Source organism: Physella acuta, unplaced genomic scaffold, assembly GCF_028476545.2.
Source record: "Physella acuta isolate Inbredline_101_S28 unplaced genomic scaffold, ASM2847654v3 ptg002156l, whole genome shotgun sequence".
Taxonomy (NCBI): domain Eukaryota; kingdom Metazoa; phylum Mollusca; class Gastropoda; family Physidae; genus Physella; species Physella acuta.
The window spans coordinates 1-72,089 of NW_026733657.1; the positions used below are offsets into that span (position 1 = coordinate 1).

A 72,089-nucleotide genomic window follows, 5' to 3' on the forward strand; every position below is an offset into this window, starting at 1 on the left:
TTGAATAGTTAGGCTAAATAGTTAAGGTTAAATTTTCATGTATCTCTTTGTTCTTAAAATCATCATCTTTTCCCGTTTGTGCCTAAGACACATTGAGCAAATGAAATAGAGTTTATCTGTAACAATGACCTTCGGCATACAAGGTGGTTATAACTATGTCCAGCTACTTTAGTTTCCTCAACATGAGCAAGGTACCCTTTAGAGCTGGGTGGACTAAGGGATATTCTGTAGACTTGAGCCATGCTGTCACTCTTAGTTAATGTAACAAAAATGTTGAAAAATAAATTTCATCAACAAGGCCTACTTATTCGAAGATTAATAATATATGCTAATTATGCTCTAGGAGGCCTACTACTAGAGTATAAAATTAATTAGGCCTAACAACAAATGCAAATGATTAGCATATATGCTTGGGAAAAAATGCATTCTATAAATAAGCTATGCTACTATAATTATTATTATTGTAGGCCTATAGAATATAGAATAGTTGAAGTTCAAATATTGAGAATTAAGTGCTAACAGGTGCTAAAATATAAGTTATGGGGTAGAATAATTTTACTTTAAAAAGGTTTTAGACAAAGTAAGAATATTACCATCAAGATTTTAAAATGTATTTTTTTTCTTAAGGTAATACTATATACATTTATCAGAATTATAATTTTGAATATTTTTCTCCCATTCATTGACAGGTATCCACTAATTGGCCTGTTCAGCACAAAGAGAGAGAAAAAAATGTTTACCTATATCTGATGCACTACTGCAGTATCAATCCTTGTCGGCCTACATGAATCAGTAAAGAAATTAAGCCTAAATTATGAATGAATAAAGAAATGGTAAGTTAAATTTCTTGACCATAGTGTAATAATTATTTTCATATATTAACTATTTTCACATTGTTTTTGTTAAGTGGATTTATCATTATTTTGATTTTACACCAAAAGATAAATGCTGTACTATTTAGATAGCTTTAATTAACCTAGCAATAGGTATAAGTGTTGACTAATGATAATTATGGTTTCAATGTTTTGTTTTAGGAAGATGAATGAGATACTTTCTACAATAATGGTCTCAGGCAGGCCTGAATAAAATGGAGCTGTATATAGAAACATTGACAGGAACTGCTTTTGAGCTTCATGTTTCTCCTTTTGAGACTGTCATGTCAGTAAAATCAAAAATACAAAGGCTTGAAGGTATATAACAAGTGATTACTTAATACATAATTGTTTTTAACACCTTTTTTAAAAACAAATTTTGTTTGTGATAAATAAACATAGTTTAATGTAATTTTAGCCATGGTAATTGAAATATTTATTGCAGTCTTAAATTTAAAAAATTACTATTTTTTATAAATAAAGTATTTTTGCTTTAAAAATTGTCCATGCTAAAATTATTAATTACTGACCAGAAGATTGATAAATTTAAAAAAAAATTTCATAAAACTGTTGGGGAAAAATGTTGTCATTATTTGATCTTACCTAACTAAAAAAATATTCAACTGCACAATTTGATGCACTAAACTTGTTGAGAGCTATTGTATACTAGAATTAAAAACATTTGTTGTTTTTTAAATAAATATAAGCTAGGCCTAGACAAAAAAGGGAAATTGGAATTGAGAAACAATGATTGTTTTTTAAAAGTAAATAATATACGTACTAAAACCACTGATTTCTCATATGTTAGCTGTAATTTTTTTCAACTGCATGCATTCTTGGTTCTAGACTACTTATTTATTCAAAGGCATTCCTATCTCCCATCAACATTTGATTTGGCAGTCTATAGAGCTTGAGGATGATTTCTGTCTTCAAGACTATAATATACAAAGTGGGGCAACATTGAAACTTGTTTTAGCAATGAGAGGTGGACCTATAAATACACGTCGAAGTAAGTTTTTAAGAAGATAATTTTCTGTGTAAATTTATCTTGTGACTGCTACATTTTTAAAGAACTGTTTGTCTCAATTAGTTCCTGTAGAGGACACAGCACTGAGAGAAATGGCTGAGTACATGGAAGCTAACAGAGAAGAAATTTTGGATAAACTTCCTGGAAATAGCAATGTAACTTTGTTGGTGTTTAGGGAAGGTGATAAGTTGAACTTCTTTCGTGTTGTTGACACAAGACCTGATGGTAGCCTTACTCCTCTTTCTGAAGCAATATAGTAAGTATTTTAGTAGTTGACTTGACCTACATCCCATGTTGGTATGACAGTTGTGTGATCCTAACATTGTTTGCTGCCTTACCTGAAATACGATTAAAATATAAGATACATTTTGTTTTCTGCAATATTTTTAACCCATCATTCTTGTATTGTGATGTAGTGATTTCTATAGTTTAAAATAAAACAAAACATTTTTATTAAGTCTTGTGATTAATAATAGTCAAATTACAACTCATTTGGGAGAAGTGACATTCATAAACTTAGACATAAGGAATCAATAGTTTTTTCAAGTTGTTGAGGTTATAGCTGATGCAAATGGGAATAATATGTTACATTTTTCTTTTTCAGCAGTCCGGTGTATAATGTTCATGGTGATGATGATGATGACGATGATGATGATGATGAAGAAGAAGAGGCAGAAGAATCATTAAACCTTGAAAAGACAGAAGAGAACAGTAAAATGAAAGAAAAAATGGATCAGTTGAGAGTTAACATGGAAAAGATTAGTCTCAATAAAAAGGTGAGTTGTTTTATTTAACAAACAAATAATTTGTAAAGAGTATTTTTAAATGGGTGTCTTTTTAGTTGAAGCAGTAAGAATAGGCTGAATAGTCTCCCCTTGCTTAGGGTCAAAGTAGGTGGTACATTGGCAAAGTTAACAGTAATTTTTTTTAAAGTTAGTAAAGACATTACCAGGTATGATCTTGGTTACCTGTTTTTCTTTCATATATATATATATATATATATATATATATATATATATATATATATATATATATATATATATATATATATATATATATATATATAAGTATATATAGATATGAAACATTTACTAATTTTAAAAATTGTAAAACAGAAATCTTAAATCTATCTTGTTCTGCTGTTTGACTTTATGAAATTTTGTGTTTTCAAAGAAAAAGCATGAAAAGTCATCCATTAAAGGAAGAAATGTTGCTGGTACACGTTTACCTGGTATAGCGAGGACCCATTCAGCTTGTATGAGCAAGCCATTAAATAAAAAGGTGTGTCTTCCCCCTGTTGGATACCCTCAGCTAACAGAAATGGGTGCTGCCTGCTCAGTCCTTGAGATGGGTGCTGCTGCTGAATCTTTACTTGCCGTCACATCCAAGAACCTTCCGTCAGTCATCACCCAGGATATGAAAGAATCAGCAGCCTCTCAGGTGGAAACAAAAAGACCCAAATCTGTGAGAAGTGATGACTTTTCTGGGGCTTCCCCAAACACTGATATTCCCGCAGTCCTGTCTTACCCGTCTAGTGCTAGCACTACCAGCCTCAGACGGACACTGCTGCGCTTGAACAATTTGCCTGACAGCTCTTCCCAGTTGACTTCAGCAAGAAGGCGTGACAACATATCCTTGCTAGAGACTCTACAAGAAAGTCCATCCACTACTGGGGAAGAGAGTAATAAAATGCCAGGCAAAAGAAAAGTGAGTGACTCAAATGGTGGATTTATTTCAGAGGGAGATTCTTTAAAAAGATCACCTATCTCTTCACGTAAAGATACACTCCTTGATTCCTTTTTGAGACCAAACACCACAACAAGACGAAAAGAGTTTTCTCTTGAAGGTTTTAGTAGCCGTGAAGCACGGACTATGTCTGGAATTTTACGTCAGGCATCTATTGAAAAGATTGGTTCTTCCCACATTGGAAGCATTGTAACCAGTGCCAGTAAATCTCGTCTTAACAATTATTCCATACCTGAAATTGGAAGAATTTCCACACCTGAAAGTAGACTAATGGTGAGTCTGCTTAATTTTTGTGTGAATTAAATAGTATTTGTATTTTAGTTATTATCCCAATTGTTTATTTTCTAATTTTGAATATTGTAATGTGCAACTTAATTGTCCCTGGCAATGCTTTTTTCACTAATAATTAACAGAATACTGGAGTGCTGTCATTAAATAGTTAAAATTTCATGTTATTTCATAAACTATTCAAACCAGGTATCTGGTTTAAAAATTCCTCTTCTTTTACAAAAGTTGTGTTGGCTCTGAGCACCAGAGCTGTGACTTCTCCATTTTGTTTATTCTTCTCCAAAGTCATATTTTATACTTTCAAAAGATGTGCTGTTAGGTACTGCACATTAGGGTGGAACCTGCATGACAGTGTATCTATTGCCACCAAGTAATGGCTGACCTGTTCTTTTTCTTCTCATGTTTTGGTTGTTAAAATAGGCTTATTTCAAGTACTCTTTCTGAATGGTCTTAAATATCTTTGCAGTCAATTTTTTTCTCCCTAGTTTGTTTTTACTAAGCTAATGAATTAATGTTTCTTCTGAAGTCTGCAAGAATGACATCATCTGTAGGTGATAGACTCAAGACCTCACCTACACACCGGTTACCTCCTGTGAAAACCAAAAAGAAACAAAAAAGATGTTGTTCTTGTGGGAAGAAAACTGGGTTAGCTACTAGTTATCAGTGCAGGTAATTATGTTGTTCAACAAATCTTGGACTAAAAATCTAAATGTTTTATTGTTGAAATATTATATTTCTTTTTATTTAAGTTCTTGTTTATTTATGAAGCTAATTTTCTATTTCAAATCTGAGTGATTTATTTGTCCCATACTCTCAATAACACCTAAAATATATGAGGATTTCTCTCCCTCTGGCTAATTAAAATATAACAAAATAAAATTTTATCAATCTGCCTTTAGTACTATCAGTTAGTATTTAAATTTCTTTTATCTATGTCCCATATTAATCTTTTTAAAAAGTAGCTATTAATAACCTAAAAGTGCTTTCCCATTTTTAGACTAGTAATTGGTCTCAATTCTGTCCACTTGTTCACCTTGGCGTAGTAGGGCGTAGTTCACCGTTATCAGACCAGTTCATTTTGATGTTATGTCATCTGCTCATAGCATTATAGTGCTGGTGCATCAAGGCAACTTTTTGTTGACAGTAGAGTCCATTAGCATTATGCAACAAGCAGTTTCTATTGGATAACTAGGATAGGGAAAATTAAGCCAGAATATCCATTTTATTCAAGTGTTATCCTTGCCATTAAAAACATGAATATAATATAATTTATTTATCAACAACTCATGTATTGAATTATGTAACCAGGTTCACTGTAAAACTTTTTTCTTAAATTTTATATTGAAGGTGTGGTAAGAACTTTTGTGCCAGTCATCGTTATGCTGAATCACATGACTGCACCTTTGACTACAAGACAGAGGGACGTAAACTTTTAGAACAGAGCAATCCATTGGTCAGTGCTCCCAAGCTTCCAAAAATTTAAGGTATATACCAACCTTTTCTGTTTTTGGCTAGACCACTGTTGAAGATTCAATACATTATAATACATACCTTATCAGTAGAATTAAATAATGTCATCAGAAATTCTCATGATTTTCTTATCACTAGTTAGGTTTGCATAGCTTGTTTATATTTAATATGTTAAACTTAAATGTTGACAGACAATTGTAAATCATTTTATTTTCAGACTGTGATCACTCAAGGCATTAACACTTGTGATTTTAACATTTTATATTACCCTAAATGAGGTTTGAAACTTGTTCTCTACCACAAAGCTGGCTCATTTTATAAAGAAAATAAATATTAAAAGATAAAATAAAAAATCAAGCCTATAATTTGTAAATACCCTACAAAAAAAATAAAATATTTAGTGAAGGCTTCATCGTAAAGTTTTATGAAAGCCAAATTTCCTTTAGGCCAAAAAAATATTTTATTCAAAGTCAGTGTTTTACTATTTAAATATTTTTTTTTAAAGTTGAGCTAAACAAGTAATTCAATGTTCAATACAATGTTATTAGTGAGTTAGTATTGGGTTGTAGACTCCACATATCTACAAGGTTTACATGTCATGTAAACAGTTGGTAAAGTGTGATAGTCCGAACTTTTATAGAACCCCATCTAATTTCAGATGCTGCCATACCTTGGTTAAATCATCTCTTATGCCAGTATATTTTTATATTTTCAAAGCAAAAAGCTGAGTGAAATTTTTGCAATGAATCTCATATTTTGTGATACTATTGTGTCAATAAAATGCCTGCACTATTCCTACACATACTGTATAGTGTTATCAGCTGATTAAAAAAAAGAAGTGAATGCAGTATTGTGATAGAGTTGTTTATGCTATATCTGTGTGCACAGTATTCATATTATACTTTTTGTGTTTTGTATATTTTTTTATGCATTTTAGATGTTGCAAATAATTAAAAGCACATGCTATATTTAGTCTTACATTTACAAAAAAAAAAAAAATTAAACCCATTTGACATGATCAAAATATAAGTTTTGTCATTTTCTATCCGATCTAAAATGCTTGTCACTTCATGGAATAATAGCAAGGTATGGCCAAGATAACTTTCTGGTAACATGAGTTGACTAGGTCATCCTTTAGTAGAGCTTTGACAACTTGTCTTTGATACTCTCATGGAAAGTCATTTTTTTTTATTCAGGTGCTTTTCAGGTGTTTATTAAAAACATTCATTGTACATTGTAATAGATAGATTTGAAATATTATTTTAGTAATTATATTATTACAAACACCAATTTATCTAAAAAGTATATAATCATCCATACATAAATATGTATATAAAATCTTGTATACATATTTATGTGTGGATGTGTGTATTTGTATGTATGTATATAAGTGTATACACATACAGAGATTTTTCTGTTATTTAATTTTTAAGTGTGGTAAATTAACTATCCATATAATGCTGTAAATAAAGATTGTTGATGAAAAATAAAGTAGTTATTGAATGAAATGCTTCCACTTGCCCCAACTAATATCAGATGGTTTCTTGACACCATGAGTTACTGCTGCTCTAGTTAACTAAATATACTGGTAAATCATGTTAGCATCAACTGCTAGTTCAGTCTCAATAAAAATGGCATTAATTTCTTATTAATGGTTTGGTTTGGTTTCTGTCTGGGACTTGTTAGTCCCATTTATGCTGGGACCTGTGGCTGATCTTCCATCACAAAACATCTCAGTGGTAGAGGAATGGTCAGTCTCCAAGTGCCCAGCCAGTCTAATGGCAGTAACTAAATGGACAATAGGGTCTCTGCCTATTTAATAAATGTCTATGTTGATGACATCTACAAATAAGTTAGGTCTATGTTTATGACATCTACAACTACAGTACAAATCAATAAAGTTAGGTCTGTGTTGATGACATCTACAAATCAATAAAGTTAGGTCTGTGTTGATGACATCTACAAATAAGTTAGGTCTATGTTTATGACATCTACAACTACAGTACAAATCAATAAAGTTAGGTCTGTGTTGATGACATCTACAAATAAGTTAGGTCTATGTTTATGACATCTACAACTACAGTACAAATCAATAAAGTTAGGTCTATGTTAATGACATCTACAAATAAGTTAGGTCTATGTTGATGACATCTACAAATCAATAAAGTTAGGTCTGTTTTGATGACATCTGCAAATCAATAAAATTAGGTCTATGTTGATGACATCTTCAATTAAGTTAGGTCTAAGTTGATGACATCAATCATCAAATAAAATTAGGTCTATGTTGATGACATCTACAAATCAATAAAGTTAGGTCTATGTTGATGACATCAAATACGTTAGGTCTGTGTTGGTGATATTGTCGACATCATGATTCGCTACTATCTAAAGGGCTGCCTCATTCAATGTTGGCTTCATTCTAGCCTAGCGCCGTGTCTTGCGATTAGCTGTAGATGCTGAACAGCAAAGAATGAATTATGTCAAACGTTACTAACAACACAGATGTTTCATGCCGCAGCCTGGCGCGTCTCCTAAGTTTTAGTATTGGAATGTTTCAATTCTTGTTACAACCTGTCACAGACTGTATTATTATGTATCTTTATTATATTGTGTTTTGCATGAATGAAGAGTACCTGGCTAGCGGAAGGACTGTCTGAGCGATCGTCATGTGTTTTTCCGTGTTTTGGGTGAGATCGCTCATTGACGTAAGGGGAGAGAAAGTTGTGAATAAAAGAGAGAGCAAAAGGTGAACGGGTGTTGTGTGCTAGGACTTGGGACTGGAACGATGGCAGTGAATGTAAGATGTCTCCATGACTTGGAGTCGTGATTATTATTTGTACCTATATCAGTTGATCTTCAAATATGGATGTACCACGGATTTATCTGTACATAGTGTAAATAAAGTTGTCATTTCAAGTTGCCACTGTTGCTCGTGTTCCGGTATGAAAGCTAACCCACAACAACAAAGAATTCATGTTGTTACACAACCACATACCCGTACTGCGTACACCAGTCTCTTTGTTTACAATCCTATATTTGATGATAAACTAAAGGATATGGTTGTTGACCCATACTAAAACACCTGTCTACCTTTCTCAGAGGCGTAGCGAGGGGGTACATATGTCCCCTGGCGCCGACCTTAAGGGGCGCCAAAATGGGTTGTAAAAACAAATTAAAATATCTTTTTAGCTGAGGGGGGATGCGAATTGAAAGTTTGAATGGGGGGGGGGGATGCAAATTGAAAGTTTGGCGCCGGGAAGGGTCGCTACCCCTCTGGCCTTTCTAAAACCATAAATACGATGCTAAAGTATATGTATAGTTGTAAGCGATGAGTCCCCATTCTATAGTTATAAATACGTTGATAACTTGGAGCAAATGGTTATTGACCCACATTGAATACACCAGCTGTTTTGCACCTTATCCTGAGTTGTAAGTTGTATGCTTGTATACTTAGCTGTTTTCCAGTGTGTAGTTTTTGCTTTCTAACAGTATGTAAAATCATACGTAAGGCTAGACCGTCCTTGGAAAGATCTACTACAGACGGCATCAACGCTATTAAAAAGAGTGACTGAGATAGCGCATCTTAAATAACGCTTTTTTCATGAATATATTATACCCAGTAGGCCTACAGAAGCCTAAGATAGAATGCTTAATGAGGACAGGGAAAAAAATCGTTAAATGAGAGGTGAATATTATCTTAAATATAGCCGAAAGCAACTTTTCATAATCTTACAAGAGCTCGTTTAGGCGGTTGTTAATAAAGTTTTTCTTATTAAGTCTTGTATGACATCCGCACTTATCCTTATGTAAATGTCGGGAGTTTACTGAAAATGTTTTTATTTCTACTCCAGTGTTTACCAACGTTTAATTCTGAAAATTAGAAATGATCGTTAGAAAATGCAATCCTAACATACATTAGTTATGTAACATTTAGTAAAAAGGGGTTGTCTATCATTTTGTTTTTTAGTGATATGTGAGGTCAGGTAGAGGTATAGACACACAGTGGCGTAGCCAGGATCGTCTCAAGGGGGGGGGGGGTTCCAATTTTTACCCGGGGACAAACTTTCTCTTTGCACCCCCCCTCAAACTTTCGATTTGCACCCCCCCCCCCCTCTCAAACTTTCTATTTGCACCCCCCCCCGCTCAAACTTTCTATTTGCACCCCCCCCCCCCCTTAAACTTTCGATTTGCACCCCCCTCAAACTTTTTGAATTGGGGGGGGGGGTTATAACCCCCCAACCTCCCCTGCCTACGCCACTGTAGACACATTTGACATATTTAGAAACTGATTTTGGTTTTCTTTGTTTTTATTTTTTCGCCATGGACTGCTGTATTTGGATGAATCGGGGACACAACTAGCCAACATATTTGCTCTTCGGTTTTACTTTTACACAGTTTTAATATGAATGATGATGTAACGAGTGGATATCTCTCAAATGAACAGATTGACATAATTTATTCTTGGTTGAACCAGATGGTATCGTGGTTTGAATGTGTGTGTGTGTGTGTGTGTGTGGTGGAGGGGGGGGGGGATAATATATGCCCAAATTCGAATAAAGTTGCAAGCATACGGAAATGTTCATCTTTCCGGGTAGAGATGCGCTACAATGCTGGATTTATGTGTTTATAACAAGTGAACGATTTAGTGGGGAGAAAGGGGGTTGATTGTCTAATGGCCTCTGAATTCTAGAAAAAAGGTCTGTCAAAACATTGGGTTCGGGTCAAATCAAACACAATTATATTGTGAACGAGTAAAGTCCTACAATCCTGCTAACCTAATGACACTATTTCAGCAACCTTACAGGAGTTTCATTATATGCGATTTAAAAAATATATATATACCAAAATACCACTTATTTAATCAGGGATTCGTGTTTTCGTATCCAAAGTATTTGTTGTACAACTGGTTAATCCGTTCGGCTTCCCGCAAGCCGCTCCGTCGTGCGGCGTCCAGCAGGTTTGAATAGTTGTCGTACGTGTAGTCTCCAGCAAACAGGACTGCAGGGAGGTTACGATGCGTAACCAAGGGCTTGGCTAGCAGTTGAAAATCTGCCAGCGTGCAGCTGGTGGTCAAGTAGGGGTGGGTGCCGTAGAAGAGAGAGTCACGGTGCCAGTTGGAGCGGATGAAACGTTCTGGATAGGGCAGGGGTTTTTGTAGAAAAACAGACAAAACTTGGACCAACTCTTCAACTATTTCCGTTTCGCTGACGTCCTCTAAATAACTCCCGAGAGAGGAGACTTCCACGATGCATCTTTTTAGAGTTCTTATATTGAGGGTCACGCTTCCCTCCGGGCTGGTGGGTGCGGCTTTTCGCCATAGGAGACTGAAGGGAGAAAAGACGTTCGATTTGTGGAAGAAGACAAAAAGTTTCGAGACTGAACCAAAGCCGACATTTTCTATAACCTTGACCTTTTCTTTCGGCAGTTCGGGGCTGAAAATAGACGCGTGGTGCTTTTTTAAGACACCGAGCGGCACCGCAACAATGACATGATTGGCTGTAAATGTTTGACCGTGTGCGCACTCCACCTGAACGGTGGATTCTTTCATTTTCATCGACCAATCCACGCGGACGACTTTTGCCTTGAAACAAACGGCGTCGGGTTTGAATTGCTTGGTCAGGCAGTGGACGAGACTCGACATACTGTCGGGGATCTTCACCCTGTTGGCCCCTCTAGGCAGCCTGCTGTTGTTGTGACTGAACCACTGGACGGCGCTGTTCCCGGCACTGTCCCCCAGCGCGCGCCTACTCTCGTCATACAAGCACGTGAAGGCGTCTCTAACGGCGATGGCCTGTTTGTGATTCCCACCATGGAGTCGCCTCAGCTTCTCCCGGAAGAAGTTGGCGTAGGACAAGTTCACCGTGTCGCTCGAGTCGGCTATGTGAGTGTAGATCAGCTCTCCTTGCGTCTCCATTTGGTTGAAGATGCGCATCCCGCGGTGAATGGAGCGTGTGCTGATCTCGTCGCCTTTGGAGTTCAGGATTGAGACTATTCTGTGTTGAAATTAAAACTGAATTTGCACACCAGTAGCTAAAACACTGAAATTGTTTGTTACATTTTTTATTGACGTTTGTCACCATCCAACTGTCATCTATTTATGTCACCAAAATGAGCTGTCATTATCTACTTCTGGTGCTATAACTTCTGTCCATCATCTAATATTATCCAAATGTCCAGCCATTATCTAATTTATTCATCCAAATGTCAAACCATTATCTACATCGTCACTCAATAGCCCAATATTATCGATGCTTATCACCCAAGAGTCCAGCCTTCAACTACTTGTTTTGTCAACCCAATACCCAGCAGCCGTCTATACAACAATTCTTGGTCTAACCTTGCCTCGTCCACAGGCTTCAGTACAACATTATTTTGTAAAGCCAGACTGTCAATGGAACTGCTGGAGGAACCGGCAAGGAACGTCTCAACCCCTAATTCTACAAAATCATGCGAGTTTTTGCCAAAATCAAATCTTTTGATGCGGCCTCCAAGTCTGAAATTTACATTGAAATAAAGCGAAATTATACAAAAAAAAAATTGAACATGCTGTTTACTTTATGCAACCAGTATTAAAAACAAGTACTTTTCGAGGCATATCGGTGTATTACATACAAATTACACATACGGTTTATATGTTTGCTGAAAAATATATATCACATTTTTAAATGTACATTTTAACACGTTTTTATTAACTCAGCTTCGCGTGTGTTTGTTGTTAAAATTGACATCGAAAATTAGCCCACTTCTGATTGCTCTATAGACCTGAAATTTGGCATGCATGCTACTTTCGCCTAACAATTTCAGATGCAATCATAAAAACTAGCAATTAGAGACCGTAATTAGCTTAATTTAATTACGCCCCAAGGACCATAAAATTGAGGACATGATTTCTAAAGATACCGACAAGACTGGAGGCTTATCGACACAGTTACTTCGGCCCCAATCGATGTGAGCGCGCTGGCCGTGATCGTATAGTGGTTAGTACTTCTCGTTGTGGCCGCGACAACCCAGGTTCGAATCCTGGTCGCTCAAGATTTTTTTAGTCCGTGTATTTATAAACACTTAGTCAATTCATACTTAATCAAGTCATTAGATAAAGTAGAAAATAAACTATATAAAAAACTTTTTTAAAAACCACGTTTTTCATGTGTAGCAACGGACTAAAAAGGAGAAAATAAAATACTTAAAAAAAACTTTTTAAAAAACCACGTTTTTCTTGTGGACTAAAAAGTAGAAAATAAAATACTTAAAAAAAACTTTTTAAAAAACCACGTTTTTCTTGTGGACTAAAAAGTAGAAAATAACTATTTACATACATTTGATGACAAAAAACGTGGGTACGTTCACCATCAAATTTCCCGACCCATCTGCCCGACCCACGTTTTTTGTCATCAAATGTATGTAAATAGTTATTTTCTACTTTTTAGTCCACAAGAAAAACGTGGTTTTTTAAAAAGTTTTTTTTAAGTATTTTATTTATGTAGCTGTCTATGCCGCAAAAAAATAACGTAGCTGTTACGCTACAGCAACAAGTCCACTTTAAGGGGGTAGGCTCCAGAAAAAACCAACTTCTTAAGTAAAACCTTTTATTGATTCATTTGTGTATATCCAACTTAGGGTACTTGAAGGAAAATATTTCCATGCATCAGGGACTTTTTTGAAAATATGGTTGCCATGGCAACGGCGGCCATCTTGAAAAAAACATCATTTTCTGGAGTTCTAAAATTTCATAAACTAACATAAATATCGGCTATATAACCATTGATCCTTCTTGTACTAACGCTAATAGAGTCAGCTGGCTAGCTTTTGTAACAGAAATCACTCTAGAAATATTTTTTTTTAATTTTCAAAGTTTGGTGTGACGAAATTCCAATAAAAATAATGCTAAATTCAATGGAATTTCACCACAAATTTTTTTTGAAAATTTGAAAAAATTATTTCTAGCTGTTTTTTGGTTACAGAAATTAGCCAGCTGACTCTATTGGTGTTAGTACAATAAGGATCAATGATTATATGGGTGGTTTATATGTTACTTTAGGAAATTTTAGAACTCCACAAAAGGTAGTTTTTTCCAAGATGGCCGCCGTTTCCATGGCAACCATATTTTCAGAAGAGTCCCCGGTACATCCAAATATTTTTCCTTAAGTACCCTAACTTATACATACACAAATAAATGAAAAAGGCGTATTACTTAAAAAGTTTTTTTCTCCGTTTTTTTCGGGAGCCTATCCCCTTAAGTTGGCCTAGTATAGATGGACTTTGAATGTTGTTGTCCCCCGCTAGGTTTTTCCGATACACATGCGTGTACAACGTGATTCACACACACGTCACTATTGTTTTTATTTTATGAGGACACAAAATCCAAATACAACCGATCTCGTTTGTTGTGTGGTGTATGACTCGGTTGAACAGAACTAGGCTGGTGGTAAAAAAAAAGTTAACGAAAGTACAGTTGACCCCTGATCTTGTTTGGCGTCGTTGTTTGTCGTCGTTGTTTCTTTGTCATCATTATTGTTGTCGTATTTGTAGGTCATTGTTGTTTTTTTTTTGGTCATCGTTGTTTGTCATCGTTGTTTTGTTTGTCATCGTTGTTTGTCAGCGTCATTTTTCATCACTGTTGGTCGTTTTTTTTAAAAGTCGTTGTTTGTCATCGTTTAAACGACTCTTATATGGTGATGAACTAAGTTGAATATATATATTTGCTGCTGTTGTCAACCTATTGTATGGTGATGAACTAAGCTGAATGTATATATATATATATTTGCTGCTGTTGTCAACCTATTGTATGGTGATGGACTAAGCTGAATGTATATATTAGCTGCTGTTGTCAACCTATTGTATGGTGATGGACTAAGCTGAATGTATATATTAGCTGCTGTTGTCAACCTATTGTATGGTGATGGACTAAGCTGAATGTATATATTAGCTGCTGTTGTCAACCTATTGTATGGTGATGAACTAAGCTGAATGTATATATTTGCTGCTGTTGTCAACCTATTGTATGGTGATGGACTAAGCTGAATATATATATTTGCTGCTGCTGTCCCCCTCTTGGATCAAGACACCCGGTGCGACCTACCCGCATGTGCTGCTACTGTTCTAATTAATTTTACATTTTACAACGTTTGTCTCCGCCTTTTATTCTAGGCATATTTCACCTGCCTTGTGATAATCAATTTTCAGTTGACTTCAACTGACTGTTATCGTTCTATGTCAAGTGTTGGCCCACTTTTAATTTGAGAGCAATCCTCTATCTGGGCTGGTTACTGTTGGATATTTAGGCCTATGGTGTCGTCCATAAATGACGTCACATCCATGGGGTGGGGGAAAGGGGCCAGAAAACCTGGCTTCACGTTTTGCATTTTAAAGAGCAACAATTTACTAAACTGAATTTTTGCAAATGTTTTTTTTAATAGCTGAAGACTTGTAAATTGTAAAAAGAAAATTTATCAATGTAAACAAATTTTGATTCCAATGTTATTTAAGAAATAAAACGCGGTGTTAAACAAAAAAAAACAAATGAACAAAAACAAATTGTAATTAGGTGAATTGGTAGGGGGGGGGGGGGGGGGAGATTGTGATGAGCGGTTTTACTGTAATGAGCTATAAATAACCCACCAACGGGGCTGTCAACACTTGAAATGAATAAATAGTAAGATCACGTGTTAAATTCGATAGGTCAGCGTTAGGCCTAGTAAGCCAGACGGAATCTGTGTCATCGCGTGTGGTTAGTTTAATTGACAAAAACTTGGCAATGAAACAATTCAATGCATAATTAGATATTTCTTTAAATAGACAGACGTTAATAAAGTGGGAGCGGGGATCGAGGTCAGTTAGTTTTTTAACTATTACTTGTGTGTCTGCTATTATCAAGAGCAACCATAGGTTTGTTTTTATTACGGGAGGTGGGTGGGAGGATGATACAATTTTTATTTATTAACGCGTTTTTTTTTTTAGATTTATTACCCACGCCCCGACCCACGTCATAAGTTTAACACCGCATTTAGCATGACGTTCTACGTTCTACGTTAAGAGTTTCTTCCAGGCATCTCTTTTTTTTGGGGGGGAGGGCGAAGAAAGTCTACCCCCCCCCCCCCGAACGAAATGCAATTTATATAGAAAATATATACTTTTAATAGTGTCCACCCCTCCCCCCCGGAAAATTTTTAGTCCGACCCCGAAAATTTCAAGTGCCCCCCCCCCCCCCCCCCCCCCACAGAGAAAAAGGTCTGGAAGAAACACTGTACGTTCTTTTTCATTTCTCTGCTTGCTGCCCAGATTATGTACACGGATTTTCCAGGCACAACCAAAGTTTCAATCATCCATTAGTCTTTCGAGATTAAGGGGTCAATGATAAAAATATGACGTTACAGATTTCTTTATTACAACACCTCAGCTAAAAGTTATTTAACAACATAACTACTTGATATCAAGAAACTCTTTCTAAGTATTACTCGTACGTATTCTTATTCTAACCCCTAACTACATAAACATCACGCCTATATTTAATCGGCTTACAAGTTTACAAAACAATCACACCAGAAGATTTGACTCATGAATGTGTAGTAGTAGAGTAGCAGGCATATTTAAACGAATTGAACTTTGACCCTATAGCGCTAAGTACACACAGAGAAAAATAATTGAAAAACTAAACTAGACGCAGCCTACATGAGGCTTGTGAACGATAGCAACACAAAATAAATAACAATACTAATAGCAACTATACAAAGGTGCAGGACTATACCACAAGCATATCACTACAGTTTTAGAGACCCATTTCGGCACCCGGGGCGAACTATCAATTCTCCGTCTTCCGCTCCCGCTCATTAAATATATATATATATATATATATATATATATATATATATATATATATATATATATATATATATATATATATATATATATATATATATATATATACATACATACATATATATATACGAGAAAAATGGCCCGTTGAGGAAGGATACACCGGGCGCTAGGTTGATAGTGCTGTCTCTTTTCTCTAAACTAAAACCAACCCACCCCCCCCACACCACCTCCACCCCCCCACCCCCCAAAACACACCACCCCCCCCACCCCCACCCCCCACCCCCACCCCCACCCCCCAAAAAACATGTCTACCGTCCCATTCAACGAAATATAATTATATACTTTTTCCAGTGTCCGCCCCCTCCCAGAAAATTCTACACCCGCCCCCGAAAATTTCAAGTACCCCCACCCCTCTCCGGGGAGGAAAAAGTCTAAATTAAACCCCCCCACTCACCCCACCCCCCCACACACACCACCCCCCCCCCCCCCCCCACCCCTAAAAAAACATGTCTACCGTCCCATTCAACGAAATATAATTATATACTTTTTCCAGTGTCCGCCCCCTCCCCGAAAATTCTACACCCGCCCCCCGAAAATTTCAAGTACCCCCACCCCTCTCCGGGGAGGAAAAAGTCTAAATTAAACCCCCCCACTCACCCCACCCCCCCCCCCACACACACCACCCCCCCCCCCCCACCCCTAAAAAAACATGTCTACCGTCCCATTCAACGAAATATAATTATATACTTTTTCCAGTGTCCGCCCCCTCCCCGAAAATTCTACACCCGCCCCCGAAAATTTCAAGTACCCCCACCCCTCTCCGGGGAGGAAAAAGTCTAAATTAAAACCGCCCCCCACTCACCCCCCCCCCCCCCCACACACACACCACCCCCTCCACCCCCACCCACCCCCTCTAAAAAAAACATGTCTACCGTCCCATTCAACGAAATATAATTATATACTTTTTCCAGTGTCCGCCCCTCCCCAAAAATTCTACACCCGCCCCCGAAAATTCCAAGTACCCCCACCCCTCTCCGGGGAGGAAAAAGTCTGAAAGAAACACTGGTGTCGCGCTTAGCCACTACCCGAAGAATTGCATTAAAGAAATTGCAAGAAAACCACTTTTTAGATTAGACACATTAATTAGGCGGTAATTTTATTATAGAGTATCGATGAAGAAATTTCTTTTGAGTTGGGGAGGGGGGGGGGGGGGCTCAGACGTTCTTACGCGTGGGGTGGGGCTTCGCCCCTACCCGAAGAATTGTATGCAAGAAACTCTTCACGCAAACCATTTAGATTAGACAACATTTCCTTTTTATTCAATGTTTACGCGATAATCAATGACGTCATTATATTACTGTGTGCACTTTCCGCCTTGAGATTATTTTCAACTCCATGCTAAATGTGTCGACGTCATACTTCGTTTTTCGCGAAATACTATGCATGTTTTTAATTTCCTTATGTTTTCTCTAGAGCGTTCTTGTCAGACAGAGCGTTCTTGTCAGATAGACAGACAGACAGCGAAACTATTATAGATACGAGAAAAATGGCCCGTTGAGGAAGGATACACCGGGCGCTAGGTTGATAGTGCTGTCTCTTTTCTCTAAACTAAAACCAACCCACCCCCCACCCACCCCCACCCCCCCCCCACCAAACACTTCCCCCCCCACCCCCAACCCACCCCTACCCCCAGCCCCACCCACCCCCACCTCCCAAAAAACATGTCTACCGTCCCATTCAACGAAATATAATTATATACTTTTTCCAGTGTCCGCCCCCTCCCAGAAAATTCTACCCCCGCCCCCGAAAATTTCAATTACCCCCACCCCTCTCCGGGGAGGAAAAACTCTGAAAGAAACACTGAAACCAACCCACCCCCACCCCCCACCCCCACACCCCCACCCCCCACACACACACCACCACCCCCCCCCCACCCCTCCACACCCCCCCCCAAAAAAAAACATGTCTACCGTCCCATTTAACGAAATATAATTATATACTTTTTCCAGTGTCCGCCCCCTCCCAGAAAATTCTACCCCCGCCCCCGAAAATTTCAAGTACCCCCCACCCCTCTCCGGGGAGGAAAAAGTCTGAAAGAAACACTGAAACCAACCCCCCCACCCCCCCCCCCCCCCCCACACACACACACCACCCCCCCCCCCCCCCCGCCCCTCTTCACGCAAACCACTTAGATTAGACCAAATTGCCTTTGTATTGAATATCGATAATCAATGACGTCATATCAATGTGTGCACTATCCGGCTTGAGATTATTTTCTACTCTGTGCGCTAAATGTGTCGACGTCATACTTCGTTTTTCGAATTACTATGCATGTTTTTATTTTCCTTGTGTTTTCTCTAGAGCGTTCTTGTCAGACAGATAGATAGATAGATAGATAGATAGAGAGACAGCGAAACTATTATATATATATATATATATATATATATATATATATATATATATATATATATATATATATATATATATATATATATATATATATATAATAGTTATTAAAATAAGTAAATAAAGCGCGCCCCAAGTTGAAATGTTGGTGATGTGTTTTACCAGTCACTATTCATCCAGTAAAGGTTTTTATTTTCGTGTCACCCAACTGATGTAGAAAACAGTTAAATCAGAGTGTAAAGTCATTAAGGCATTTACTTCGACCGTGTATAATTCAATACCTCAGCCTAAAATGAGCTATTTAGTGTTTTCTACCCCTTTTGGCGCACCCTTAGGTTCGGCCGCACCTACCGCCCTCCCCTAGCTACTGCTGCCACTCACATTACGCCAAAACCAAACACCCCCCCCCCCCTTTCACACAAAAAAATCTACGTCAGCAGATATATTTTGTAATTAATGACACGATATTTTCATTACTTACGAGAACAGTTATTTGTATGACTACAATTTTACCTGTTTGAAGCCTCCAATATTTTGACATTCCTATAACCAAGCGCCAAAAGCCGATTGGCGGCACTCAAGCCCGCCATACCCCCACCGATGATGAGAATTTTAATTTCGGACAGGATTTTTCTTTTCTCGCCAAAATGCCACTCCAGACGCTCTGTGATCGCCTGACGTTTGAACACCGCCTCTTTACGTTTTCTTTGGGAACAGACCTCGCGCAGTTCTTGTTTCAACATGGCTTGTTCGAATTTCTTTTCCTTCAAATCTTTCAAGCTTTGAAGCACCTGTTCATGCTTCTCCTGAGTGTACAGCATTTTGTGCAGTCGGTACGCGTTGATATTTTTTTTTGGATTGAACTGCTTGCACGGGTGGTAAGTAAAGGTTCTTAACCTTTGAGGGGAGGTTGAAAGTAATGGCAGGGTGACGCCCGTGAACCGTTGTTTCTTTTTGTTTCGTTTTAAGAACAAATTCATTATTTTGTTCGTTTAGTTCTTCCTGATTGGAACTCCTTTGACTGGAGGAAACTGAAGAGGGGGACTGCACCCTTTTGGTGCTTTTCCCAGCAGCGAACAAATTGGCGCCTAGATTTGTCAAGAAGTCTTGGACCTCCGTTTCACTTGGTTTGGCATCTGAAGTTTTTCGGAGGATCGACTGTATCTGTTTGATATCGCTGTACTGGACGCTGGATAAGCTACGGGGGAATTTTTCGTCAGAGCCCGACATTGTTCTAGTGTTGATGTTGACGGGTGTGCGTTATGATGGTTGTTTTCCTTGTTGTCACCAGTCACCTAGCGGGGAAGGAATGATGGTGGTAGAGTGCTTGTATCAGACCGCAAGCTCTAGCAGATAGGCTACACAAATGTTGGCAGTTCAAATCTTGAATATTCCATTCTTAATATAGTTTCCTCACGTGACCATCTCATGACAACTTCAGCGTGTGGGTGTTACCTGTGTAAGATCAAACAAACATGCCTATAATGATTTTAAAAAAAAATCCGTTGCAAGTACATTAACATTTTAGCTTAGTATGACATGTCTCGTCAGAGGCGTAGCGACCCAAACTTTCGATTTGCAGCCCCCCCCCTCAAAATTTCTATTTGCACCCCCCCCCTCGAACTTTTGATTAACACCCCCTCCCCTCAAACTACCTTCAATTTGTTTTTCCAACCCATTTTGGCGCCCCCCTAAGGTCGGCGCCCGGGGACAAATGTCCCCCCCCCCCGCCCCCCCCCCGCTACGCCTCTGTGTCTCATTCATAATATACAAACGCACCCCCCCCCCCCCGAAGAGATGCCTGGAAGAAACTCAGATAGGAAGGGATGATGTTGTGGTCAGCACTATGCCCAGCAGCCTTTACTTTACTTTCCCCCAACGTAAGTCAGATAACCATCAAAGTAAGGTGGACTGTTAAAATTTGATACAAATGCAGCCTATGCATTATCATCTAATTATCTTAACTAAATTGGATGCTTGTAGTAACAAGTTATAAAACTGCGTTTGAAAAAAAAACAGCCAATCGCAGATAGAACCGGTATTGACAAGATTTTTAACTAGAGTTAAGCCAATCCCGTACATGTCTTGATCATGCGCTGTTGCTGCGGGACTATCGCTGATAACAACAGCCACGCACTATCTTAAAAGCTGTTGGTCCAAAACGTTAGCCTCTACGAAACCTTGTCACCTCATGTATTGAATGACTCATTCCAATTCTGTAAAATTTGGTATTTTCCAGAAACGAATTCAAGGCTAGATACACTAGATAGACTGACTGATTACATTCATAGATAGACTGACTAGATCTACATACTTAGTCATTTTAATCATCTAGTAGAGACCGAAAAACTAGTCCTTACGTTCATCTATTAAATCTCCATGTCTTTAATCAAATTAATTACAAGAAGTATTGCTTACTTACATTAGAGATCTCGTTTTAATTGATTGGCACCAGCAGTGGTTTGTTTGACACTTTCTATGCAATTATTTCATTAAAGAGTGCATCCTACCGTCCATTCAACTTGCGGTTTTCTTCGCGCTAAGCTGACTACAAACGGAAAGTTAAAAATTAAAAACAAATTTTAGAAATGAAATTTTTATGAATGCTGCTATCTTTTGTGATTGTCCACGATTAGTATCCTAATTTATAAAAGCCCAATGTGCGCACATCTCTCTCTCTCTCTCTCTCTCTTTCTCTGTCCGCAAAAAATTTTCGCCGGACATCACGTCAGAATCGGCAGCGATATATCGAGAACTTTTTACGGACTTTTGTTGAAAAAAATATGTTAGATGTTTTAAATGTATAACCACAAAATTATTTAAAGAAGAAAAATAAAAAATAAAGGCGTATTCGAATGTAGAGAAACAGTATTATTTATGCAACCGGAAAAGCATTAATATATGTGAAAAAGAACGCATAAAACTGTGACGTCACTATTGCTTATACATTAACTAATGACGTCATCTGCCGTGTTTAGAATGAAAAGAAATGAACTATTTCATTCAAATTTGATTTAGATCTACGTACACTATGAAATGTATACAATACAATTTTTCCGGCCTAAACTCATAAAATTTATTTTATGTATTTGGATTCTAGATCTAGAGATTCTAGATCTAGACTAAATCTAAATCTACGCAATAACTAGATCTAGACGTAGACGCTAAGATCTAGATTTAGACTCTAACTTCTCTAAAATCAATTCCAAAAATAAATTTCTATATTAGGACTAAACTATTTCAAGACTTATTTATTTTATACAAAATCTTTGTTATGAACTGGCTAATTTGGGATAAAAAATTAATTTGAAAGAATAGGCATATTCGCGTAAGTTAAGATTTTAAAATACGTCTTTCATTCTCCGTATTTTATAAGGTGCCTAAATAGCGGAGATGTTAGTGTACATTAAACCACGCAGGTGGTGCGGGTTCGAGACACAGCAAGTCAACTTGGTTGATGTATTCTTTTATATTATGCTCGGGCTAAACTTAAAAAAAAAATTCTTTTAGGAATCTAATCTAGATCTAGATTGTCGGGTGTCCGATAGGGCACTTCCCGGCGCCGCAGGCGCTTCAAATTTGGCATGATCTTGCCTTGGTGCGACAGAACACGGGGGCCGGTTGGCCGAAAAGTCTACGATGTGGGGGTCAAAACTGACCTCGACTGACCGGTACCTTATATGAGCTATAAATCGAAAAAAAATGTCCACCGAGGAACCTCTTCATAACTCTTGAGGTCGTAGACCGACCTTCGGGCGAATTAATTAAGCATTCAAATTCTCAATGTTTTCGAAAGCCTAAGCGAAGCTGGGCAGCATGCCTAGTTTAGATATAGCGCTGTAATCAGAAGGGAAAACAAATTTGCAAAATTGGGGCCTAATACATAAGTATTTAAAAGCTTTAAAATAAAATAAAAAACAACTGTAGCTCAAAATTTTTTACTAGCTGGGAACATCAATTTTCAGTTAGAAAAGAAATTGTGTGCAATGTTTCAGACTTTTTCTCGTGGGAGGGAGCGGACTATGTTTTCCGGTAGTGTGTGTGGGGTTGGGGGGGGGGGGCACTGGTAAAAGTATATATTTTCTATATAAATTCTGTTTCGTTCGGGCGGGATAATGCTGGACACTCCGCCCCCCCCCCCCCTCCCGAAGAGAATACATCATTCTATAGAAATGGAAAAAGGCACAGGCAAAAGTGTGATATAAATCTATTTTCTGTACTTTGCATATGCTTTACTAAGAATGTCAAAACAGAAAACCATCAAGACCAGAGTTTCTTCCAGGCATCTCTTCGGGGGGGGGGGGCAAAGCCCCCCCCCCCCCGAAAATTTTTTACCGCCCTCCCGAACGAAATGAAATGTATATAATTTATATAGAAAATATTTACTTTTAACAGTGTCCACCCCCCCCCCCCCCCCGAAGAAAGTCTACCGCCCCCCCGAAAATTTCAAGTGCCCCCCCGGAGAAAAAAGTCTGGAAGAAACACTGATCAAGACAATTACAAAATATAAGATCTGTAGTGTTATTTCGACGTTCACACAAGAATTAAAACTATTAGATCTATTCTGGTAATAATTCTTCAAACCTTAAGCCCTGAGCCTAACCCAAACCAAACATTAAGCGTAATGCTACCCTACCCAAATCCCTTACTTAAATGTTATGTCAATGGTCGATTTGACTTGCTTTATATTCAATTTAGACCCTCCTTTTTGTTTCGTAACTTTTGCTAGAATTATTTTTTTAAAGTTTATTTCATTCATTTTAATTTCTCGTATACGGAGTATTGTACCCTTGTGCAAAAAAAAAAAAAAAAAAAAAAAAAAAAACAAAAAAAAACAAACAAACCCCGAAATAGAGATTTTGACAACTTGACTTTTTACACCCTCATGAGCCGTCGGGAGATCCAGTTTTGCAATCTTGTGTGTGTTTGTATGTGTGTGTGCGTAAACACCATTACTTGTATACTGCTTCAGTTAAGGGGACGACATTTCACATTAGGCCTAAGAGATTCTTTCCATAGGTTCTAACAACTTTTAAAGCGATTTCCTGTAACCGGAAGTGATACTTATTTTTTGTTTGGTTTCTCTAAACCTTTAGAATTGGTTTAGATAGCAACAAAAAAAAAAATCCACCATTTGTTGTTAAAAGAAGGTATCATACTGATGTGCATGCTCTCAAAGTATTATCTAGATTTGTTAAAAATCGCACCAAGAATACATTATACCAACCGGTGCAGTGGATGAAAATCAAATTGATGTGTTTTGAAAAAAGTCTTCCATACATCATTCAGTATAAGTATGCAATATCAGATGTCAGTTTTATGGTGCTGAATACATTGATGGGTCGTGGTCGACCATAATTAATCATTGTAATGTCGCTGATGGTGCCTGCATGCAAAGACCGCCTGCCAATCTCAGAAAAAAAGAAAGACTAACTTATTGTTTCTTCTCGCCTCAGGTGTCATTCCACAGGAGCAAGCTTTGTTCTACAACGGGCTGCCCTGCCATACAAAAAGCTGAGAATGCCTTCCACATCCTGATGTCTCTGAAGAGACTGATGATGATTTGTACAATTCTCAGTTAATATTAAATTAAGTGTTATTCTGTTACATTTAGTTATTCTTGTTTTTTTTATACAATGACTAGCCATCGGTACCCGTTTCACGTGAATTATAGGCCTATATTTTTTAAAAATGTTGAACTTGTTTGAGAAAAATAATTTATAAAATAGTTATTGGTCAAAACGCAAATCCGACACATTTAACATAACACAGGCGCACACTGATTAAGTGACTTAAATGATTCAGTTAAAAACTCGGCTATTCCGTGGTATTCTTCTTGTTTTTAAAGTGATTTATTTTTATTAGGTTTTTTATTAGGTTTATCAGTCTGTCTGTCGTCGTGGATAAAAACTGCCCCACGAAATTTCGGATAAGAACAGATACTACACTTTGATCTTAGCCAAAAGGTCCTAGGTGCTTTGACCACAGGGTCTTTGACCATAGGGGTTTGACAATAGGGGGTTTGTCCACAGCGGGGCTTTGACCACAGAGGGGCTTTGACCATAGGGGGTTTGATCATAGGGGGTTTGTCCTCAGCGGGGCTTTGACCACGGATGGGGGTTAACCATAATATATAGATTTTAAAATAGAAATTATAAATTGTTATTTCATTTAAATTTGTGATACAATAAATACGATTTTATACATGTTTCCTGGGAGTCCATTAATAGAAATTAACGTACTAAAAAAGCCAAGAGCGATATTTTAGTCTCCACATAAAATAGAATTTATTTTAAACATAAATGGAACACAAATAATGCGACATAAAACAAGTTTCACAAATAAATAGTGTAGATGTACTTGAAAATACATACATATAAAGGATAACAAAGGATAAAAAAAAACATGCCACAGTATAGTCAAAGAAGTAATACTTGTATGGTTTAGATGACTTGTATTTATGCATGATGAATTAACATATTACATCCTGCCGCAATTTAAAATATAATTACACAACTTTTAAAATTAATCCTTACAATATATGGACAAAGCGCTTGTTATTAAACGCCAGCATTGGACGAACCACCTGTGATCAAAGATCCTACATGGACAAACCACCTGTGATCAAAGACCATCTGCTGAGAAGACACCTGTGGTCAAACCCCCTATGGTCAAAGCTCCTGTGGTCAAAGGTCCGCGCACCGAAATTTCGATCACTTTTAACTGACCAATTCGTTTCAAATTTCGCACGTGGGTCAAGACTAATCTGACATCAAATTTAACTTAATTGGATGTCAAATTAATGTTTTATGAGTTAACTAAATTTTTTATATAAAATACTATTTTACGCTCTAACATTTCATACGCGCATTTTTTTTCAGGTTCATTTGGTGCGCAATTGTTTTTGTCATGCAACTCTATCGTATTAAAAATTTTAAAGTACTAAAAATGTATAAAACAACAAGCTTTTATAAAATTATGCAGTAAGAGGGAGAAAATAAATGATTTTCTTTAAATATAATAATGAAGTAATATTTAAATAACTAAAAATAAAAGCGTGGGACGCTATATTAATTATTATGTATTAAATATTTTACTAGAATTTAAACAGAGACCCACACATTTATTTTTAGTTATTTAAATAGTAGCTCATTATTATAATTAAAGAAAACCATTTACGTTCACATTTTTAGTGCATAATTATATAAAAGCTTGTTATTAAAACGTTTTTATGCATTTTTTTAATGTGCTGAATTTGTTGACTGTAGGCTACTTAATATAATAAGAACCCCCTTCTCACCCCCCCCCCCCCCTCCCCCCCTCAACTAATTCCAATCTCCCTCTTGAATTATTATACAAAGTGCCAACTACTGAAATTAATAAATAATAACTATTAACTGAATAAAAAATCTAATTATCATTTAATGCATTAATTTTTTATCAGTTTATCTAAAATAACTGATGTACTTGTATTTCACTTTTAATTTTACTTTTTAAGGCACGCGGGGAAGGCAAGCACAAAATCGAAAGGATAATTACTATTATATAAGTCTGCTTAGAATAGTGCTTCATTCAAGAATAGCATAAGAGTTAGAATATTTTATGCTACAATTATTGTTAAACTTTTTATTATATTATTAATTATAACTTTTGCAATAAAATATTGTTTAAGAAATAACACTTGTCAGTAATTGCTTAAAATACTAGTTTCCTTTCGAGCTTGAGCCTGGCCTGTCATTCGATCGAAAACAATCACGCCACTATAAGACTGGTTACTGGCCTTGTTCACATAGATCAGCTGTTCAAGGATAAGAAAGATCAAACAGTATTAATAAGTTCAGTTAATAGTTAGTGTTCTTAAACAATAAAATAACGGTCATTTCAGTCTATGAAAGTTAAGGTAAGTTTCGTTGCTTTTATGAATACCATACTCATTTTAATAAATACTTATTGAGGATGATTTATTAGAACTTTGCGTCGCTGCCGGAACGGTGACCGGAGGGAAAGCTAAGCGTAAGCTGGCTAGAACTTTGAAATCCCTCCACAATTTGTTTTACTTGATTACTTTAAGCAGCCTTTAAGTAGATTTATTGCTTAGGAAACGTTGTCCTACCGAACTATTAAAATAAATGCATGCAATGTCAAATGGTTGATTAGCATCCCAGCAGCAAAAATTCGGACTTGAAAACTGGATTGCTCTCACTCTCTCACTGCGCAAAAGCAATCAGAATCACAACTCAAAACAATAAGCAATAGGGAGGCTGGGGTGTTGATCGAAATGATAGGTCTAGTTATAGAAATCACTGTAAAGTAAAGAGTTTTTCTCTGGAATTAGTTCTAGATCTAGACTCTAGTTATTGAAAGCGAAATTTCGTATTTTATTATGTACATGAGCAGACTTATATATAATGACTATCCAGCATGAAACAAGATGGCCACATTTTCACTCAACAAAAAAATTACAATGAGCCAGTAACACTAATATAATTCACTGGATCAAGTTAATCTAGATTCTAGAATGTCTATTTTTAGTAGGCTAAGAATAATCTAAAATTCTATAGGGCCTACAAATTTTAATGTAATCTACCAGTTGAGTTAGAATTAGATAGATCTAGACTCTAATACCATTCTACCATTACTAGAAAGCCAGAGAGTGAGTAGGCTACATACATATGAAATTCTAAGTCTAAGTCTAGACTAATCACTAATTGGGTAAATTGACTCTATAGACTATTTATTTTCCAAAATCCAAGACATTGTAATTAAGGGAGTATGTTTATAGCGGTGTCTGATATTGGAATCTTCTCTAAAAAAGGGGTGTAGGACTTACATTGGAGATAGGGTTAGAAAGTCATATTTGTATTTTGTTTAGGATACTACCAGTCATCATTAGTAATCTAACATCCCATTTTAAAGAAAATTCAATTGTAACATTATCAGACACTTGTATAACACTATAGAAATAAAGATCAAAGTAGTATGAATATCTCTGTAAAATTTTATACAGTAGATAACGAGCAAGAGAACATCTTGCATTTTTGCAATGCTTTCTAGATTTTAGGAAATTAGTTGAAAGCAATGCTGTGCATCATATATGCGTCAGACATAGCTTATGTTTAAGTCTTAAGTAATTCTCATTACTTTCATTCTTTTAGGAAATTCATGTCTTTCTTCCTCTTTCTAATTCTATGAAATTTCTTTCTGTATTTTTAAAATAATTTATGTCTTTAGAACTAGAGTTGTAAAAACTTGTACTTGTAATGCATGGGTAAAAATCTACAGTGTTTCAGTGGGATTATTGTTGCTATTTTTATTGTTATTGTTGCTGTTTTAAGTATTTTATTGTTATTCAAATTATATTCTTTATTGAATTTTGAATCATATTTTATTATATAGGTATAGGAGACATAATTTTTTAACAACCTAAACAATGGCCCCAAGGAACGCTGCAGAAAATCCAGACTACGAAGGTGATAGATTGGGTCTTGATCAAGTGGAAGCACTTATTGCAGAGCCCAATCTTAGTCCCAAACGTCCACCTATGGTCATTGTTTGGCGCAATGTGGTGCTTTTTATTTTTCTTCACTTAGCTGCACTATATTCCTTATTACTGATTCCAAAAGCGATGTACCAAACACTCCTATGGAGTAAGTATATTTTTAAAAACATTTTTCCTCACATTTCTTCGTTGTTAATTTGAGTTTCACTAGGTTGTTTTGTTTTTAATAATTTTTAAATTTATATTTCTTTCTATGTAGTGTGAGTTAAAAATATTATCATTCTCTTCAACAATATAATCATAGGACATCTAACTGAAAATATTTTATCAAAGGTTGCCCCATTTTCTGTTTATAGAAATTAATTAATAATAAGAATATTTTAGAGCCCAGTTATAAAGCAAAATTTTAAAACTTTCAGCTGCAGTCATGTATTACCTAGCTGCTATGGGAATTACAGCAGGAGCCCACCGTCTATGGTCACATAGGTCATACAAGGCAACACTACCATTACGGATATTTTTGGCATTCTGCAATTGTATATCCTTTCAGGTTAGTTTTAAAAACAATTGTAATTATAAGACATTTGTTCTATGCTAGACATACTTTGTACTTCCTGGTTTATTTGATATTCAAAAAAAGTTTAAATTATCAAAATACACCAGCATTGGGGATTAAAATGAGCAAGAGAGTAAATAAATTTAAAAAATAGAATTCCAAGTTAAAAGTAAGCTCTATTTATTTTTTGCATTTGAATATTTGTTGAAATGGTTTTGGTCATACACTATTTATCTATTGCAGAAATAGGTTTTATATCTGAGATAATTGTTCTTTTTTACTGGTTTTAGAATTCCATTTATGAATGGGCTCGTGATCATCGTGCTCATCACAAGTTCTCAGAGACTGATGCTGATCCTCATAATGCTAAAAGAGGATTTTTCTTCGCCCACATGGGTTGGCTGCTCGTGAAGAAACATCCAGATGTGAAAGAAAAGGGGAAAATGATCGATCTTTCAGATCTCAAAAATGATAAAATTGTTGCATTTCAAGATACGTAAGTTTCACTTCATTGAATATCTCTTAACATATCATTAATTTATTGGGGTGAAAATGTTAGGCCTAAGACATTTTAGAGTATTATTCTGGTCAATAATTTGTTTTTCAAAGGAAATCTATTGTAAAGATTTTGATCTCCATCAGTAATCAAAAGAAATAATTCAGTGTTAAATTTGCTAAGACTGAAACAATACTTTCAAGGAATGTATTTTTAAATCATTATTTTTCAGGCACTACAAGAAGCTAGTTTTGTTTTGTTGCTTCATCCTGCCAACAGTTGTTCCAGTTTATGGTTGGGGTGAAAGTGCTTTCAATGCTTTCTATATTGCTGCTATTTTGCGCTACACGTTAGTATTGAATGCAACTTGGTTGGTCAACAGCGCTGCCCATATGTGGGGTCAGAGGCCTTATGATGAACGCATCAACCCTGCTGAAAACATGGGTGTTGCTTTCTGTGCCACTGGTGAAGGGTTCCATAATTATCACCATGTGTTTCCTCATGACTATTCTACTAGTGAGTTTGGCTGGCATTTTAATCTTACTACCATGTTTATTGACACAATGTATTTTCTTGGCCAAGCTTATGATAGGCGTAAGATACCCATGGATGTCATCTTGAAACGTAAACTTAGAACCGGAGACGGCTCTAAATGTTCATCAAACCCTCTCAGTTAAAAAGTCATTTTAAAGCCTTTTGGCTAATTTTTAAAAATCTTGATATTAAAAGCTTATCAGGAAAACAGTAAACTTGTCTGTCCCTGTTTCCTAAGTATTGTCCAGTTGGTCCACAATTTTATGTAGGGTTAAGATTCAAATTTCAAATAGTCTTTGAATATTCCCCTTCAATTCCGAACAATACAATAAACCATGGACTCATTTTATTAAACATTTATTTGTCAGTTTTAAGTACTAGTTTTGTTTGTTATTTGGAGGATAGAGGGGGGGGGGGATTTGGAGAAAGAAGGGGGGGGGGGGAGGAAGAAGGTTAAGTCAGCTATGCCAATGTTTAACATTTTTTTTTTAAATAGCTGTGAGTGTCTAAAGAATTAAAACAGGCAAAATTTTGATACTTTTTTTCTTTTGTTGGTGTGAAGTTTGTCAGCTGTTTAATTCCTAACTGTTTCTAGGACTACATAGCCTTTAGTGGTTTGTTAAAGCAGTGAATGCAAGTTGGGAATAAAAAACGCAAAGCAGTTCGATTTTAAGTTTTTATGGGAGAAAAATTGCACAAGTCACATGAAGTACGATGAAGCCTAATATCTCTTACTTATGGCAATGTAATGGGAACACTTAGTTATCCAGTAAAATTTTGCCCATACCCAAAAGGATATGTTTTTAAATGAATTACTTGTTGGCCTAAAGAATCCTGACTACAATATTCACTCAAAAACAAATAATTGTAAGTCTATCTTGGTTTATTCCAATGGAGAATCATTCTTATTACAGTTTCAAATTGTAAATGATATTTTTTGTTAGATCAATAAACTAATCCATTCTATCAGAATCCTGTTGTTTTAAAGTTGACAACAAAAATTAATAAAAATGATCCTAAAACCAGAGCAAAATAAAATATTTCACTAGCTAACTTGGTTTGAGTGTTAATTAACTACTTTGTCAATGACATTACTATTGTATGATGATGCGCACCTAGAAAATAAAACTTCAAGTTGAGGTAAAAATCATTGTGACGCCTATTTCAGGGTTGCCTGCATGCGAGGATTACACAGTTTACACCTAAATGGTTAGGCCTTTGCCTTAAGTAAAAATAGATAACTTTTGGTTCCCGGTCCACAGCTTTAGATAAAGCTATTAAAATGGAACCTATAAATGCTGATATTCTTCTCGTTTACATGCTTCTTGCAGAACACCTGTTTTCTACCTTTCCACCAGCTATGTTCTGACTGTGTGAATAAGCTGTGGCTATTAAACATGAATCTTGACATTGAAAGACTGAGCGAGCATGGACAGTTCCTAGATAAAACCTGATCTCTAGTGTCATGCCTGCTTTCTTAAAAACAGATCACCATTTATATTTGGGGTAAAATTGTCTACATTCAGACTTATGCAGGAAAAAAAAGCCTAAGAGCTTTCGGCCTGTCAATTTCTTTATTTTGCTTGGCAAAAATAAAAACGCAATTTCTTTAAGGGATTATTTTATGTATGAAACAGCTGTGCAGACAAGAGAAGTAAGCCTACTGTTTCTTATTCATTCTTGGTTGTAATTTTTAAGTATTAATTCTCCTAAATCTACACAGGTCTTTTTTCAGTTCATTGTCATTAGGTATAGTTAAGATTCTGTTTGCATGAGTTGCAATTAACGCGAGAAGGAATAATTGGTATCTGGGCAATGAAAACCCATTAACACTTGTAAAACACTTTATGACCTGTAGAGTGTAACAGCACTTGAACTTTGATAAAAAATTCAAGCTGATTAAAAAGACATGTACAGCACTTAAGCTGATAAAAAAAAAACAACCAACCATTGTAGCCTACAAGAACAAAGCAAAAATATATAAACAAGAAATGAATCATTTGTTTAGTTTAATTGTTGATTTACATGACCTTAATTTATTTTGAATATGAGGTTGTATTATAAAGATTATTCAATACCATCCCAGCATGCACATAGTGAGGAAAAGGTAACTAAACTGATAAAGATTACCATGTCAATTGTTCATATAGATAACAATTTAAAGCATGAAAACAAATTGCAAGTTCAAGGTCAGAGCCTAATGACTTTTTTAAAAAAATTAATAAATATATCTTAATCATGTAGGCATTGAATAATACTTGACCTAGACATTTTAAAATGACAAACTTGTAGTTTACTTAGGAACATTTAGTTTGAGTTGAGCAGGTGCATGGTGGTACCACTCAGTCCATGAGCCATCATAGACAGCCACATCTTCTTTACCCAGCATGGCTGCAGATAGTGCCAGAATACATGCAGAGATTCCTGCCAGATAGAAATGTTTGTTTTTGATCAGGCATTGTTAACTGGGAATGGATGATCTTATGGGAGTGTATGCTGTAAATTTCAAAGAAATGTGGGTAATGCTGGGTGTAGAATAGACAGCATTATGAAGTTCTACTAAGGTGATTGTTAGTCTTTGGTACCATCAAACACCACTACTAACAGGCATCAAATATACATCATGAATAGCAATAGAGAAGAAAAAAAATATCAGTGATCTCAATTTAAGCCTGCAGTCAGAGCTTCACACATATTACAGATTGAAAAAATGTCACTGGCAATTCAGGGCACGTAAGCCACATTGTCTTAAAAACAGATGTTAGATAAATAAAAGCAGTGTGTGCTCTTTGATGTTTCAAAAGCCTGCATACCACATACACCAAACCTAAAAAGAAATTAATTCATACCTGATCCACAGGAAGCAACCAAAGGTTTATTTAGGTCAATTCCAGAATCTTGAAACAGTTTTTTTAGTTCTTCAGGTGTTTTCATTTTTCTTTCATTTAAATTCATTGTATTCATGAATGGAATATTGATGGAGTTTACTATGCACCCAGGTTTGGTATCTAGCAAGAGATATGAAACAATTATAATACATCAACAGTATTTTTACCGTATTCTTCTTCTTCTTCGTTCTTAATTATTAGTGTTGAAGGGGATCGAGATTTATCTGCCAGTGGGTTTGAACTCGAGACTTTGTTCGAATTTATCAACCATGAACTTTTTGCCGACTCGACCACGCCTTCAACACAATTAAGCATTACGTGTCAACTGGTTATGCGCCATTGAGGCCATTGACTCCGATTTCAGCCTGCTTTGCTTTTTGGATTTGCTTCCATAGCCTTTGTCCAACCAAGAACAAACTACAAGGCAGCAGTTGTTTAATTTTGGAGTTGTCTATCCTAGAAGAGTGGCTGTCCCCAGCTAACGAGCCTCATCTGCCCGAGTACCGTATTAAATTGAACATAAGCTTGCTGAGTTATATTGTTTGATTTATGCATATAAATGGGGTGCTATTCCAAAAAAAAAAAAAAGTTAAAACCAGTAGACTATATCTGCTAAAGTTGAAAAAACTTCTATGATCAAAAGCTATACAGCCTTTATGACTTTGAAAAGAAACCAACTGTACAAATATAAAATGTGTTGACGCTTGATATAAGTTTAATCAATATAAAACTGTTAATTGTTACAGTAGCTTAAAAGTTTAGTTTTTCTAACTTAATACAGAATGCTCAATTAAGGCTATTACTATTACACTGTAATTTTAAGATTAAGGAAAAGTTGTGTGTGTGCAACTTGTTTCATTATAAGCTGGCAATATCTTAGATTATACATAAAAATGAAAGTATGTCTGTGTGTGTGTTTGTCTTTTATGCTTTACTACAATTTTTGTAAGTTGATGAAAATACTGCCAAACTCTACTTCATCTGCCCCATGTGTCTTTGGTATGTAAGGGAAAAGATTATATATTCAGTTTTGATACCAGAAGGGGTCACTACACTATGCTTCTGCTGTAACAGGTTTAAAAAGATAAAACAAATGTTGACCACTACATAATTACACTACACTAAGTTATTATGTCATGGATGAGGAGTGGAGGTTAAAGCAGATCTTCTGTAATCAGTGCTAGGTTTATGTGCCAAAAAAATAATGAATAATGGGCTCTGTAATGATTTTCCTTTTCTGTGATTTAACCTCAGTTCAGTGTTAGGGATAAGAGATGTTTTTAATTTCTGAAAACATACTGTTCTTGGAAATTGCTTTCATAGCCAGCAGTGGTATGGGGCTGCACTAGTCAAGTCCCCTTTTCAAACCTGACTGTCCATGGGGCAAGTGAAGTAAAGTTCACCTGTTTTTGTGAACAATCTGCATATGATGGGATAATGTGGTCAGCACTATGCCCGGTGGCCTTTTCTTTTCCTGATGTCAGTTATACCCATCAGAGCTGGGTGGATTCAGGAACGCTCTATTGACTGAACCAGGATTCTAACTCAAGACTTTCGGGTCAGCAGGCTAGCACTCTACTGCTAGGCCATATGGTACTGCTCTACTTAATTAAAATTGATTTTACCTGGACGAGGTTCTGGAGCTTCTCCTTTAAAACGCCCATCTGGTCTTGCATCCACTAAAGTAAATTCAGGCTTCTCAATATTTCTTTTGATGTCTTCAATAGATTTAACCAGATGTTTATTAAAGTGTACAACAAACTTCTCTTTTGACACAGAAACAGTTTCATTAGTTGTCTGCCCTCCATCAGACAACCATTTAGGCAAACCGCCCTCTAAGATGCATACTTTTTTATGCCCAAACAATCTAAAAGTCCACCAAACTCGTTGTGCAGAAAATATGGGAAATTGGGGGTTATTATCATACACTATGACTTGAGTATCATTGTTAATTCCCAGAGATCCAACATAGTCACCAAATTCTTGAGGGGATGGTATCATATGTGGTAAGTTGGTTGATTTGTCAGCACATTCATCAATGTCAAAGAATAAAGCTCCTGGGATATGTTTTTCTTTGTATTCATTTGCAGCTATTCTACCTGTATTGGGCAGGTGCCATGAACCATCTAAAATTCTAAACTTGGATGAGCTTGAAAGGATGTCTTTAAGCCATTTAACTGACACTATATGTGAAGCATTAAGCATTTTCTTCAATCAAATCTAAATCTGAAACAGAACCAAAATATTGATAACTTGACCATTGACCTCTTTAAGCAAACAGCATAAATAAGATGTTAATAAAGTTCTAATTATGATCTTTTACATTGGTTAATATAAATATACGGAAGGCACTCAAAAGAGAGAAATGAGCAATTGATACTTAGAAATGTGCACAGCAATCACACAACCTAACACAAAAATTAAAACACATGTGAAAAATGTCTATTCAGTTAATGTCAATAGTATTTGTGCATATAGACAAGGCGTGTTTTCACTGTCGAGCTAAGTCCAAAATTGTGTTACTGTTTGTCTTTTCTGTCTAATCTGTAACCAGACTGTTTTATGCTGACGAAGACCTTGGGTCAAAACGTCCATAGTATTTGTAACTGTCTTTAACTTGTGAGGTAACTAACACTTCGACGAAGACCTTGGGTGGAAACGCCCATGGTATTTGTAACTGTCTTTAACTTGTGGGGTAACTAACACTATCTGTTTTATTACTAATTGAATTAACCTCACTGCAGCTACCATTTGTAATCAATTAACCCTACAACTTGGTTTTGTTAACAATAGTAGGCTACCAAGTAGTACTAGATATCTAGTGGGTAGATACATAACAAATCTAAGTTTCCTAAACCTAATGTGAATCTCCTCTCATGTCTCTGTCAAGAAGAAAGTCGGCAACCTAATAATTAAAAAAAGGTGAAGTAATTAAACCTTAAATCACCTATACAAATGTGCATTGATTGTGTATATATGTGCTGTTGTTAGCATCCTTTTCTTTATATAATGTAGGCCAGTAGTGTCATTGTGACTGTCAATGTCATGATGGTATGTCAAGTGATTTGTTTCTTGTATGTGATCCCTTTATACCAACTATGTCGAGCTAAAAACTGAAAGTGATCGGAAAAATATGTAAAATATGGATTCGCATGTATAACGGAACTTGGTGGGAGTCAGCGTCCCAACTGCATAATTTGCAATGCCAAGTTGAGCAATTCTGGTTTTGAACCGGATTTACAAAGAGAACAATTCCTAGAAATGGAAAATACAATGCTTGCAAAATTCTGAAAGACGAAGTAATCAGTAAATAATAAGTAAATAATATTTACTTATTATTTACTAATATATTATAATAATAATATTCATTATGTTGTTTTTTAATTAAATGTTTTCGTTTTTTTAACACAGTGGTGACAGTAGTAGTGCCTGTTGAATTGTTGATTTATGGTATGGCTCACATATTGACTTGTGCATGCAGCATAATATTCATAGATCAGATCAGTCAGTATATTTTTAAATAAGTCATAAGATTATCATTATAAGATAAGAATAATCAAGTTTTGAATTTGAAAAAAAATCATCATATTTTATTTTCCTATTTAGAATAATTAGATCTAATCTAGATCTAGATTGGCTAGATCAGAAAAAGTGTTAACTACAGTTGACTTGTGAAAAACTGTTGACTAGTGTTGACTGGATTCTAGATCTAGAATCTAGATCTAGATCTAGTATCGGCGTGCCGTATCGTATCGTCAAAAATAAAGTAAATACTAAATAAATAGGCCTAATTAATTATTAAATAAATAATAAATAGGCCTGCCTAATTAATAATACTAATTAAAAATTATTAGGCCTAACTAATTACTAATTATACATTTAATAGTATTTAATACATACTAATTAATTGGTAATCTATCGTTTTGGGTACGTAAAATCGACCGCGGCTATTTATGTACGAAAACGTTACCTCATTGTCAAGGCTTTAATAGAAGTATATTGTCATACTTTTGTGTCAAATATTATAGATAAATGAATAATAAACCTAAATCAATGGCTAAATATATCGATATAGGCCAGAAATTAACATTAAACAGCAGTGTCTGAGAGCAAGATTTGCTATATAAACAGCAGCCATTTGTAAAATAGAGTGGCTTCCCCCTGAAAGCTTATAAAAATAAAACTTAGACAAGATGGCTGCTATAGTAAATGAGCATGGTTGCATCTGTTGGAAACATCACTAGTCTTCATTTATTACGGAAAAGTTTTAATTCAATTGTTTAAAAACAGGTACATAAATGAATCAAGGAAACATTTTTGAATTTTTTAATACATAAATTCTCCTCAAAATGTGAAATAATTATTAAAATTTAAGGAGTCACCTGTTTTTCACATTACAAATCGCTGGCGATTTTACGTACCCAAAACGATAGTCTATACTCTATAGATTACCAATTAATTTTAAACATTTAAAATAATTAAATTTATAAACTAAAGCTGCTAAAGCTGCAAAGCACCTTCAAGAAGTGAAAGAAAAGGTAGATCGATTTTACCTAGATCTAGATCTATGTTCTTGTTCTTTTAGTATTTGCACAGTGTAGAATCTACTTGAAACTTATTTTATTTAGAGTTTTAGAATCATAGATCTAGAAATGATCTTAGGTTATGACGGTGATTTGTTTACGATTGGAAATTATTAGAGTTATCACTCCTGGATGTAAAAAAAAAAAACAAGTTTGATTTGTGAGAAAACTTAAAATGTTGACTGCGCATTTGGATTAATATTAATCTACAGCAGACTAGAAATATTGATATCTAATATAGATTAGATATAAGATATCAAGTCAAATAGAAATATTTGACCTAAATGAATCTAATGTGAATTTTTATTTTTGTAAGATACAATATTCAATGCAGTATGATGTTGATCTATAATTAATATTCAACTATAAGTAGTTAGTAGGGTTGTTATTGGATAATAAATATTAAAGACAACGAAAAAGCGACAGCGGGGTGTAGACAGCATATTTTAGTTCATCCTCCTCCCCCCCCCCAAGAAATTTAAGTTTGCCTCCTCCTCCCCCTACCCCTCGAAAAAAGTCTGAAAGAAAAGCTGGGTTTAGCGCACCCCAGTCCTCCATCAAATGAGAGCTTACTCCTCGGACCTAAGTAATAGACTATATTAAAGTCACTACACGTGGCGTGTATTCAGCTATTCGTCTTGGGTGTTTATAATTTCAAATTCTAAATGTCAGTAAACCAGTTTTCTTTTCATATGATACGTAGTCCGATATAGTAAATTTTTGTGACACCCCTGTATGACAAAACCCTCCCTACGCCACTGAAAGACGAGAGTACATGTTCAAGTAACGTATTAAATTGTGTTCGTAGTTACAGTGTCTCAACACGCGAAACTTTGCAATCTTCATAAAATAAATTCTGTAACATAATTAAAGGGACACAACAAAAAAAGGGTTAACATTTCATGAAGCAAATAATATTTTCACGATTGTCTCCCCACTAAAGATATGTTACCAAAATTATTTCGGCCAACAATAGAGGAAATACGCCAGGTGTTTATAATTATATCCTCTCAAATCCTGTTGAGGATATATATATATATATATATATATATATATATATATATATATATATATATATATATATATATGTATGTATATATATATATATATATATATATATATATATATATATATATATCAGTGGCGTAGCGAGGGCGGGTGTCACCCGGTGCGGCCACTTAATGGTGTCACCTCCAAGAGGCGTAGCGACCCTTCCCGGCGTCCGGGGATAAACTTTCAATTTTCGATCTGCACCCCCCCCCCCCCCCTTCAAACTTTCGATTTGCACCCCCCCCCCCTCGCTACGCTACTGATAAAAATAAATAAATATATATATATATATATATATATATATATATATATATATATATATATATATATATATATATATATATATATATATATATATATATATATATATCATAATATATGGCCTGTCATAACTTTTAGGGGGAACAACCAAGAAATACCGAACACGTAACAAGCTAATTAGAGTTAGGGGAGTGAGAAACATACATTGATTTTCCCCTTATTTATATACATGTGTTATTTTCTAATGTCAGACGTCAGGTCTGGTGTATTGGGACATACAAATAATGTAGGGCCTACTTAGAGAGTAGACTATTTACATAGAAGTAAAATAACGTGATATTAAATGGAGCAGATGTGCAATTGATCTGCACTAGCGGAGGTCTGGGGTGTCTCATTTCCACAAGCAAGGACCTGGTGTGTCGAATCTGCAGTAGCAGAGGTCACGGGTATCGAATCTGTTCTAGCTGAAACCTGGGGTATCGAATCTGCTTTGTGCATAGACCCGGTATATCGAACACCTTCTAGCCCAGGGGTCGGCAACCTTTTGAGGCCAAAAGAGCCAAAATTTACCATTTACAAAATCTTTCAGTTTTTAAAGAGCCAATATCAATTTTTCTTCAATATTATGGTATTTTATTAGGATTAGGTAAATAAATTTAAAATAAATAGGTTTGAGTATGCAATAATATTTATTCATATAAAAACATACACATGTATTAAATTTTAAAACTATAGCACTATCCCTACCCAATTTATAAGCTCATAACTAAAAAACTATCTCACTGAAGTAAAAATTAATGCACATTGACACATACAAAAAGGCCTTCTGAATAAAATAACCTTTACTATTGAAAATATTCGAAAAAAAATTAATTAAATGTGCACTTCGGTAGTAGAAAGCATCGAACCATTGCCACGGGGCTGACTACAGCCTTGTGCCCAAGCGGCTGTCAGCTGTCTGTATACGTTCTACTCCACTTATTCTCATCTATAATAATAGTTTCGCTGTCTGTGTATGTATGTATGTATGTATCTGACAAGAACGCTCTGACAAGAACGCTCTAGAGAAAACATAAGCAAAAATTCTATCTGACAAGAACGCTCTAGAGAAAACACAAGCAATTTAAAAACTCTCACAGTGAAACGAAAGACGAAGTATGACGTCGACACATTTAGCATAGAGTAGAAAATAATCTCACGGCGGAAAGTGCACACAGTAATATAATGACGTCATTGATTATCGCGTAAACATTGAATAAAAAGGAAATGTTGTCTAATCTAAATGGTTTGCGTGAAGAGTTTCTTGCATCCAATTCTTCGGGTAGGGGCGAAGCCCCACCCCACGCGTAGGAACGTCTGAGCCCCCCCCCCCCTCCCCAACTCAAAAGAAATTTCTTCATCGATACTCTATAATAAAATTACCGCCTAATTAATGTTTCTAATCTAAAAAGTGGTTTTCTTGCAATTTCTTTAATGCAATTCTTCGGGTAGTGTCTAAGCGCGACACCAGTGTTTCTTTCAGACTTTTTCCTCCCCGGAGAGGGGTGGGGGTAATTGAAATTTTCGGGGACGGGGGTAGAATTTTCGGGAAGGGGGGCGGACACTGGAAAAAGTATATAATTATATTTCGTTGAATGGGACGGTAGACATGATTTTTTTGGGAGTGGGGGGGTGGGGTGTGGGAGGTGGGGGTGGCGGGGGGTGGGGGGGGGGTGGGGGGGGGGGTGGTGGGGGTGGGGGTGGGTGGTGTGTGGAGGTGTGTGTGTTGGGGGGGGGTGGGGTGGGGTGGTTTCCTCATCGATACTCTATAATAAAATTACCACCTAATTAATGTGTCTAATCTAAAAAGTGGTTTTCTCGCAATTTCTTTAATGCAATTCTTCGCGTAGTGGCTAAGCGCGACACCAGTGTTTCTTTCAGACTTTTTCCTCCCCGGAGAGGGGTGGGGGTACTTGAGGTTTTCGGAGGCGGGGGTAGAATTTTCGGGAAGGGGGCGGACACTGGAAAAAGTATATAATTATATTTCGTTGAATGGGACGGTAGACATGTTTTTTTGGGGGGTGGGGGTGGGTGGGTGGGGGTGGGTGGGGGGTGGTGTGTGGGGGGTGGGGGTGGTGTGTGTTGGGGTGGGGGTGGGTGGTGTGTGGGGGGTGGAGGTGTGTGTGGGGGGTGGGGGGTGGGGGTGGTGTGTATGGGGGGGTGGGGTGGGGGTGTGTGTGGGGGGGTGGGATGGTTTTAGTTTAGAGAAAATAGACAGCACTATCAGCCTAGCGCCCGTTGTATCCTTCCTCAACGGGCCATTTATCTAGTCTATCTATAATAATAGTTTCGCTGTCTGTCTGTCTATCTGACAAGAACGCTCTGTCTGACAAGAACGCTCTGTCTGACAAGAACGCTCTAGAGAAAACACAAGCAATTTAAAAACTCTCACAGTGAAACGAAAGACGAAGTATGACGTCGACACATTTAGCACAGAGAAGAAAATAATCTCAAGGCGGAAAGTGCACACATTAATATAATGACGTCATTGATTATCGCGTAAACATTGAATAAAAAGGAAATGTTGTCTAATCTAAATGGTTTGCGTGAAGAGTTTCTTGCATACAATTCTTCGGGTAGGGGCGAAGCCCCACCCCACGCGTAAAAACGTCTGAGCCCCCCCCCCCCTCCCCAACTCAAAAGAAATTTCTTCATCGATACTCTATAATAAAATTACCGCCTAATTAATGTGTCTAATCTAAAAAGTGGTTTTCTTGCAATTTCTTTAATGCAATTCTTCGGGTAGTGTCTAAGCGCGACACCAGTGTTTCTTTCAGACTTTTTCCTCCCCGGAGAGGGGTGGGGGTACTTGGAATTTTCGGGGGCGGGTGTAGAATTTTCGGGGAGGGGGCGGACACTGGAAAAAGTATATAATTATATTTCGTTGAATGGGACGGTAGACATGTTTTTTTTAGGGGGGATGGGTGGGGGGTGGTGTGTGTGTGGGGGGGGGGGGAATGGGGTGAGTGGGGGGGGGTTAATTTAGACTTTTTCCTCCCCGGAGAGGGGTGGGGGTACTTGAAATTTTCGGGGGCGGGTGTAGAATTTTCTGGGAGGGGGCGGACACTGGAAAAAGTATATAATTATATTTCGTTGAATGGGACGGTAGACATGTTTTTTGGGGGGTGGGGGTGGGGGTGGGGGTGGGGGTGGGGGGGTTGGGGGCGGGGGTGGTGTGTTTTGGGGGGGGGGGGGGCTGGGGGGTGGGGGTGGTGTGGGGGGTGGTTGGGTTGGTTTTAGTTTAGAGAAAAGAGACAGCACTATCAACCTAGCGCCCGGTGTATCCTATCTGACAAGAACGCTCTAGAGAAAACACAAGCAAATTAAAAACATGCAGAGTTTAACGAAAACGAAATATATGACGTCATATAGTAGAAAAAAATATCAAGCCGGAGAGTGCACACAGTAATATGACGTCATTGATTATCCAGTAAACATTGAATAAAAAGGCAATTTTGTCTAATCTAAATGGTTTGCGTGAAGAGTTTCTTGCATACAATTCTTCGGATAGGGGCGAAGCCTCATCCCCGCTTAAGAACGTCTGAGCCCCCCCCCCTCGATGTAGAAATTTCTTTTGAGTTGGGGAGGGGGGGGGGCTCAGACGTTCTTAAGCGGGGATGAGGCTTCGCCCCTATCCGAAGAATTGTATGCAAGAAACTCTTCACGCAAACCATTTAGATTAGACAAAATTACCGCCTAATTAATGTGTCTAATCTAAAAAGTGGTTTTCTTGCAATTTCTTTAATGCAATTCTTCGGGTAGTGGCTAAGCGCGACACCAGTGTTTCTTTCAGACTTTTTCCTCCCCGGAGAGGGGTGGGGGTACTTGAAATTTTCGGGGGCGGGGGTAGAATTTTCTGTGAGTGGGCGGAAACTGGAAAATGTATATAATTATATTTCGTTAAATGGGACGGTAGACGTGCTTTGGGGGGAGGGGGGGGGGGCGGGGCAGAGCCCCCTATCCCGAGGTAGAGTCGCCTGAAAGAAACTCTAAATGCGACTTTTGTCATGATTGAGATTAGGTGCATGGCTTAGAGGTGTGGCTACGACTGTATTTAGTATCAATGCGCGGTAACTAAGTGTAGATCAATTGATAAAAATCCGTTTTCAAAGTAATTTGTCGTTTGAGGTTAAGGTGGTGGCTTTGGTTTTGGGTTAGAGAAAAATAGACAGCACTATCAACCTAGCGCCCGTTGTATCCTCCCTCAACGAGCCATTTTTCTCGTCTATAATAATAGTTTCGCTGTCTGTGTATGTATGTATCTATCTGACAAGAACGCTCTGTCTGACAAGAACGCTCTAGAGAAAACATAAGCAAAAATTCTATCTGACAAGAACGCTCTAGAGAAAACACAAGCAAATTAAAAACCTGCATAGTAATTCGAAAAACGAAGTATGACGTCGACACATTTAGCATAGAGTTGAAAATAATCTCAAGGCGGAAAGTGCACACAGTAATATAATGACGTCATTGATTATCGCGTAAACATTGAATAAAAATGGAAATGTTGTCTAATCTAAATGGTTTGCGTGAAGAGTTTCTTGCATACAATTCTTCGGGTAGGGGCGAAGCCCCACCCCCCGCGTAAGAACGTCTGAGCCCCCCCCCCTCCCCAACTCAAAAGAAATTTCTTCATCGATACTCTATAATAAAATTACCGCCTAATTAATGTGTCTAATCTAAAAAGTGGTTTTCTTGCAATTTCTTTAATGCAATTCTTCGGGTAGTGGCTAAGCGCGACACCAGTGTTTCTTTCAGACTTTTTCCTCCCCGGAGAGGGGTGGGGGTACTTGAAATTTTCGGGGGCGGGGGTAGAATTTTCGGGGAGGGGGCGGACACTGGAAAAAGTATATAATTATATTTCGTTGAATGGGACGATAGACAGGTTTTTTGGGGGGGGTGGTGTGTGTGGGGGTGGGGGGGGGGTGGTGTGTGTGGGGGTGGGGGTGGGGGGGGGGTGGGGGTGGAAGTTGGTGGGGGTGGGGGTTGGGGGGTGGTGTGTGTGTGGTGGGGGGGGTGGGGTGGTTTTAGTTTAGAGAAAAGAGACAGCACTATCAGCCTAGCGCCCGTTGTATCCTTCCTCAACGGGCCATTTTTCTCGTTGAAAATAAAATAATTATTATGGAGCTAGCGAGCCGCATCCGTACATCAAAAGAGCCGCATGCGGCTCGCGAGACCCATGTTGCCGACCCTGCCCTAAGACAGGGGTCGGCAACCTTTTGAAGCGGAAGAGCCAAAAGTTACAATTTTCAAAATTTCCCTGGTTTTAAAGAGCCATTAACATTTTTTAAATTTCAAATATTTTATTTTTTTATTAAGATTATTAGTATTTGTTCAAGGAGCTGGAGAGCCGCATCTTGATATCAAAAGAGCCGCATGCGGCTCGCGAGCCGCAGGTTGCCGACCCCTGTTCTAGCCGAAACCCAAGGTATCGAATCTGTACTAGCAGAGGGCAGAGACCATGGGGTATTGAAAATGCCCAGGGGCCTTGGGTATCGAATCTCTTTCCCTTGGCACATGACACACAGGAAGTGTTGAGCTGGATGAAAAATTCATTTGCTCACCTTTTATAAATTTTAATCAAGCAGGCTAATTAGCGAGTACTGGCGCATAACCGGTCGACAGGAGTCAGCGGTTTTTATACAGGTCTCGACTCCCAGGGTATACTCCCTATTTTACTAGTCTAATTATACTTTTATACCGGCTGAATCTAATGCCGCACCTTCATATTTGTATGTTCATGATATAATAATATAAAGGAAATGTGCTACTCTAAACACCCCTCTTGACTTTTATCTACGCCACTGATTAATTTTGACACAATTTTACCGTTAGATAAAGCTAACGTAATATTTATTTGGCGGCTCCATTAGCTTCCAATAAACCGAATACCCCCCCCCCTACAATATAATCAAATCAATCTACCTTAACATAAGACCTAAGACTTATCCCAATACGATTTAGATAAGTTTAGTCTGACGCTGGAAATAGATTAGTACTCTAGTCTAGGGTTCAGCTAAAAGTTAAACCTCATGTTTTGGAAACGCAACCGGTTGTTATCAATATTTATAGACAGGGTAAAGATTCGCGTCTTTGAAAACTAAAGTTATGGCCCGCCCTTATTTACGGTCTGTGAAAAGAAAAGTAACGCAACATTCAAGTCAAAATGTGTGCGGGAATTTCCGATGAACGTTCAAATGGCGCGCACCTCCTCAAATGGAGAGCCCCTATCCTTAATCTGCTAAACGTTTGTAAAGTATGAACGGCGTAAATACTTGGCTGTCGCTATAAACACAGACAAACACACGTGTCTCTAGACGTTCTAAGTGCGTACATACACTGGGCTCTTGACAAAGGTCTAATTGTTGCATAATTATAATGTCCACAAAGACTACATTATTATATTTCCACTTGATTATACATTTCAAAACTTTTTTTAAAAATCAATTTTATTACCAGTGGTTGTGCAATTTATATATAGGGTTCTGTGTTCAAAGTCGTATAATATAATACCACTCATGTAGGCCCATGGACAGAAGGGGGGGGGGGCGACCTTACGATCATTATTTATATCTGTATTTTGGTGTCCGTGTAATATGGGGTCCCCTTTCCGAGGTCCGACCAATCTCCCCTTAATCCACCATTTATGTAAGTGTGCGTGTATGTATGCGGTGACACTGTATGGGCAATGTACATTAGCAGGTATTTTAAACATGCATTAAAGAGCAAACCAAACATGATAAAATTCTTTTTCAATCTTGATAACCGTTAATAATTCATACAGTCTTCTATAACCATGATATTGAGGATGAAATACCTTTTCAGTTTTAGATGTGTCTAAGATTTGGATATGGGGTTATGGCTAAGTTCAGGGTTACTGTTATCATTCATTGGGCAACAATACTAACATTTAGGTTGTGTTAATGTTAACGTTAACTGTAACGTTTTTAATGGTGTTTGTGATGTTTGGTATTTTATTTTATTTTAGCCACGTACCGGGTAGCGCCGGGTATTTCAACTGGTATAATAATAATATCAAACAAAAAACAAAATAAAAACAAAAAAAAGGACACATTTCGTTGAGAAAACTCACAAACTTTATTCTAATCAGATCTAAAGAACAAGTGCCCAGCATACAGTACGCGTTGTATGCTTGGTATCTTCACAGGAGAAAATAAAAAAGAAATCTATTTTTTATGGAACACGCACACAAGATTAATATTTATTAATTTAATACTTTCTTTTTAATGTTTAAAATTTGTAAGTACAAACATCTAATGCGCTTCAGGCTTGGAATGTAATACTGCTGACGTCACTTCTGTACAAACTTACATGCATCAACAAACTAATTTTAAATAGATATTTGTAAACAATGAACTCAAGCTTGCTGTACAGACACGATGTTTTGTAAAAACCAAACAAAAGCAACGAACTTCTATACAATAAATAAATGACTCGTGTTCTCGAGATAACTAGTGTACAGGATGATCTTTGTTAGGATCAGTTTCCCTGAAGTAATTTGTGCGTAAAACAACACAAAATGTATCACTCTCTATGTATATTTGGTGCGGTGAAATAGATCTTTTCGCGTATATTTGCGTGGCTACACATCACTCATAAAAGGTCAGGCGCCAGTTTTCACATCGAATATTAGAAGGGCACCATAGATGTAGCGAGGAATATTCGAAGAACGGGGCGCCCCAAATCTCTCCCCGTGTATTTGAGTGATAACGTACTGGTAATCAGTTTAATTTGCTCTGTTTAAAAGTGCTTTTTGGAAACAGTTTTTATTTTTGTGGATAAATTCTTTTTATTTACATTTTAATTTAACTGTCACCAAGTCTGACACACTTACTAGCCAAGATTTGTACATTATTTATAGAGATAGGTCATTTATACAAATAGAATGCTTACAATAAAACAAATATAGTAATGCTGAATTTGAATTTAATAAATTTTACATATATTCTTATTTTTTCAAAGTCTAGTCCAAATGTTCCTGAACTAGGAAGAGTTTAACATAATGAAATTTTACAAAATCAAAAATAATTTAGTTTTCGCAGCTGTCCCAACTTTGTAAATTAGCAAAGAAAATTATGTAAATTTTCTGAATTCTCTCAGTCTAATCTAGGAAATTAAAATCTTTCTTGTAGTAATAATGACGTCCTATAATTAATACTTGTTGAACGACAGTTAACGGGTTACTTTATAAAAACACACCTTTCAACACAGCACACATAGCACACGAATTGTTTTCTCCAAGATCTGAGCGTGTGATACATTCTTTCTAGAATCTAGGTCGTGGTTGAAACTAACTCTATGTTGTTGTCAAAGATGTTTCGTTTCATCAAAATTTTAAATGGACGGATTTAGTGCGTATTCGACGAATTTAAAAAAAAAATATTTAAACAAGAAGCCAAAAGTTTGACCAAACTCATAGACAAAACTTAAACATTGTCTGCATACTTCATGTTAATTTTTAAAAAGAAAAGCGAAAAAGGTTTATATTTAAATTTACATCTTAACCGAAGTTAACCCACACAAAAAATGGTCTAAACATGTCTAAAACAATCGTCACACTTTTTTAAATTTTGAAAGTACTAAAATAATAGAAATTTAAATAAGGAGCACTAATTTAAATAAATAAATAAGTTAAATAAATAGTTGCATTTTTATGGTAATGAAGCAATGGAAATTCTTATAATAGAGATCTATATACATTTCACGAATCTATAAATTTGTAACATTCAATTAATGAAAACTATTTTTTACATTTTTCACAAAAATATTTTTTTGTATGTACATTCACAGATGCACCCCCTGATATGAACTGTATTTCTACAGTGGCTTTAACATACCATATAACAAGAATGTATTTTAATACAATTTTTAAAAATGAAATTAGAAAAACTAACATCTAGGAAATAATACATTCAAAATTAGGAACGATAACTAGGTAATAGTGTCCTCACCTAACGCATTGAAGATTATGTGAGATGCTAAAATATAAATTAATCCTCTGGTGTACTTCATAATAATACAAGAGAGAAGCTACGTTATGTGATGTATGAGCCATTCTAACATGGCTCACACAGGAAGTTAAATTAAAAAATAGAAACTAGTAAAGACGGGATAGCCGCCCTTTACTGCTAGATTACTACTTGTTTATGTTACAAAAATCACAGTTGCGATGGGCTTAGTTTGACTAGACTTGTCACAAATTTTTAAAATTCTACATTGTATCACAGAAGTAGCTCTGATCAGAGAATAGCCGGTAGCTTTTCTTGTTTTTTAAGATGAAAAAAAAATTAAACATGCATTTAATGGGAGAAAAAATGAAATATATACAAATCAAAATCTAAAGTACACAATCACCTATATACATATCTCTATTATTTTTTTTTTAAACCTATTTTTAGATGACCTTATCTAGATGTCTCTGAACTAATTAAAATCATGATTATATCACGAGAGATGGGGAGAGGTTCCTCATGATTAAAAATTTTTCGTGAATAATTTTATTTTCACATTAGGGTGGAGATGGGGATGGGATGGGGGGGGGGGGCTGTGTAATGACCACTTAAAAATATCCCAGCGCCCATTAAATTTTAAGACTATTTGATCAGGACCCCAGCGCAATTTGTCGAAAATACGACAATTTTAAATAGCAATGAACATTTCCTTCCTAAATCATTCTCTATTCAATAAAACCCCGCTTGATTACACTTTTTAAATATTTTTTAAAAATAAATATATATAAAAAAAAAAAACACTGGCCAACAGTTATGAAGGACATAAACATAAATAATTTTTGATAATTTAAGCTATACAAATGTGTAAATGAAGCTTAAAAAATTTTAACTGGGTTACAAGCAAAGCAAATCCTGTTTTATAATATGTACACATTTTATGACATAAAGTTTTTATATGTACACAACTTATGACATAATGGACGGTGTTTATTCGTAGTAAAACAAGGGATACCACTTATAACCCTTGCTAGTTACACAAGGGAAATGACAATAAAAAGGGGGAAATAAGTCTGCTTTTAATAGACAATGTTCTGGAGTTTGAGTTGTCTTCTTATGTGGTATGAGAAATTAATACTGCATACGGTAATCGACACATCCTAACCAACCGCGTGTCAATCGACAGGATTTGGCGTGTGTATATGTGTGGGTGCACAATGTGTATATCGTGTGTGTGCAAGGTGTGTCTACCTGTGCAATCCCCACCTTGAGAGGAGGTGGGCGGGTAGATCACGTGACTGCCAATTGGAGGCTTGGACACACGAACTGAACGTTGGTAGGTAGTGAATGTTCTACATTCAACCATCGTACACAATGGACATATTTCGGTGATGTGAAGCCTGCTGAGCAGCTGATACTTGTGTAAAAAAAAAATTTTTAACAAGGCCTAAAGCCAACGTCATCATGGACTCGGCACATCGAACTTAAATTCAAACAACTTGTCCAGATCGAACTGGTTCCCAGATGAGTTCAGACCCAGGCTGTCCCCCCACATGGCGTCGACGTGTTCGGGGTCGGGGGATGGCGCCCTGGGGGTGTTCAAACCCCGGCAGTTCCCGTGGTTGTTGATGTGGTTGTTGATGTGATTGTCGTGGCTGTCCATCGTCCACCAGTCCGGCGGTTTGATGGTCGTGCCTTGGACGGTCAGGTCCAGGGGGTCGTTGCTCTGGAAGTCCAGAGGCATCTCGACGGGGAAACTGTGAGTCTGGGAGAAAAACTCGTCCAGACCGAGGTCGTCCGAGTTGGTCTCAGAGCTGGGCGGGCTGAGTGCCAGAAAGGGCGAGTTGTCCGCCTCGTCAAGGATCTCTTCCGTTTTGATCTTCCTCCCGCCGATATCAATGTCCTGGCTGAGGATGGTGGTCCAGTTGAAATCTCCCTTCAGCGTTAGAGAGTTCTCCGTGTCGTCGTCATCCACGCTAAAGTCCGAGGATCCGTTGCTAAGGAGTTTGTCTTCCCTTGTCGTGCTCTTCATGCCCGCCACACACAGGAAGTCGTCATCGTCCCCCTTGAACCGTTTCATGGGCGGGGATGGGATGTTGTCTCTACTCCCTCTTCTCTTCTTGAAGACCCCGTTCTCCACCAAGTCCCCGTACTGGGGGTTGATCCTCCAGAACCCCCCTTTCCCCGGCTCGTCCTTGCGTCTGGCAACTTTCTCGAAACATTTGTTGAGGGACAGGTTGTGGCGGATAGAATTCTGTTGAGTAGAAACAACATTCTCTATGTAAAATACAAGTCATTGACGCTATTTATAACTTATTTACTGGTTTTTTTTTTTTTTTTTGGCTTTTTTTATTTCATTTTATCAAAACAATTTATTTACAGACCCAGTTCGCTGATATTTTTATACAAGAGAGTGTTAAAACTGTGATATAGGCACACATACACAACACCCCTCCCCACAGTGGAAAAGACTGACAGTTGAAAAAATATTAGTCAAATCACAAGAAAACGGTGGTTCTTCTCTTAGCGTTTCAAACACAATTCTGTTTTGAGTTAGGGCTAGTGGTTAAGTTAGGTTTAGTGGTAAATTAGGTACCCTATACTAATGTAAAATACAGATTATGGGCATCAAGTTTGTGTTAGTAGCCTACTTTATTATTTTACTTCTAAAACATGATATATCGTGTTAAACATGGCACACAACAAGACGAATTAAACGGAACATGCAAAAGCTGGGTTTGAGAGTTTTTTTGTTTGTTTTTTAAACCGGACGACCCCATCTTGATGTCGTCGGCTGTAATCTCACATCGCGTGCATGTTGCCGCGCGCTATAGCGAATCAATAGCCCTCAATGGGCTCTTATGGGCAGAAACAGGCTCGAGTGATTTGTAATTAGTGGGCTAATTGTTGACTCACAAATCAAATCGATAACCCAAGTTTAATACCCCCCAAACCCGCACAAACAGATATTGAACAGGCGATTAATTGTCATTGCTAATCCAATGTTTGGACTGGATATGACTTCAGCTAGTCAAATTCAAAACACCATTACGATGAAGCACATTCATAGCTAAGTAATGTCAAGTATTTCTTCGATTGTCTCCCCTGCAGAGAGTTAAGGCCCTTCCTAATTCTGGTTCTTGTTTAGGGGGCTAAATCAATGAGCGCGTGTAAATAATTGAACAACCAGGACTTGCGGACATTCCTTGCACTTAATTAACTTAAAAATTTGCTGATTTCAAGGTTAATCACTGCGCGCTTAGGTAGGCGAATTTTATTGTCAACTTGAGGAAATTCAAATTCATGATAGAAATACGTCCAGTGAGGTTAGTTGTTTGGCTTCTTCATGTGTCACCAAAGGTTTTCCAGATCTGGAAGACTTATCAAGTTATTTTTTGTTGTGAACTTGGGGCATGCGATTCAATCGAGTGGTGACCACTAAGCTAAACCAAGTTTACTTTCCCAGACTTAGCCAGCTGAGTGAACTCAAGCACGTCCTATGGAACCTAACGTTAACCATTCGGATTTACATAGGCGTGCATTATTACTCGATAACATAACCCCTTTGCCTCGTGTCTTCCTACATTTTCAGTTTTTTTATGGTTTGGAAATAGAAATCAATATCTGCAATAGTGATTGGAAAAATAAGGGGAGGAAACTAGGTGCCGTGTTTTTGTTTCTCTGTTGCTATTTTTTGTTTGTACTGAGAATCATTTTTTTTTACTGCTAGGAAACAACATCAGTAAAGACTTTTGGTATGCATTCTCTCGCAATTAATTAAACGTATATATTCTTGTAGATATTGTAACCAATTATTTTTTTTTGGGTGGGGGGGGGGGGGGGCAGACATTCTCTCAGATCGCGATTTAGAGCAGTTACCGGTTACAAACAAAAAAAAATAAAACAACGCCAAGTTTTCGGAGAATGGTTTAAAAAAGTATAACTATAACGGCGTGGTGAGAAAACAATTTAAAAAAAAAAACACCTAAATTTTAGTTTAAACGTCACTGTTGAATCGACATAACTAAATTTAGTTGTAATGTGACATACAAACTAAAAATACTCCACACCAATGTTCCCGACATCAATGTTTCCCGACACCAATGTTTCGCCAACGAAACCAAACCGGAAGTTAAAGCCGTAAGAGGTCATGCTGACCCGAGTGTATCAATAGCCAGCAAAACAAGATCGATTCATGTTATCGATACTGTGATCGTTGCATTCGTTCTTAAATCAATTGTTGTTTTTTTTTTTTCTCTGCTAGCTGGCGATAAGATAAAAGTGTCTGTTTAATGTGTGTGGAGGGTGTGATGTGGTTGGACCAGGGATACTACGACAAAACAATTGGCTGTTTAGTAACGTCACAGATAGCTTTAAACTTTAAACTGGGATCAGTTGAAATACAACAAAATCATTGGAAACTTAAACGTCACAGATAGCTTTAAACTTTAAATTGGGACCTGTTGAAATAACACAAAATCATTGGAAACTTAAACATCACAGATGTTTAGCTTTAAACGCTAAGCAAGTATCAGTAGAACCTCGACAAAATATTGGATTTTTTTAACATCAGATCTAACTTTAAACTTTAAAACTAGGACCCAGTGTTTCTTTCAGAGTTTTCTTTCCGTGGGCTGTTGGGGGGGGGGGGGGGGCAGATGCCTAGAAGAAACTGCTATGACCAATGGAACTACGACAAAATTATTGGAACCTTAAACACGGTTGATTAAAATTTATACTTGGACTAAACGACGACAAAAATATAAGTATTAAATATCTAAGTAAAAACTGTAAAATATTTTATCAGTTTGCTTGAGTGAAGGTTGGGGGTGGGGGGGTGGTGGTTTTGTTTTTTACTCGTTTGAAATCTAATTAATATTTTAATTAAACCATAGAAAGATGAGTGCCCAAATAATTTGCCTCTATTGTGTTAGAATGTTAGAATTATGTGTTTTTTTTTTCAGCCGCCTCAACACCCTTCACTCTGCAAACTTTTTGTACCCTCCCCCACCCCCTTTGTTAGAAGCAGTGCTGTTCCTATTGGGTTTTAAAGTACCCAAAATGCAGTCTTCTAAGCCACGTTTCTCCCAACCCTCCATTATAATAAGCTAATCTAGAACAGCATTTGTTTTCATGAAAAACTCAATTCCGTATACACGTACCCCCCTCCCTCCCTCCCTCCCCCACCCCGTATGGAACACACGCCTGTTAGTAGTTAGACAAGGGCCAAAGTTAGACAACTGTGTTTAGACAAGGGCCAAAGTTAGATAACTCTCAGTACCAACCTGCCAACTTGGGTCTGTGAGACGGTAATACATGAAATTGTCAGTAATCCAGTTATATATGGAGGACAGGGTGATTTTATTTTTTCTGGTCGCCTTCATGGCCATGCAAATGAGGCTAGCGTATGAGTAGGGCGGCTTAACGTACGGGTTAGTCTTATAGTCTATGCCGTCGGGTGAGACACCTGAAGGAGCCGTATCACCCACCTGAAGACGAGGCTCCATTTTGTGCAGGTAGTTGTGGGGGGAGATGATGGAAGGTGAGCCAGGTGGTTCTGGGAAACAAAAGAGAAACCACACTCAGACTTTATTATTTTTTTTAATTTTAAATTCATTTTTTAGTTGTTTTTTGGAATGATAAAATAAACTTTTTTTTTTTTAAATTACTAAATAAAAAACAACTAAAAATGTATTTTAAAGGCATATATATATATATATATATATATATATATATATATATATATATATATATATATATATATATATATATATATATATATATATATATATAATAAGGTTTAAATTATTGGTAAAAAATTATATTGGAATAAAATCATTTCATTTATGTTGTTGTTTTCTAATACAGCTAAGCATTTTTTATAGATTTTATTTTATTTTCGCTTATTGTTTAAATGTAATTATTTAAAATAGCCATTTGATTATTTTTTAAACTATTTTGATAAGGAGATTTTTAATTATTTATTTTCTTCTATTAAATCTTTTGTACTGTCTTATGTATTTACCTTGTTTTATTATGTTTCGGTTGTTATCCAAACCGGAAGCAGACGACTGCCTGGGCTGGGTGATCTCAGACACCTTGAGGTTCTGCAGCCAGCCCAAACTGGTCAGACTGTCGTCCAGACAAGCGCCGCTGTGGTAGGTGTCCTGCGGGTGCTTGGCCATCCAGTTCTGCTGGAACTTTTTGGCCAACATGGCCGCAGGTGATAACCTTGGCCTTGACACGACGGCTGGGGCCTCCTGTACGAAGATGACCGGCATCTTCATGCTAGCACAGGTCTGGCTGGGGTGTAAGGGAAACAGCAATGGGCCTCGAGATTACAGCGTGCAGTTGTGGTGGTCAGTGGCTGACATTGTTCTGTAAAAAAAAAAGACAGGTTTTTTATGAAATATTTCGATCTATGTTTGAGTATTTCACTGTTAAAATTGCGCACAAGGGGAGAACGTAATGACCAATCTAAGAAGCAGCGCGTTAAAAATTCAAATTGTTTTAAAGAAATAAAACATGTTCTAGTAAAAAAAAATAGATGCAATTCCAACATGTATGTACGTGATTTTATTTAATATTTATTAAATTTTAAAAAAATGTTTTTAGGCTAAAACATTTTTACCATTTAATATTCACCCCCCTCCCCCGCCCCTCTTGCGAATATTTACCCTCCTTCCCCCTCCCCTTTCCCACAACGATGGTCGGACGGGCAGTGTCTTGTACAAGCGACACATGTAAGCCACCTACTTCCATTGTTTTCCAACCACAAGAATTTCCGGACGCGAAAAAAAAAACGCAGGAGAAAAAGAAACGCTTTCATATCTAGGTCACGCGCCCACCCAACAACGACACTGTGACCGTTAACAGGTTTCTTGATACGTCCACCACCCACCCCTTCCCCAATACTCTTAAATTTTGCACCCCCCCCCCCTCCCCTCAACCTCAAGTTTTCAATGATAAAAGTAGTGGTAAGATTTGGTAAGATATTGATTTTTTTTAAGTTATGCGGCAAAAGAAAGCTAAAATATTACTTTTCTAGGTTAACGAAAATGGAAAGCTTAAAATCAGCAGAACTAGCTTGTGTATAACAAGGTGTTGTGTAAGTCAGCCTGCAACCGGTGCACTGTCAAGGTATTTCTCGTACATTCTTCTGTCAGTCGAGTGCAGTGTTTTATGACAAACTAGCGGCACTGGGAAGTTGTAAAAGTCAAGGCTGGGACCAACACTGGAGTTTATATTAGCTCATTAAAACTTCAAAACGTCGCGAAAGGACTGTTATTATATCAATTCTAGACTTTTAAGGAAATATCTGTTCTGTCTATTCTCTCAATTCTAGACTTTTAAAGAAATATCTGTTCTGTCTATTCTCTCAATTCTAGACTTTTAAAGAAATATCTGTTCTGTCTATTCTCTCAATTCTAGACTTTTAAAGAAATATCTGTTCTGTCTATTCTCTCAATTCTAGACTTTTAAAGAAATATCTGTTCTGTCTATTCTCTCAATTCTAGACTTTTAAAGAAATATCTGTTCTGTCTATTCTCTCAATTCTAGACTTTTAAAGAAATATCTGTTCTGTCTATTCTCTCAATTCTAGACTTTTAAAGAAATATCTGTTCTGTCTATTCTCTCAATTCTAGACTTTTAAAGAAATATCTGTTCTGTCTATTCTCTCAATTCTAGACTTTTAAAGAAATATCTGTTCTGTCTATTCTCTCGGTTCTAGACTTTTAAGGAAATAATATTCTGTCTATTCTCTCAAATCTATCTTCTATTCTTTGCCCTGGATGGATAAGAATGGTTTGTTCTATTGTTACATTTTAAAGACTAAAGTCGGACACTGTTTTAAAGGGGAGATGACCCGTCCCCCATTGTTTTCTTCCAAAGTCTTATAAATTATAAAATTTATTCAAAATGCAGCATAAAAAAATATAATAATTTTTTTTTTAACAAAATTTAAAGTCTAAAGAAACTAATTCGTTCAACTGTAGTTTTTATTTTATTTTAATTTTTTTTTTAAAGGAACAAAAAATGCTATCTTCACGGGCAGGCGACGCCAATTAAAACTTTATCTGATAACAGTTGCTTTCGGCGATTGGTTTGTGACGTCATGAACGTGACATATGGAAGGGGAGATAACTGCTCAGTACAATGCTCCCCACCCCCTCCCTACACACTCAAAGCCACATATACACACATACACCTGCATTACAACAGAGACTTTTACTATTACTACGCCTAGTTGCCAGTACCTAACATAACAAACCTAGTTGCCAGTACCTAACATAACAAACCTAGTTGCCAGTACCTAACATAGCCTACCAGAAACCTAGTTGCCAGTACCTAACATAGCCTACCAGAAACCTAGTTGCCAGTACCTAACATAACCTACCAGAAACCTAGTTGCCAGTACCTAACATAGCCTACCAAAAACCTACTTGACAGTACCTAACATAACCTATCAGAAACCTACTTGACAGTATCTAACATAACCTATCAGAAACCTACTTGACAGTACCTAACATATTCTATCAGAAACCTACTTGACAGTACCTAACATAACCTATCAGAACCTCTTGCTGAATGTAACTAAAAATTCTCCAACTGTGCTCGAAGATGGAGAATCAATTCAAGACAGTTCATAGCGTGTACACATGCACAGTGTGTACATGCTAAGCTATATGCCTACAATGCACACACTGGTCATAGAATAATTGATGACTCGTGGAGAGAGTAGCTCTCTGTGAACCTAATCAACCAGACAAGACGTGAACACATATTGAACATACAACAGTCTTGAACGTATGTTAAACATACACCAGTCGTGAACGTATGTTGAGCATACATACATATTCTTCAACATACCATATTGATGAATGCAGGCATACAGATAAAAATATGTTTTAAAAATTCATTTATACATGATTAATTCCTGTAATAAGAAAGTATGTGGTGGGGTCGCGTGGTGGATTAAAGAACGTTGTTCAACTAAATATTAACTTGTAAGGCAGATATTAGCTGGAGTTTACTCACTCGCCCGTACTTGAAGACAATGGCCTGACATTTTTCTCCAGGCACGAATATTTGGTTATAGGATCTTGTATCAACTCCCACCTTACAAATAACAGCCCCCCAACCACCACTCCACCCCCACCACCCCCACCCATACATACACAAACCTCAGCCCCCAAACCCCACTCCCACCCCCACCCATACATACACAAACCTCAGCCCCCAACCCCCAAACCACCACTCCACCCCCCCCCCCCCAACCCATACATACACAAACCTCAACCCATGCTGACCAGGTCACGCGTCACGCCTGACCACTAAACAAAGGTTCCAGTGAAGCGAGATGGGACCTGCTTTAAACCTGAGACGGTATTAGGGGGTGGAATATTTCAATTATCAACTAATCCTGACCAATGCTCTTTGCCAGTGTGTTGTATATATATATATATATATATATATATATATATATATATATATATATATATATATATATATATATATATATATATATATATATATACGGAATGTAACAACCAAAGAACGCCAATGATACCACGTCTCACAGAATGGAATGTTGTTATTGTTATTGTTGTTATTGGCGGTACTGTTGATTTGTTTTCTCCCTGTTCCCCATAGCGTCTAATTTGAGGCGGGGCCGGTAGATCGAACACCGGTCAACCAGAGCGAGACTTCGATTGATCAATCAGGAGATCGATGGTCTCCAAGAAAAAAAACGTAACATTGTTGCGATGCAATGATATATAAACACCAATCCTAGCGAGGCGGGTTTTTTTTTGTTCTAAATGCCGGATATAATAGAAAGAAATCAATAATAAATTACTTGAATTAGTTGAAAGTAAACCGCACAATGCAGTAAGAACAATACAATGACGTAAGGTGGATAAAACTATCCATTAATACAATATTGATTTTTTAAAAATTAACCAAATAGTTGGAAATATAAAATGAAACATAGAACTTTCAAAGCAATACTTGGGGGTGTGGGGTGGGGTGTGGAGGTGGAGTGAAGATTGACTTGTCCTAAGAACGAACCAGCTATTAGCCAAAATGTCGAAACAGCTATTAACCTATCGATCCCCTAGCTAGATCTACTTGCAGCTTTTATCTACTTGCAGCACTTATCTACTTATCCAGGTAGGAACTTAAGTAGAGACATCGATAAGCTGACCGGGGTCTATATTGATCTGTCAAATTATCGATCGATCGATTCTTTGTTTAACCGCCCTACCGTCCTGGGTTATGTCTATAGACTAATTCGCGAGCGGTGGTCGCCGACTCGCTCAAATATGTGATCAGCCTCGAAGGTAATGGACACAAAAAATAGGCCGTGATGTCATAAGAATGTGTAATCGATCAATGAAAATAATCATGTTGATGTTTGGTGACAGGGGTGGTCAAACAAAAAATTGCTGACAAGGTTATTCCGTCTAAAAAATGTCAGGGTATGTCAATACAGTTTGAGAGTCTTTGTGTTGGGAAGTAAGGTTTTAATTCGTGCGTATTAGTGTTGTATAATATTGTTTAATGTCATTGATGCTATAATTTCAAGACTGAAAGATGCTTATTATAACTTGTTAATTTTTCTACAAGAAATATAGACTGAAATTACCTGGTGACTCTTTAAAACAACAGATGTCGCTGGCAAATCAAACTTTCGCTGGCTATCCGACACTTCTCCAATACCTTCTCTTCATCCCCCCTACCCCTCCCCAAAACATACACAAAAGAACTGCACACGCATTGAACCATTTAACAAAACAGTAAGAAAAATTTGTTCGCAATGAAATTATATTTAGCTGGGCTACACAGCCCGCGAAAAGTGCCATACTTGATTGGACACAGCACACGAAATAGACCAAACTTGATTGAACCCAGCACACGAAATGGACCAAACTTGATTGGACCTAGGCCATAATATGAGCCATACTTGATTGAACCCAGCACACGAAATGGACCAAACTTGATTGGACCTAGGCCATAATATGAGCCATACTTGATTGAACCCAGCACACGATATGGACCAAACTTGATTGGACCTAGACCTTGATATGGACCATACTTAATTGGACCAAGCATACAAAATGTACCATATTTAATTAGACCCTGTAGACGAAATAGACCATACCAAATGGGACCCAGCACACGATATGGACCACACTTAATTGGACCCAACACACGATATCGGATATAACCCATACTTGATAAGATCCCTCGTACTGTAAACAAATCGTTAACACTTTAACAACAGAAATATCTAAAAAAGTTTCAAAGCAACTGTTCTTCAAAGTTTGACCCATGGAATCTTCTAGCAGATGATCATAAAGATGAGCACAGTAGTATATTAGGTCGCTTTTGATTATTATTTTTGGCGGAGGTGGGGATGTGGAGGAACAATGACATATAGCAAAATACTCGGAGGAGCTGCCGCAGCGTGGCGCAAAGAGATATAGTAAAATACTCCCAGCCTGGCGCATCGGGATGTGGAGGGTGGTGGAGCAGGATGCGCGGGTGGCGCAAAGATATATAGTAAAATACGACGCCAACTGGGGTTGGCGGAGGTGGTGGGGAAGTAGGTCAGTAGGTCACCTTTTGGTGACCTTGTGACGTAATTAGTAACATTATGACGTAATCATTGACCTAGTTACGTAATTTTAATGTGTTTTTTAATTAGTTTTAATGAGTTTTTTAAATTTTTAATTAATTTTTGACCTAGTTACGTAATTTAATGCGTTTTTTAATGAGTTTCAATTTAATTTTTAATTTTTAATTAAATTTTATTAACTAGTTACGTAATTTGATTTTAATTATTTTTATTTTGTTTATTTTTAATTTTATTTTATAATTAGTTTGAATTCAATTTAATTACTTTGTTTATATTGTGTAATTTTTTATTGACTAGTTACGTAATTGGATTTTAATTTTTTAAATTTTTAAATTTAAATTTTAAATTTTAATTGATTTTAATTACTTTGTATTTTGTTTGTTTATTTTGTTTGTTTACTTGTTATTTAATTTGATTACTTTGTTTATATTGTGTAATTTTTATTAACGAGTTACGTAATTTGATTTTATTTTTTTTTTTTAATTTTTAACTTTTTAAAATTGATTTTAATTACTTTGAATGTTGTTTATTTGTTTATTTGTTGGTTTGTTTATTTACTTGTATGTATGTTTAATAGTAAACGGATAGGGGTGTTGGTGGATGAGAGGGGGAGTAATGATGGGGTTTGAGGGTAGGGGTGTGCTAGCATGTACTAGAACAGTCTTTGTATAACAGCCATTAACCAGCCATGCAACAACACCTGTTACTCGCTAATGGCACCCGGCACGTATCGATTCACCAGCAAAGTTTTTCTTTTTGTGAGGGACCGTACACTGTCCGAGTTAATTTTGGTCACACCCACTGGACCATCATCAACTTGATAGCCCACCTAATTAAATTTTTTGACACCCGTCATTGATTTATGTGGGTTCGCGAACCGATCCCACCGGGAGGTATGGTAATTAACGCGAAGCCAGCGTTAAGTGTGGGAACATCTGTTACCACGTTAATCGATTTTACCGATCGCTTTGTTAGCTCCGCGAAGTACATAGGTCATTATGCAACAGCTGTTGTGCGACAGCTGGTGGTGTAATTAGGTTGAGCAACCGGACATTACCTTGTTGGTTTTCTAGTACGCGTATGCTACACGTATATACACATTCACACACACATACACTAAATTAGAACAAAAATCTTCTTATATTTTATTTGTTTATTAACGTTTTTCCAATTCATCAAAGGCTTTTAAAATTTGATTTTAATTTTTTAAATTTTAAAATTTGATTTTAATTTTTTAAATTTTTAAATTTTTTAAAATTATTATTTTTAAATTTTATTTTTAATTGTTGTTTACTTGTTGTTTAATTTAATTACTTTGTATAATTTATTTGTTTGAAATTCATTTTAATTAGTTTGCTTTTAATTTCTTTGTTGTACGCCGTTTGAAATAAAAGACTAACACTAGCGTGTACTAGAAAGTGTCATTGTGTATAACATCCATTTAACCACAGCTGTTACTTATTAGCGACAGCTTGTACTTATCGATCCGCCCGTGATCCTCCCCGGCGCTCCCCATGGTTGCTTAATAGCGGGCTCACTGAAGCGATCACAACAGGTAATTAATCGAAGCCATTAAGTCCCTCTACGCGTTAAGTGTGGCGACAGCTGGTGCTGTAATTACTCACGGCTCTCGGCTTTTTTCATTAGACTACAGCTGTACATGAACTATGTTCACATATCGTACGCCCGGTCATTCTTTGAGCAAATTAAAAAATTTTGTTTCCACATGTCCTGCGAACCGTCCCTGGCTATGTATGAAAGATTAATAGTTGTAACTATTCGCTTATAGCGAGGGTCAGCGAAAACAAAAAAAAAATATATTTAAGGGTCGGAATTTTCTTTCAACCACCGTTAAGTCAGGTTTTGAGACGAAACGAAGTCTCGGTAGGTTCGTGTTTTTTAATGGGCGACAGGGCGACTTGGTGCGTTGGTACGTAGGTATGCGGGGTAGACATGTTTTTTACAAGTCTGGAAAAGTAATTACGTTTTTATGACCGTTCCGATTTTCTTTTGATCTGACCACCATTTGACCACACTGAGCCAGATAAATTTAACAATTGTCGCAGCGGGGTTTATTTTAAGTGCACCCCGTGCACGCTTGTTTACATTTTAAAAGACGTGTCGCGTGTCTTCCCCTTACGGCTTCCCTAATAGAGAAACGAGAGGAAAGACAACTGTTCTAAAATTAGAACAGCCTTGTCTACAGACACGAGTATCGTCCCTTGTGAAAAAATTCGCGTCAGAATCCTTAACTAAACAGTCAATTTCTTTAAAAAGTTAAAAAATAATTTAGGAAGACAAGGGTTAACAAAATATATATCTTAGTCTTGCAGCAGATTACCTTCCCATGTTCGCTTTAGTATTACAGTTTTCATCAATCTTCTTTTTGACTTGAACTTCTTTAATTTTTAAGAAAGTTAACTTATACATAATACATTACGGCTAATGACAATTTTTTTATTTTTACCACTCAATGTATTTTCTTTTTCTATATCTTACATTGTCATCTTAATTTTTGATCACCTTAGGTGGTGGTAAGGTGGTAAGGTGGTGGTAAGGTGGTGGTAAGGTGGTGGTAAATTTGCTTAAGGTGGTGGTAAGGTGGTAAGGTGGTGGTAAGGTGGTGGTAAGGTGGTGGTAAGGTGGTGGTAAATTTGCTTAAGATTATAAACTTCAAGTTTTAAAAAACAACAACGTTATAGTACGTCGTGTCAAATGACACACCGTTTAAAATGTCTACATTTAAAGTTCACCAAAATAATGACGTAAAAACTAAATATGATATGACGTTAGCATACATATCATTCAATCTAATCACTCTAAAGTACAAATCAATAATTTTTATTGATTAAGGGGCTGGGTGAGTTATTTTTATCACTATTCGCCCTTCCCCTTCCCTTTGTCCGCAACCCCTTCCCCCTTCTCCCATCCAGCCTTGCGTCATCACACTAACCTCAATACCAACCGCTAGATAAACAGACCGTACTACTACCCACACTATACCTATTCCATTTAAGAGACAAAGGCTGTATGACAATCCTACAGACAAATATTTATTCAACTAATATCACAACCCCCTAGAAACCACTCCAACAGACTGGGATACATAACTTGTAGACACCACTCCTCGTTGAATATCTCTTGCACCCTACCTACATCGACAACTTTGTCCGCCGCCCTCGCCCCCGTCCCTAGTATGAACTCAGTTACCAACAATTTCAAAACATGCATGTTCCGAGTTCAAAACCAACCTTCACCGACACTAGTATGAACTCGGCCCCTAACACTTCCAAAACATGCCTGTACTAACTTTGAAACCACCCTCGGTGAAAACTTCACCGACCCTACTATGGACTCTACACCTAGCGATTCCAAAACATGCAAGTTCCGAGTTCAAAACCAACCTTCACCGACACTAGTATGAACTCAGTTACCAACAATTTCAAAACAGGCATGTTCCGAGTTCAAAACCAACCTTCACCGACACTAGTATGAACTCGGCCCCTAACACTTCCAAAACATGCCTGTACTAACTTTGAAACCACCCTCGGTGAAAACTTCACCGACCCTACTATGGACTCTACACCTAACGATTCCAAAACATGCAAGTTCCGAGGTCAAAACCAACCTTCACCGACACTAGTATGAACTCGGCTACCAACAATTCCAAAACATGCATGTTCCGAGTTCAAAACCAACCTTCACCGACACTAGTATGAACTCGGCTACCAACAATTCCCAAACATGCATGTACCATCGTTCCAACCTGCCTCAGTGCTAACAAAATTCCCCGACCCTAGTATGAACTCGACTGCCATCAATTCCTAAACATCCATGTACCAACTTTGTAACCTGCTTCGGTGAAAACTTCACCGACCTTAGTTTAACTCTCCCTAACATTTCCAATGATGCGTGTACGAACTTTGTAACCTGCCTCGGTGAAAACACCCCCGTCCCTAGTATGAACTCGGTTACCAACAATTTCAAAACATGCATGTTCCGAGTTCAAAACCAAGCTTCACCGACACTAGTATGAACTCGGCTACCAACAATTCCTAAACATGCATGTACCAACTTTGCAACCTGCCTCGGTGTTAACAAAAACTCCTCTGACCCTAGTATGGACTCTACACCTACCGATTCCAAAACATGCATGTTCCGAGTTCAAAACCAACCTTCACCGACACTAGTATGAACTCGGCTACCAACAATTCCTAAACATGTCTGTCCCAACTTTGTAACCTGCCTCGGTGAAAACTTCACCGACCCTAGTATGGTCTCTCTACCTATCAATTCTAAAACATGGATGTACCAACTTCGAAACAGCCCTCTGTGTTAACAAAATTCCCCCGACCCTACTATAGACTCGACCCCTAACAATTCCAAAACATGCATGGTCTAGCTTCCAACCTGCCTCGGTGAAAACGTCACCGAGTCGTGTATAAAATCTGTCCCAACCAACTCCAAACCTTCCCTGGGCACCCGAATAAAAATAACTCACCCAGCCCCTTAATCAATAAAAATTATTGATTTGTACTTTAGAGTGATTAGATTGAATGATATGTATGCTAACGTCATATCATATTTAGTTTTTACGTCATTATTTTGGTGAACTTTAAATGTAGACATTTTAAACGGTGTGTCATTTGACACGACGTACTATAACGTTGTTGTTTTTTAAAACTTGAAGTTTATAATCTTAAGCAAATTTACCACCACCTTACCACCACCTTACCACCACCTTACCACCTTACCACCACCTTAAGCAAATTTACCACCACCTTACCACCACCTTACCACCACCTTACCACCTTACCACCACCTAAGGTGATCAAAATTAAGATGACAATGTAAGATATAGAAAAAGAAAATACATTGAGTGGTAAAAATAAAAAAAATTGTCATTAGCCGTAATGTATTATGTATAAGTTAACTTTCTTAAAAATTAAAGAAGTTCAAGTCAAAAAGAAGATTGATGAAAACTGTAATACTAAAGCGAACATGGGAAGGTAATCTGCTGCAAGACTAAGATATATATTTTGTTAACCCTTGTCTTCCTAAATTATTTTTTAACTTTTTAAAGAAATTGACTGTTTAGTTAAGGATTCTGACGCGAATTTTTTCACAAGGGACGATACTCGTGTCTGTAGACAAGGCTGTTCTAATTTTAGAACAGTTGTCTTTCCTCTCGTTTCTCTATTAGGGAAGCCGTAAGGGGAAGACACGCGACACGTCTTTTAAAATGTAAACAAGCGTGCACGGGGTGCACTTAAAATAAACCCCGCTGCGACAATTGTTAAATTTATCTGGCTCAGTGTGGTCAAATGGTGGTCAGATCAAAAGAAAATCGGAACGGTCATAAAAACGTAATTACTTTTCCAGACTTGTAAAAAACATGTCTACCCCGCATACCTACGTACCAACGCACCAAGTCGCCCTGTCGCCCATTAAAAAACACGAACCTACCGAGACTTCGTTTCGTCTCAAAACCTGACTTAACGGTGGTTGAAAGAAAATTCCGACCCTTAAATATATTTTTTTTTTGTTTTCGCTGACCCTCGCTATAAGCGAATAGTTACAACTATTAATCTTTCATACATAGCCAGGGACGGTTCGCAGGACATGTGGAAACAAAATTTTTTAATTTGCTCAAAGAATGACCGGGCGTACGATATGTGAACATAGTTCATGTACAGCTGTAGTCTAATGAAAAAAGCCGAGAGCCGTGAGTAATTACAGCACCAGCTGTCGCCACACTTAACGCGTAGAGGGACTTAATGGCTTCGATTAATTACCTGTTGTGATCGCTTCAGTGAGCCCGCTATTAAGCAACCATGGGGAGCGCCGGGGAGGATCACGGGCGGATCGATAAGTACAAGCTGTCGCTAATAAGTAACAGCTGTGGTTAAATGGATGTTATACACAATGACACTTTCTAGTACACGCTAGTGTTAGTCTTTTATTTCAAACGGCGTACAACAAAGAAATTAAAAGCAAACTAATTAAAATGAATTTCAAACAAATAAATTATACAAAGTAATTAAATTAAACAACAAGTAAACAACAATTAAAAATAAAATTTAAAAATAATAATTTTAAAAAATTTAAAAATTTAAAAAATTAAAATCAAATTTTAAAATTTAAAAAATTAAATTCAAATTTTAAAAGCCTTTGATGAATTGGAAAAACGTTAATAAACAAATAAAATATAAGAAGATTTTTGTTCTAATTTAGTGTATGTGTGTGTGAATGTGTATATACGTGTAGCATACGCGTACTAGAAAACCAACAAGGTAATGTCCGGTTGCTCAACCTAATTACACCACCAGCTGTCGCACAACAGCTGTTGCATAATGACCTATGTACTTCGCGGAGCTAACAAAGCGATCGGTAAAATCGATTAACGTGGTAACAGATGTTCCCACACTTAACGCTGGCTTCGCGTTAATTACCATACCTCCCGGTGGGATCGGTTCGCGAACCCACATAAATCAATGACGGGTGTCAAAAAATTTAATTAGGTGGGCTATCAAGTTGATGATGGTCCAGTGGGTGTGACCAAAATTAACTCGGACAGTGTACGGTCCCTCACAAAAAGAAAAACTTTGCTGGTGAATCGATACGTGCCGGGTGCCATTAGCGAGTAACAGGTGTTGTTGCATGGCTGGTTAATGGCTGTTATACAAAGACTGTTCTAGTACATGCTAGCACACCCCTACCCTCAAACCCCATCATTACTCCCCCTCTCATCCACCAACACCCCTATCCGTTTACTATTAAACATACATACAAGTAAATAAACAAACCAACAAATAAACAAATAAACAACATTCAAAGTAATTAAAATCAATTTTAAAAAGTTAAAAATTAAAAAAAAAAAATAAAATCAAATTACGTAACTCGTTAATAAAAATTACACAATATAAACAAAGTAATCAAATTAAATAACAAGTAAACAAACAAAATAAACAAACAAAATACAAAGTAATTAAAATCAATTAAAATTTAAAATTTAAATTTAAAAATTTAAAAAATTAAAATCCAATTACGTAACTAGTCAATAAAAAATTACACAATATAAACAAAGTAATTAAATTGAATTCAAACTAATTATAAAATAAAATTAAAAATAAACAAAATAAAAATAATTAAAATCAAATTACGTAACTAGTTAATAAAATTTAATTAAAAATTAAAAATTAAATTGAAACTCATTAAAAAACGCATTAAATTACGTAACTAGGTCAAAAATTAATTAAAAATTTAAAAAACTCATTAAAACTAATTAAAAAACACATTAAAATTACGTAACTAGGTCAATGATTACGTCATAATGTTACTAATTACGTCACAAGGTCACCAAAAGGTGACCTACTGACCTACTTCCCCACCACCTCCGCCAACCCCAGTTGGCGTCGTATTTTACTATATATCTTTGCGCCACCCGCGCATCCTGCTCCACCACCCTCCACATCCCGATGCGCCAGGCTGGGAGTATTTTACTATATCTCTTTGCGCCACGCTGCGGCAGCTCCTCCGAGTATTTTGCTATATGTCATTGTTCCTCCACATCCCCACCTCCGCCAAAAATAATAATCAAAAGCGACCTAATATACTACTGAGCACAAAACACATCATAACTACAGTAGTCTAGATCTACATTATATCAACAAAACACGAATCTTTACATCTTGATGTTCGTCTCTCTACTAACTGAACGGCGTCGATTTCATAATTAAACGAGTGTGTTCATGACATTACGCAAGTTAACATTAACATCCATAACACCAAACAAAACTTTTCGAAACTGTCTGATTGTATGTATGAAGGAAATAAATATAACATCATCATTGTCTGGGTATTGCACGCTTTCAAACCCTTTAACCGAATTCTTAACAAGTTGTTTATAAGTTTATGAGTTTAACTGGAAACTATTTCATCGTCAACAAAAACGAAACTAAAAATGTAATGTTAGTTAGGCCTACACTAACAACTGAGGGGGTCAAATTAGGTTTAGTGGGTTGGGTTAACTTTCCCATTTCGGATAAGTTATCACAACAAAACACGCTCTGACAAATGATGCAATACTCACTGTGTTATCTGCCAGCTGATTGGTCAGATCCACCTTGTCTCATCTTCCGCCGTCATCATAAGTGGAGCAGATGGGACACGAACAGCTGATTCGTTGTTTTGATTTGCACCAACTTGTTCCAACTAGCCCGCCTCGCGTCAATCTATTTCCGTGCCGGCTACTTCAAGAGTTTGATCCCCAACATCGATAAATTTCCTGTTGTTGTTTTGTTTTTTTAAATTCCGGTCACGTTAAGTTTTGGTACAAGAAAATAAAGTCAGTTGTGTGGCTATTTACAAGTAAACCTCAACTCTCCTGTGTCCAGCCAAGCGCCCTACACACACAAGAACTGGGCTCTAGACTAACCAGCACTCGCTCATTGGTAGCGCTATATACAAGTTCCAGAACCGGTGCCTAAAATAAGTCTGACTTGAACCCGCGCGAGTTGGGCAAGCGGTAACTGGGTAAACTCGAGTAAATACTGGCCCACCATTGGTCCGCCGCGGACCTGTTTGCACGCGATCCAATGGCAGCAGTAACAACATTGGCCTCAAGTGGGAGTTATTCAAAACTACAAACGTGTTATGTCACAGCCGGGGCGAAACAATTATTTGAAAGTTAATGATTTTTTTTTCTATAAAAAAAAAAAAAAAAAAAAAAAAAGACGTTGGTTGAAAATGTTTTAACCGCTGAAAAATGCGTTGTTACTGATTCGATTTTATTCGTACTTATATAACAAGTATAGAAAATAACAATACTTAATCTCCAAACAAATCATAAGTCTAAACCTAATATATACTAACATGTAGTTAGTTGTAGTTGAATGCTAAACTGGATTATGTCAATTAGTAATCTTTTATATACGAATATGTGGGTACGGCTAATCTATAAAAACTACAAGTTGTTTTTTTTTTTAAAAATACATAGTTTGTATTCCATTATGAAATTATTGGAATGAGGTTATAAATTTACAGTAAAATAGTTTTAAGGTTAAAAAATAAGAATTTAAAAAAAAACATCGAACCGTGCAGCGATCAAGGGGTTAATTGTTTTGTTATGTTTGTTCTGTTAGGCTTGTGTGTGTGTGTGTGTGTATGTGTGTGTGTTGGGGAGGGGAGGGTCGTCACAATAATTATGATTTTATTATTTTTGTGTTCCGTTTACTAACTAATTGGAATTTAATTGCTATATTAAAAATTTGATTTAAAAAAAAACAACACTTTTATGAAAAGGGGCGTTTATAATTTCGAGTAATTCAAAGAGGCAATTTTAAAATCGTTATAACGTGTCGAGCGTTGACTTGCTCTTTGATTGTGAATATGCCGATAGTGATATACTCGATACGTCAAATTGTTGATGAGGGGTGGGGGTGTAAATAAAATAGTGGGTAGGTGTGATTGGAGATCGGTGTGTGATTTAATAACAAGGGTTGTTGATTTAGTGAGATGAGGATGTTTTAATTTTTGGAGAGTGTAAGGGGGGGGGGTGTTGGTTAGGTGGCTGGGGTGTTGATTTTAATGGGGGGTGTTAATTTTGTGGGAGGGGTGTTGATTAGGTGTCTGGGGGTGTTGGTTTTGATATGGTTTTAGGGGGGGGGGGCGTTTGGGAGGTAAAGGGGTGTTGTCGGGACGGGTGTAAAACAGGAGTTGAAGTTTACCCGTTACCGTAGCAGGTTCGACTGTTTTGACACGGGCATTGTCTGCTAGACGGGCACAGTCGCGGCGCTGTCAGACGGTCGTCACGTGATATTATTCCGCTTCAGCGGGCTGGGTGGGTGGGGGTGGGGTGAGAGAAAAACTAATGAGCGTTTGATTTTGATCGCTCGACTTTAGAAATAGGTGTGTTGATAACAGTTTTAGTGTTGATAACAGTTTTAGTGTTGATAACAGTTTTAGTGTTGATAATAGTTTTAGTGTTGATAACAGTTTAGTGTTGATAATAGTTTTAGTGTTGATAACAGTTTAGTGTTGATAATAGTTTAGTGTTGATAATAGTTTAGTGTTGATAACAGTTTAGTGTTGATAACAGTTTTAGTGTTGATAACAGTTTTAATATTGATAGAAGTTTTTATGTCGATAACAGTTTTAGTGTTGATAACAGCTCCGGTGTTGAAACGTCTCACATGTTGATTTCAATTCCCGCGTTACAAGAGCCCTCGTGTTGTTAGCAGTTTTACTGTTGATATCACTCCGTGTTGTTAGCAGTTTTACTGTTGATATTTCTCTGTGTTGATAGCAGTTTTACTGTTGATATTTATCTGTGTTGATAGCAGTTTTGATGTTGGTAGCAATGCCCGTATTGAAAATAGCTTTGGAATTGATAACTTGTGCTAAAACTGTAGTTGAATTTTTCAGACCCATTTTTCAGCTCATAAATACACACACACAAACACACACACACACACACACATACACACACACACACACATATATATATATATATATATATATATATATATATATATATATATATATATATATATATATATATATATATATATCATAACACATGCACAAAAAGTCAAACATACACATAAACACACAAAACAAACGATTTAGTCACGATTTAACCACATTTTACAACAAGTATTATAGTAAGGGTGAGGAAACAATTATTTATTTTGCGTCAAACAAGTGGGGTCCAAATCTACTTACAATAGAATCTGGCCGAATATTCTTCTCATCATCATGATGCCATATGTTACCCAGAAACCAGTCTTTACAATTACATAGAAGTTTCAATTTCTTTTTACATTTCTTCAATTTTTCTTTAAAAAAAAACAGTGCACACGTTTGTCTCCATATCTCCTCCTCACGTAGTTCTACTGTACAATTTTGTTTCGCTTTGTCGCAACTGCTGGTGTTGTTTTTTCATTAACCCACAACAAACTATGTCAACACATTGAATTCAATGTAGTCATGTTCCGTACAATTAAAAAACAACATTTTCATTGTTCTACTGTACAATTTTGTTTCGCTTTGTCGCAACTGCTGGTGTTGTTTTTTCATTAACCCACAACAAACTATGTCAACACATTGAATTCAATGTAGTCATGTTCCGTACAATTAAAAAACAACATTTTCATTGAATTTTTTTTTCCTTTAAAATATGGACACAAATTTCTATCGACCTGAGTGGGGGCCTGCTAGTATGGCTCACGATATGTTTCCCTGGTGTAGAGGGTTAGATGCCACATGGGGAGGGGGTGGAGGGGAGCGTACAATGTTCTAGCTCTAACATAGAGATAGTACCGCAGCTAATGAAGAGGTGTTGGCCTACATTAAAGTAATATTTGAAGAAATTTTTTTTATAAAACTAACTCAATTGTTTGTATTGAAATGTATACCTTGTTCTATTCATATATATATATATATATATATATATATATATATATATATATATATATATATATATATATATATATATATATATATATATATATATATATATATATATATATATATATATATATATGTGTGTGTATGTGTGTGTGTGTACGTATGCAGGCGTCATACTTTGCTCGATGGCGGCCGCAAAAGGACTTTGCATATATCATAAAATGTGTGTGGGTGATTGAATGGAATGAGTGTGTTTGTGTGGGTATGTGTGTGAGAGAGAGTAGTTACCGCCGCAGTCAGCCACAGAATCCCCACCCAGTCCCTGGCCTACACGTAGTACATACGTCACCGGTTGTGGAACAATGACCACCCCTTCCACGCTTGACTGATCAAGTAATAAAAAAAACACCGGATACATTGATTTTTTTTTTTTTGGTTATTTAGTTGAAACATGTAAGACAAATGGTGGGATATTGTAGTCGTGGGTGGGTGTTTTTTTTCTTCTGTTTAGCCAATACACGTTATAACACACACTCGTGCGCTAACGTGTGATGCAAAGTTGCGTGTTCACACACACACACACACACACACACACACACACACACACACACACACACACACACACACACACACACACACACACAAACCCATGCACTTGACAAGCACAAAAAATATTTAAAAAAACACAACATTTCTAACTTGATATATACATTTTTACACATACACACTTCTTCAGACCATGCTAAATATCCGGGGGTGGGGGGGGGGGGGGTTGGATCTTAGTGTTGAGCTCCACTCCCACTTCGGTCCGGATACGTTTATGTTTAGCTCCAGCTCCATCTAGCTCAGCAAAAAATACATTTTCTTCATACCATAAGAAGTGACGTATTAAATAGTAACGTATTAAATTATGACCTGTAAAATCGTGACGTGGGAAAACATGAAATATTAAACTGACAGATCGGCTTTAATAAACTATCCAACTATAGAAGGACCCCAGTCATCATGGCCCTACAAGATTGCCTTCGTTCACCTTCAGAGCTTCATCAAAACTATTACGATTAGAAGTCTTGACTCGGAAATAAAAGAAGTTTTATGTACTATATTTAGAACAAGATGGATTAAGATAAAATCACGCAAGTCTACTTTCTTTTTTGTATTATCGGCGCTGGGGACAGTCGTGTGTTCCAGTTCTTGCAAAATCTATCTGCTTTACGTCTGCTAGCTCCACTCCATACGTCTGCCTCGGAGTCAGATTGGCATCTTCGTCTGGAGAATTTGTCTTACAGACTTACCCACAATCGTCTTGTTTGAGACAAAGCATCCACTACTTGTGTCAATAATTATAATCTGGTGAATAGTTTAGTCAAATAAATGGTTGGGATATTTGTTGATATTTAGCTTTTCCTTTGTATTATTTGGTTAATTAACTTATGAAACTAATTATCGTCCGTGTGCAGGCGTCCCTAACACCTTTTCCTAGAACAGTTTCAATAATTTATCGAGTACTTTTCTCTGCGTGAAATTTGTCGTGGACTGG

General features: G+C 36.9%; 5 protein-coding genes across 7 annotated transcripts; 2 read left to right on the top strand and 3 right to left on the bottom strand.

Annotated features, from left to right (window-relative positions):
• Positions 1-689: 689 nt before the first annotated feature.
• LOC131932385 (AN1-type zinc finger protein 4) lies at positions 690-7,025 on the top strand (the record flags this gene model as incomplete). Its single annotated transcript, XM_059289310.1, is given in 9 exon segments — positions 690-833; positions 1,035-1,190; positions 1,738-1,881; positions 1,963-2,155; positions 2,504-2,675; positions 3,073-3,918; positions 4,460-4,602; positions 5,281-5,417; positions 5,621-7,025. Coding segments are annotated over 7 exon segments (1,737 nt in total). The 3' UTR covers position 5,417; positions 5,621-7,025.
• Positions 7,026-9,930: 2,905 nt separating this feature from the next.
• Positions 9,931-20,070, bottom strand: LOC131932386 (protein anon-37Cs). The gene is made up of 3 exons (XM_059289312.1): positions 19,138-20,070; positions 11,741-11,896; positions 9,931-11,396 (listed from the first exon to the last, which is right to left on the bottom strand). Exons 1-3 carry the CDS (start codon positions 19,602-19,604, stop codon positions 10,265-10,267), a joined length of 1,755 nt encoding a protein of 584 aa, XP_059145295.1. The 5' UTR covers positions 19,605-20,070; the 3' UTR covers positions 9,931-10,264.
• A 6,289-nt stretch (positions 20,071-26,359) lies between these two features.
• LOC131932382 (stearoyl-CoA desaturase) lies at positions 26,360-30,242 on the top strand. Its single transcript, XM_059289306.1, has 5 exons — positions 26,360-26,524; positions 28,021-28,271; positions 28,543-28,673; positions 28,970-29,175; positions 29,408-30,242. The coding sequence occupies exons 2-5, from the start codon at positions 28,055-28,057 to the stop codon at positions 29,850-29,852; spliced, it is 999 nt and encodes a 332-aa protein (XP_059145289.1). The 5' UTR covers positions 26,360-26,524; positions 28,021-28,054; the 3' UTR covers positions 29,853-30,242.
• Positions 30,243-31,692: 1,450 nt separating this feature from the next.
• On the bottom strand, positions 31,693-37,142 carry LOC131932384 (3-mercaptopyruvate sulfurtransferase). Of its 3 annotated transcripts, none has more exons than XM_059289308.1 (4): positions 37,115-37,142; positions 34,223-34,823; positions 32,559-32,717; positions 31,693-32,133 (listed from the first exon to the last, which is right to left on the bottom strand). In XM_059289308.1, the coding sequence occupies exons 2-4, from the start codon at positions 34,800-34,802 to the stop codon at positions 32,003-32,005; spliced, it is 870 nt and encodes a 289-aa protein (XP_059145291.1). In that variant the 5' UTR covers positions 34,803-34,823; positions 37,115-37,142; the 3' UTR covers positions 31,693-32,002. The 3 variants fall into 3 exon arrangements, with proteins under 3 accessions (XP_059145291.1, XP_059145292.1, XP_059145290.1); XM_059289309.1 differs by lacking the exon at positions 37,115-37,142 and adding an exon at positions 35,691-35,703; XM_059289307.1 differs by lacking the exon at positions 37,115-37,142 and adding an exon at positions 35,545-35,671.
• Positions 37,143-48,566: 11,424 nt separating this feature from the next.
• LOC131932387 (forkhead box protein J1-A-like) lies at positions 48,567-67,650 on the bottom strand. Its single transcript, XM_059289313.1, has 4 exons — positions 67,233-67,650; positions 53,525-53,877; positions 52,785-53,056; positions 48,567-49,753 (listed from the first exon to the last, which is right to left on the bottom strand). Exons 2-4 carry the CDS (start codon positions 53,784-53,786, stop codon positions 48,962-48,964), a joined length of 1,326 nt encoding a protein of 441 aa, XP_059145296.1. The 5' UTR covers positions 53,787-53,877; positions 67,233-67,650; the 3' UTR covers positions 48,567-48,961.
• Positions 67,651-72,089: the final 4,439 nt, after the last annotated feature.

What these genes read in the sequence shown, in the direction of transcription:
- LOC131932386 (XM_059289312.1), bottom strand. Translation starts at nt 19,604, where the DNA reads ATGAATTTGTTCTTAAAACGAAACAAAAAGAAACAACGGTTCACGGGC. An exon ending in ATATTGGAGGCTTCAAACAG is followed by an intron (nt 11,897 to 19,137) that starts GTAAAATTGTAG and finishes TGTAAATTTCAG; the next exon opens with ACTTGGAGGCCGCATCAAAA. An exon ending in AAGCCTGTGGACGAGGCAAG is followed by an intron (nt 11,397 to 11,740) that starts GTTAGACCAAGA and finishes ATTTCAACACAG; the next exon opens with AATAGTCTCAATCCTGAACT.
- LOC131932382 (XM_059289306.1), top strand. Translation starts at nt 28,055, where the DNA reads ATGGCCCCAAGGAACGCTGCAGAAAATCCAGACTACGAAGGTGATAGA. An exon ending in GCAATTGTATATCCTTTCAG is followed by an intron (nt 28,674 to 28,969) that starts GTTAGTTTTAAA and finishes TACTGGTTTTAG; the next exon opens with AATTCCATTTATGAATGGGC. An exon ending in ATTGTTGCATTTCAAGATAC is followed by an intron (nt 29,176 to 29,407) that starts GTAAGTTTCACT and finishes ATTATTTTTCAG; the next exon opens with GCACTACAAGAAGCTAGTTT.
- LOC131932384 (XM_059289308.1), bottom strand. Translation starts at nt 34,802, where the DNA reads ATGCTTAATGCTTCACATATAGTGTCAGTTAAATGGCTTAAAGACATC. An exon ending in AGCTCCAGAACCTCGTCCAG is followed by an intron (nt 32,718 to 34,222) that starts GTAAAATCAATT and finishes ATCTCTTGCTAG; the next exon opens with ATACCAAACCTGGGTGCATA. An exon ending in GGTTGCTTCCTGTGGATCAG is followed by an intron (nt 32,134 to 32,558) that starts GTATGAATTAAT and finishes TCTATCTGGCAG; the next exon opens with GAATCTCTGCATGTATTCTG.
- LOC131932387 (XM_059289313.1), bottom strand. Translation starts at nt 53,786, where the DNA reads ATGAAGATGCCGGTCATCTTCGTACAGGAGGCCCCAGCCGTCGTGTCA. An exon ending in CCGAAACATAATAAAACAAG is followed by an intron (nt 53,057 to 53,524) that starts GTAAATACATAA and finishes TTTGTTTCCCAG; the next exon opens with AACCACCTGGCTCACCTTCC. An exon ending in TCACAGACCCAAGTTGGCAG is followed by an intron (nt 49,754 to 52,784) that starts GTTGGTACTGAG and finishes TCTACTCAACAG; the next exon opens with AATTCTATCCGCCACAACCT.